The sequence below is a fragment of the Triturus cristatus genome, chromosome 5_2 (genome assembly GCF_964204655.1).
Source record: "Triturus cristatus chromosome 5_2, aTriCri1.1, whole genome shotgun sequence".
Taxonomy (NCBI): Eukaryota; Metazoa; Chordata; class Amphibia; order Caudata; family Salamandridae; genus Triturus; species Triturus cristatus.
Genome location: NC_140588.1, coordinates 994186273 through 994258361, shown reverse-complemented (window position 1 = coordinate 994258361; position 72089 = coordinate 994186273).

Here is a 72089-nt window from a genome sequence, read left to right as displayed (position 1 = left end):
CAGACAGCATAATCTATCTGTTGGCGAAAAATATTATTGTCGACGTACAGTGTGCTTTGCCCACACAGTACTTCCCATTTGTTGGCTATATTCTCACTCACATTTGCTTGCTTTTTATGTGTCAACTTGTGAGGGTTTTACTTTGTTTTCTGTTGTTTGTCAAACCGTGGAGAAGGGACATTTGTGTCCTTCCATTGCTCATTTTTGAAACACCCCTTTTTATTTTGTTTAATAAGCACACTGTGACATTACATGTGTTTTCCAGCTAAGCCTCTTGTGTACTGTGTGCTGTTCCCCCTCCATGGTACTCTGTGTTGCTCTCTCTCGTACCAGTATGCTTCTTCCCTATCCTCTCCATCAGGAATGCTGAACAGCATTAATAAAAACCATTGGTAAAGCCAAGCGGTCCAAAAGACGATACCTACTGGCTTTGCTAATGCCCGTTCCACGTTTGGTGAATCTGAACTTCCACTAAGCTTTTCTCTTGTCCTCAGGCAACTACCATTTGGGCTCGTGCATGATAGAACATGTCTATATCTTACCTATTGCTCCAACTGCTAGTATGACTAGCAAATAAAACATACTTCTGGATATTCAGAAAAAATATCGAATCATAATTATCGAGTAACACCAATATAGAGTTTTTAATATCGTGTCACAGAAATATCGCGATGCAAGAATATTGTTAATAAAAATATAGGTTTTCTAAGGTAATATCGTTTTCAAGAATATCATTGGAGTTAACATTGTTTACAATAATGTTGTAAAAAATATTGTTTTTTAATTATCTTTATATGTTTTAAGTAATAATGTAATTGTATATGCTATATATTGTTAGTATAATTGTTAATGTTTCAAATATAGTTTGTAATTTTAAGTTACTTATAATTTAAATTTAATTGTTAATAGTAATTTATAGTGTTGTTGTGGGTTGGGAGGTTTACAGGGGTACGGGGTGGGAAGTTAATTAAGTATAATTATTTAATAATTATTTTTAATGAATATTAGTTATTTAAGTGATAATTATGTAAATTGTGAAATTATTTTTTTAAGGTATGTTTTAGGTGCGTGGTGTTTAGCTTGAAAGGGTATAGGGTGGGAAGTTAATTAAGTAATAATTGATTAATTGTTAATCAATAATTCTATTGATTATTAATTATGTAAATTGTATAACTGTTATTTTTTTTAAGTTATGATTTCGGTGTGGGTTGTTATGTTTGTAGGGTATAAGGTGGGAAGTTAATTAAATAATAATTGATTATTAGTAATTTCTTATTTAATTGATTATTAATTATGCAAATTGTGTTTTTTTAAAGTTATATTTTCGGTGCAGTTTGTTGGGTTTGTAGGGGTATAGGGTGGGAAGTAGTTAAGTAAATATAAATGTTTAAATAAATTATATTTTCAATTAAAATATGTACTGATTTATAGTTATGTAAATATTTTAATAAGTATATTTATTATGTCATGTATTCGGTGTGAGTTGTGTTTTCAGGGTGATAGGGTGGGAAGTTATTAGAGTAATAATTAATTACAACTTAATTATTCATTTATTATTAATAATTCTAGGTGTTACTTAATATGTTAATTGTGCTATATTTTTTATTTTAATTATGTTTTGAATTTGGACTGCTAGGAATGTGTGAGTATAGTGTGGGAATTTAATAATTAATTATTTGCCATTTTTATTTGTGTTTTTATAAAACAAATAAATAAGTATATAAAATAAATATGTATTATTTTGATATTAATCGTTTATATTTTAATTTAAATAATACATGTATTAAAATATGGTATGTCTTTGAAGTGAAGTACATTCCCTGCTGCTGAACAGACTGGAGTGGGAATAGAAACGTTTACACCTCCTGAGTCCAACGCTTTCCCTACTGTTACGCTGACGGTAGTAGAAATAGTACATTTTACCCCTCCTGAGTTCAAGTCTTTCCCGACTGTTGCACCGACTGGAGTGGGAATAGAAAATGTTACCCCTGTTAAGTCCAACACTTTCCCTACTGTTGCACCTACTGGAGTGGGAATAGTAAAATTTTCCCCTCTTCAGTCCTTCGCTTTCCCTACTGTTGCACCGACTGGAGTAGGAATAGCATATTATACCACTCCTGAGTCCAACTCTTTCCCTACTGCTGCAATGACTGGAGTGGGAATAGTAAATTTTACCCCTACGCAGTCTATCACTTTCCCCACTGTTGCACAGACTGGAGTGGAAATAGTACATTTTACACCTCCTTAGTCCAACGCTTTCCCTACTGTTGGACCAACAGGAGATGGAATAGTAAATTTGACCCCTTCTGAGTCTAACGCTTTCCCTACTGTTGCGCAGACTGGAGTGAGGATAGTGAATTTTACCCCTCGTAAATCCAACTCTTTCCCTACTGTTGCACAGACTGGAGTGGGAATAGTATATTTATTATTTCTAAAATGTAATCGTTTTGTAGCATAGTTTAAATATAAATTGTTATGTGTTGGTTGCATTTAATTTTACATTTTTATATAAAAATATATGTTATTTTTTAGATGTTTTAGTAAAATGTTTTTTTCTATTGTTTACCTTTTATATATAATTAAATCGGCAATGTTTTAAAAGTTTTTCTCAGTTTAATTATTACATTTTTTATTTTATATGTATGTATTTATACATATATATATATATATATATACATATATGCTTGTTATATTAGTACATAAAAAAATAGAAAACTATAATATAAATTTAAAGTTAAAGTTTTAATTATAGTTTTAATTTATGAATGTGTACATCAACATACACGCATAAATATGTATGTGTGTGTTTAAATAAGTATGAATTCATATATACCTTTACATTTTATTTAAACATATTTCATTGACATTATACTTTTTTGAAATTAAAACATTTCAAAACTATTTTTAACTATATGTATAGACCAACAACAAGCACTTGAGAATCTACGTAAAGATAAATCCTTAGTGCATAAACCATTGGACAAAAGTGGCAACATTGTGCTACAGACATGTGAACAATACTATATGGATGCACAGCGACAATTATCTGATTGGAATTGTTATCAGAAAATCAATAAAAAGTTCTACAATCAAAGTATCTCAGAATATCATCAGTTGATAGGGCGATGGTACGAAAAGAACATGCTGGAGACGGATGAGTACATAGGGCGATGGTACGAAAAGAACATGCTGGAGACGGATGAGTACTTATATCTCAGGTGCTTGAATCCGACTAAACCCACTTTTTACCATCTACCTAAAATTCATAAGGATGATTAACACCCTCTGGGACGACTGATTCTTTCTTCCCAAGGGAGCCTTACGGAACATTTATCAATCTATATAGATTACTTTTTATTTGAATTTGTATCTAAATTGTTGTCATATATCAGAGACACAAATGACCTTTTACAACATATAAAGGATGTCAAGTGGGAAACCGGTTTTCAAATGCTGGTTTTGGACATTTCAAGTTTGTACACATGCATTGCACATAAGGATGGTCTCATAGCAGTATAATCTTTTTCTAAAAGCCACCCTTTAAAATGTGTGGAACACAATGCTATGCTGTTAGAACTTATAGAGTTCTGCCTTAACAACAATATTTTCCTTTTTCAAGATCAATATTACAGACAGATCTCAGGCACGGCCATGGGCACCTACTTCACCCCCAGTTACGCGGATTTATTTGTGTGATGGTGGGAGAAGCAGGTGGCCTGCTCAGCTGCAAATGACACCTGGACAGCTAAGGTGGTAGCATGGCACAGATACATCAACAACCTCTTCCTAAGAGCATATAGATGTTTTGAACACTAACAAAGTCAGCCTCTCTCTCTATATATATATATATATATATATAGAGAGAGAGAGAGAGAGAGAGAGAGAGATTATATATATATATATATATCAACCACCAAGTCCTATCTTCCACAAAAGAGAGGACACCGACACCAACGACTTTTGCTGGATTCACAGATTTATTGTTATCACTCCATTGCTACGCGTTTCGGCATCACCTGCCTTAATCATGCAATGAGGAACGAATTCAGTTTGTGGGTTAAAATACATAAAAGTTTGAATACAAAAAAGGTCACATGGTGGTTCTACACCAATCACTGGCTGTTAGACAGTAAGGAAAGACTTGTTTTTCGCATGTGGATTATCTGGATACATCCTGACAGGTTTTGTTTTCATTTTTTGTCTGACACAGAAAACTTTATTTAAACATGTAGTATTCTACACCCCATATTGCTTCATATTTGGTGTGTATTATTACTCTAGGCTACTTGAATACTATCAGAAAAAATATAAACATTCTTAGTTAAATACGCACGTGAAATAAGGACATCATTTTTAAAAAAAACCTACATTTGAGGTTTCATTTCTAAAAAAATTTCCCATAAATATTTTTTATACAGAGAAATTTTAGTTCTCCATATAAACATTTTTTTACAAAAAAGTGACATAGTGCAATAACCTCTATTTAGACAAAGTGCAAGTGCAAGAAAGTGCAAAAACAACCATTTCACGTATTGCATAAGATAAAAAATCGATAGATTCTTAGTCAAGGGTCTTGAGCAAGTGCCCTAACTGTTTAGCCTAAAAAAATATAACTGTGTCATATACCTTAAAATCCACAACAATTTGATTCAAAATTTCCCCTTCGCCAGTGATAAAATATTAACACAATGTTATCATATACTAGTCAATTGCCAATCAGTTACATTATAGACATACAGAATTTCAGAATTTCAAAGAGAAACCACTAATTTAATCAATTTCTATTAGTGTCAGCATGGCCTTTTCAATTGGAATTGATGTTTGTCTATTGTTGACTTCGCTTTCAGACTGTTCTTCATTATTACAATTTCTTTCTTAATGTTTTCTTATTGTGAATAATATCTAGAAAGTAAACCAATTTGTAGGATTAGAATGAAGCAAAGCAACATGACAACTATCTGTCAATATAGACAAGACCTATTACTTTTGCATATACAGATTTTAGAAATTTCCAAGCTCAGTTGAGTTTATCTTCTCTATTACGTCATCTGGGGCTACCACAAAAATGTCTGGATTAAATAATTTACTATGTACAAAAAGTGCAAGTGCTTCTATATACAAAATCTAATTTCTGTGGTGTTGGTTCTTCACGGCTGAAATAATTGGCCGGTGATTTGTTACAGAATATCCAAGCCACCAAATTTTTCTGATCCTCTACTAGATTGGCAACATTTGTGTACAAAAGTATTGACCTTAAGAGATATTATTTGTTTACAAAATACAGTTTAAAAAAACAACAAACAATGTCAGGATCTAGTAAAAAGAAGACGGATTATAGATGGACATATAGATCTTCCTCTGAATTAAGACCATTTGGCATTTTGGTATTGAACAGCATAATATATTTTGATTCCAATTGCCTCAATTTACGCTCCCTATTTCCTCCCCTCCGGGATTTAGGAGCCTGATCTATGGCAAAGTAACACAACTCATTTACATTACCATTGTGAATCTCATGTATATGTCGGGCAACTGCATAATTCGGATCTTTATTGTTAATGGCCCTTAAATGTTGCAAGATTCAAATATGCACCATATGGATTGTGCTACCAACATATAGCTTAGGACACGTACATTTTAGAATGTAAACCACAAACTCACTTCTGCAGTTAAGTGATTGCCTGATCTTCCATGGATTTTTTATCAAAGTCGATGTGACCTGTGTTTCATTCTTCCCAAATTTGCAGGCTTTGCATTCAAGACACCGATGAAAACCCGGGCTGGGCTTAAGCCAAGTTTGTTTACATTTTAATTCTGGGCTAGTTACCACCAGTTCGTCTCTCATCGATTTAGCCTTTCTGAACGTCACCAGTGGTCTATTGGGAATAAGGTCATTTAAAATAGGGTCTCCTTTAAGTAGATGCCAATGCCTTGTAAGGCTATGTCTAACATCTGATTGATATGCTGAAAAACCAGTTATCAATCTTGTTGCATTGCCCTTATCTTGTTTGATCTTAACAGTTTGTTCACTGGGTGTAGTGAGGAGTTGATCCCTACGCAAGACTTCAACTTTTTTTTAAATCTGATTTAAGGTCGTGGTCTCAAAACCCCTTTGTGTAAATCTTGAATTAAGTTCAGTTTGTGCTTTGAACAATTCAGTACCCTCACTGCAGTTCCTTTTGATTCTGATGTGTTCTCCATAAGGGATGCTCTTTTTTAAACACTGGGGATGGAAACTCCCTGCATGAAGAATCGAGTTTCCTGCAGTGGTTTTCCTATACGTTCTCATATGGATGCTTCCATTCGTAATGTAAATTTCCAAGTCTAAGAAGGTTACCGATGATTTACTTATAGTTTCTGTAAATTTAAGGTTCAGATCATTGCTATTAATACAATCAATGAATTCTTTTACTTCAGCAGTGGTCCCATCCCACACCAGAAACAAATCATCAATAAATCTGACCTAGAAGATGATGTTATTATCCCAGGTCGTTTTGTACATGACTTTGAGCACCTGCTCCTCCCACCAGCCCATATGCAAATTTGCATAGCTGGGGGCGAAGCAGGTGCCCATCGCCGTGCCCTGTTGTTGCTTGTACATGTCGGCTCCAAAAAGGAAAAAATTATTTGTAAGACACAATCTGCACATTTCTAAAAGCATCATAGAATGTTGGTAGAATTGTATTGGTCTAGCTTTCAAAAAGTGCCCAGTGGCTTTCAGACCATCTGTGTGAGCGATACTGGTGTATAGACTCACCACATCCATTGTTGCCAGGATGTAAGTTTCCTTCCACTCAATATCTGCAATCTTCCTCAAAAAGTGTCCTGTGTCCTGAATATACGCAGGAAGTGATTTGACAAATGGTTGCAGAAACGAATCTAGATATTTTGAAGTAGATTCAAATAAACTACCAATTGCGGAAATAATCGGTCTCCCAGGCGGGGTTTCTTGATTTTTGTGGACCTTGGGGATTAGGTATAGTACGGGAGTAACTGGATTGTCAACCTTCAAGAATAAAAATTCTTTTTGAGATATAAGGCCCATTCCACGCCATCTGGAGAGGTCTTTGTGATATTTTACTTTCACCTCATCCAGATTGCTGGCAGGAACCTTGAGATAGCTGTTGGTATCTCTTAATTGTGATTTTGCCTCCTTGTTGTATGCCTCTAATGACCAGAGTACCAAGTTCCCACCCTTGTCAGCCTGACGAATTACCACATCAGATCTTCCTTTGATTTTAGTCATAATCATGTGATATTTCCTTTCAAAGTTACTGCAATTTTTGGGGAAATTGGTGCTGGATTTTAAGGAAATATCCTTAAAATCTTTGATCACATGGTCAGAAAAGAGATCAATGGCATCTCTTGGAGTGTTGGGGATGAATGTTGTTTTGGGCCTAAAATCAGTCTCTGCTGTATCAAACAAGTTTAAACCTGTTAATTCCCCCATATTGAAACTATATATATATATATATATATATATATATATATATATATATATATATATATATATATATATATATATATATATATATATATATATATATCCAAAATACATCCGCTCCTTCTGGACAGCCAGCCCCATGGAAGGTGGTGTACGCGCCGGCGAAGCAACCGGCAAATTATCTCCAAATAACCAAAGTTCAGTACGCTCTCAGGCAGGTAAATAACACGACCAAAAGTTGAGGTGATCAGGTTTATTTCATGACGCGTTTCGACTGCGTCCGCAGCCTTGCTCACATGAAGATAGTGCATCATAGGGCAGCTTGCGACTAAATACAGTGGACACATGACCGTGACAGTCACAATAGAAACAGGACTGGAAATGGCCGCCATCTTGCAAAGGTCAACGATAAAAGTATAATACACATGACAAAATGCAAAGTAAACATGCCAAATGGGACGAAAAGTAAAGAGGCTATGAAGCCACATAACATATGTGCTCAGCGTACACAACAAGCAAGTGCATGAGTTACATCATCGTAATACTCCCGAGTTGGCCGGGTAATAGTCAATAAAGTATGTATACAAAAAATTGTGTACACAAAAAATTATTAGTGAGCCAAGGTTAAATACTATTGTACATCATCTTTGTATCAAAAGACATAATTATCAAGGCTCGCTGCATACGAAGATCCTATGTACAGTAAGCATATTTAAACTAAAATACACTCCCATAATGTACGTTACAATAACTCGTTTTATCAAGGGCAATGGTCAGTAAAGTGTATACAAAAATAAGTGCGCCTCGAAGTCGAGTATGTATACAGGGACAAGACAGTCGGCGCCTGCAACCTATGTGATTGCTGTGTACACAGGACCAAAAGAAACTACTCAGTGTATGTATACAGCCCAGTGTATCGTTTCGTCCCATTTGTATATGATGTGGCATGAGGACATCTGCAAATCCCTCCCTCAGCGTGCATTAGCTAAGTGTACAGTAGGTCCGTGTCAGACGGTAAACAGAACATAACGTATCAAAATTCTCTAGGCATAGTGCTTGTTTCAGAAATGACTCCCTGAATTACCAAACCCCAGTATGTGCAGAGTATGAGAAATGTCAACAGTACTTGAATAGTAAGTCTAAGCATAGTGCCTATAGACAGACAAACTCCGGTGTAGAAGCATAGTGCTCATGAGGGAACTGAACCTCTAAAGTGGTCAGTCTAGGCCTGGAGCTAGGGTATCACATTACGGAACCTAGTATACAGAGATCCGAAATGGTGCATAGAGAGGGAATGTAGGGTCAATGTAGATAAAAGTACAATATTAAGCCCAAAAGCCACTTATCCTGAAGTAGAATCGTGCCCATCATAGGAGTCTTCAGTCGCAGTGCAGTGCCCAATACAGACGTGATGGTGATAAAGTGACATTGAAGAAAAGGTTAGGTAACCAGTGAAGTGGGTAGGTACCTTCCTTCTCTCCTGTAAAAAATCATGATATACATGGATTAGAAAACGAAAGCTTGCAGGATTATCAATGCATCAGATTAAAATAGAACAATGATAATACTTAGAAGTTTAAGTAAAGTAGCAGAGATTAGAAGAGAGATTATAAAAACATGGAATGAAAATCACATGATAATGTAGTACAAACTGCATGTATACGAGCCTAATAGTTCAAAATGACAAGGGTCCACTATGAACTGAAACATCCACATAGATGTAGTAGTATTATACTGTTAGTCTTTTTTTAAGTGGATCGACATTTCCTCGTCCTGATTCATACCCCATGGGGCTTTAGTTTGTAGATCTATGATATACCTGGACTCTTTCTGTCTGAGTTTCAATGTTCTATTCCCACCTCTGTGATCTATGAGAACTTGTTCCAGAATGAAATACTTCAGAAGAGAAGAATCTGAGTAATGTCTCTCCTGAAAATGGCGCGCCACAGGATATTTGGGGTCTTTGTTGTTAATCGCCCGCTTATGTTCCAATATCCTTTTCTTAGCCATAAGGGTAGTACTGCCTATATAGTATAGGTTGCAGGGACATTCGATGACATATATAACAAAAGTAGTGCTACATGTAAGGAATTGGGTTATCTCTCTGCGATTAAGGCCTTGTGTGTAATCCCTGCGAAAGGGACTGGCCGAGCAGGCCTTACAGTGACCGCACGGAAAAAATCCATTCAGATTTTGAATCCCCCTTTCCGGTGTTGCAGTGATATCATTGTGCACCAATATGTCCCTCAGATTCCTACCCCGTCTGTATGTGATGTTAGGTCTGTTCTTAAACGTGTGGCCTATGCTGTTGTCATTTTTAAGGGAATTCCAATTCTTGGACAGAATGCGTTTGATGTTATCTGATTCAGCATTATAGGTGAGAATCACTCTAGTCTCTATTTCACTGGTGTCTACCTCTCTGGTTATGTCTTCTCTAAGTGTTTCTTGTCTGTCCACCCGTTCTACTCTGCTGATAGCTTTCTTAAGTACCCAAGTAGGGTAACCGCGGAGTTTGAATCTTTCGATCATCTCTGCGCTTTCCTTGTCGAAAGTTTCCGTACTACTGCAGTTCCTTTTTGCCCTCAGCAGTTCGCCAAAAGGAATACTCCATTTGAGGATGTCTGGATGACTGCTGAGGGCATGTAAGATACTGTTGCCTGCAGTGATTTTACGGAAAAGGGAGGTCTGTAGTGTGTTTTCCTTAACCATTACTTTGACATCAAGGTATTCGACCATCTCAGCACTGATGTTACCTGTAAGGTGTATATTGCGATCATTGCAATTGAGCTCTTCAATAAATGCCTGTGCCTCTGAGTGACTACCTTTCCATATAATGAAAAGGTCGTCGATATATCTGAGCCAGAGTACAACCTTGTGAAGTTCTTTGATGGTGATTTTCTTAGAGAATATCTCTTCCTCCCAAAGACCCATCGACAGGTTCGCAAAACTTGGGGCTAGACATGAACCCATCGCGGTACCGATGAGTTGTTTGTAAATGGTACCGTTGAAGACAAAGATATTATTCGTGAGACAGAATTGTATCATCTCAATTATCATGCAGTTGTGTTCCCAATATCTTATCTGTCTAGATTTGAGAAAATGATTACATGCAGTGAGTCCCTGCTGGTGGTCGATTATAGTGTACAGTGAGTGCACGTCAAGTGTAATAAGAAGCAGTCCTGTCTCCCATTTGATGTTTTGTAATTTACTGAGAAAGTCTTTGGTATCCCTCACATAGCTAGGAAGAGTGATTACATGTTCTCTTAAGAAATGATCCACGTATTTTGAGATGTGTTCTGCTACGCTTCCTATGGAGGATACTATGGGACGTCCAGGTGGAGTTTGTGCGTTTTTATGGACTTTAGGTAAGAGATACAATACCGGTATTCTGGGAAAATCTCTTTTGAGGTAACAGTATTCTTCCCATACCAGAATCCCTTTATCCTTCCAGGTAGTCAGTTTGTCCCATATAGTGATGACGCTGTCATTGTAAACTTCTCTAGTAATCTCCATGTAGGAGTCAGTGTCACCCAATTGTCTGAGGGCCTCAGTAATGTATTGTCCTTTATCTTGTATGACCACATTGCCGCCTTTGTCAGCGGGGCGTATGATTATATCTTTGTCTGCGGCCAATGATTGTAAGATCTGTCTTTGGTTGAAAGTCAAATTGTTGTTAAGTTTCTGTTTGTAGTGTGTTTTATTCCTAAGTTCAATTAGGGCCTTAGTAACATTGTCATGGAAGGTGTCAATTCCGTCATGTGGTAGGGTAGGTAGGAATGTAGAGGGGGGTCTAAAACATGTGTTGGTAGCAGAGTCATATGAGATATCCATCTCACTGAGTATTTCTCTATCATCCCTGAATGGCATTTCCGAGTCAGTGACGTTGTTCAGATCAAATAATGTAGTCAGGGTTTCTAGATCCCCTATTGCTAGGTTATCAATGGTGGCTCCCTGTGTCCCTGTGTTGGTGCCAGTGTTGGAGCCAGTATTGGATCGTTGGCGGCGTAATGTGTGCCATTTTTTGAGCTTGAGTTTCCTTACATATTTAAACAGATCTATCCTAGTATCTACATAGTTAAAATTAGATGAAGGACAGAAGGAAAGGCCTAGACATAGCGTATGCTTTTCTATATCACTTAAATGTCTCTTAGAAAGATTGATAATAGTTTTATTAACCATATCTGAGTCCATTAATATGTTCGTTTGGAGCGCGTCTTGTTGCTTCCCATGCGGCCCCTTCCTCTGCCTCTTCTGCCACCGTTGTCTGATTCGTTGACGTCTGTTTCTACGACCTCTCGACCTCTGCCTCGTCCTCGTCCTCTTTGGCCTCTTGTTCTCGGTGTTGGCGTGCCCCTCGTTTGTCTTGTCTGTCTCATTGTCCGATACTCGTCTAAAAAAGTAATCGTACGAGTGCTACGCTCTTCTCCCGACGTCTCTCCCTTTGATATGTCTGATTCAGTATCACTCGCCGTTGAAGCCCCTGATTTTTCTGCTTCTTCAACGATATTGGTATCATTAGTTGTTGGTGTCTCTTTATGTTTGTAAAGGTGATCATATTTGCGATTAAAGGTTAATATTCTACCGCTGTCATAATCCTCATAGTCTCTATTCAATTTCCTCTGTTTGCGACCTTTGATGTCTTCCTCATGTTTGAGTAATCTCTCCTTCATATCTGCCATTGCTTTGTTATACGTTTCTGTGTTCAGGTTTTTTAAGAGATCTTCTTGTAGGTCTTTAATTTCTTTTAGCAAAGATTCGCGATCAATCCAAGCATATTTGATCAAAATCTCAAGCATACGTCTGGAGCTGAGAGCCGAGTTTTGGGACCACTCCTCAAGCATTCTCGGATTTGGTTTCTCGTACGAAGGGGTGATAAAGATCCTCAATCCCCTCGGGGCCATTTCCTGGTCCACATAATTTTGCAACGAAATGGCCTCCCACCACTTGGATATTTCTGCTCTTTTCATCTTGTCATGTGTATTATACTTTTATCGTTGACCTTTGCAAGATGGCGGCCATTTCCAGTCCTGTTTCTATTGTGACTGTCACGGTCATGTGTCCACTGTATTTAGTCGCAAGCTGCCCTATGATGCACTATCTTCATGTGAGCAAGGCTGCGGACGCAGTCGAAACGCGTCATGAAATAAACCTGATCACCTCAACTTTTGGTCGTGTTATTTACCTGCCTGAGAGCGTAATGAACTTTGGTTATTTGGATATATATATATATATATATATATGTATATATATATATATTGCAAAGAAATTCTCCCCACAGTTCCACTTGGAAAGAAGACGAGCCACACCGGTCTTGCTGAAAAATCAAGGTTTATTTACACGAGGGGGCAAAAAGACGCCTTTCGGCTGTCAAGCAGCCTTGGTCACATGACCTATATGGTGAACCAGGAAGTATATAAACAAATTCGTGTTGAGCACGTCACAGCATGCGGGGAGTGAAAGTGAGAAAAGACTCAGTCAATCATGGCTTTCAGAAATACATTCGTGTCGCAATTAATATAAACCATATTACATACAGGAAAACATTATTGCCCTATAATAAGCATTTTAATCAAATCATAATTAAAAAACCTGAGAAACCTGTGAGTATTTCATGTCATTATTTAGTTGGTTTCTTATATTTATATATATATATATATATATATATATATATATATATATATATATATATATATATATATATATATATATATATATATATATATACACAAAGGTTGCCCTTGAGGATTCACCACACACATAGAGGTTACCGCTCACGTTGCCGCAGGCAGGAAGAAAACAGCATGTCTCAAGCCTTTAGTCAAGCCATACGCGTTTCGAGCAATACACGCTCTTGTTCACTGGCAATGATCGAGGAAGCAGGTAAGTTTGGAACACCAGATTTATTCAATTGTAAGTCCCGCCTCCATGGGCGCGCAGGCATTCTGGATACAGTAGTTTCCCTGGTATGCCTAAAGACTCCATCGTTCCTCATAGCAAGTGCACTGCTGCCTCGGTCACAAAAATGTTTCATCCCGGTTGGGAAAAAGGTCCTGAAAACACCACTGGTTGCTCCCCAATGTGACCCTGTGGCACAGGCCCCCTACGTTCCTGCGAGTGTCCAAAGTCCGAACTCTCCGGATCCGCTGAGATGGCGGCGGGGCTCATCCGCGACCTGGCCAGCCGCAATTAATTTATACACAAAGGTTGCCCTTGAGGATTCACCACACACATAGAGGTTACCGCTCACGTTGCCGCAGGCAGGAAGAAAACAGCATGTCTCAAGCCTTTAGTCAAGCCATACGCGTTTCGAGCAATACACGCTCTTGTTCACTGGCAATGATCGAGGAAGCAGGTAAGTTTGGAACACCAGATTTATTCAATTGTAAGTCCCGCCTCCATGGGTGCGCAGGCATTCTGGATACAGTAGTTTCCCTGGTATGCCTAAAGACTCCATCGTTCCTCATAGCAAGTGCACTGCTGCCTCGGTCACAAAAATGTTTCATCCCGGTTGGGAAAAAGGTCCTGAAAACACCACTGGTTGCTCCCCAATGTGACCCTGTGGCACAGGCCCCCTACGTTCCTGCGAGTGTCCAAAGTCCGAACTCTCCGGATCCGCTGAGATGGCGGCGGGGCTCATCCGCGACCTGGCCGGCCGCAATTAATTTATACACAAAGGTTGCCCTTGAGGATTCACCACACACATAGAGGTTACCGCTCACGTTGCCGCAGGCAGGAAGAAAACAGCATGTCTCAAGCCTTTAGTCAAGCCATACGCGTTTCGAGCAATACACGCTCTTGTTCACTGGCAATGATCGAGGAAGCAGGTAAGTTTGGAACACCAGATTTATTCAATTGTAAGTCCCGCCTACATGGGCGCACAGGCATTCTGGATACAGTAGTTTCCCTGGTATGCCTAAAGACTCCATCGTTCCTCATAGCAAGTGCACTGCTGCCTCGGTCACAAAAATGTTTCATCCCGGTTGGGAAAAAGGTCGCCAGTAGGCAGTTATAGTTAGGACCACGTTTCCATAGGAAATCCGCAACATTCTATTTTGAATAACTTTGGCGCCGGTCGACGAATCCTCGCGAATTTTTCAAAATAGGTGGGGCGCTACGCTCCGCTCCTACCCTGAAAGTCTCCGGGGGATTCGTCAAGCGGGGGCTGAGATAAAAGGGGGGTCCCAAAACGCGTTTTTCCCATGCATTTTTCCATAGGACCTTTAGACAGGGCTACAGCCTGAACGGCTGAACAGAATTACTAGAAATTTGGCAGAGAGGTAGTCCTCAGGTCAAGGAAGTGCCTTTTGTAGGTTTGGTGTAAATCTGTTCAGTAGATTCTGAGAAAATAGCCTTTAAATCAATATATATATCTGAGCCAGCTTATGGTGCGCTTACGGTACGCTTACCGTACGCGTACGGTGGCGTGCGCGAGCGCGATTCTGATTGGCTCTTAGATCTTAGTAAACATCCGAATCGGCCGAAACCAGGAAGCGGCGGCCGCCATTTTCTCTCTCGCACTGAGAGTGATGTTTAAAATATAAAGCACAAAAACATGTAAAGGGGCTGTTTAGACAGCTCCCACACACATAGCCATGTTGAGGGAGTCCCCAAAGATCCCCCAAGGCCAAAAACGGAATTTTTATTTTTTCGGTAATTTCGCCGATTATGCTTACCGTACGCGTACGGTAAAAAATTATAAAAAAAAAAAAAATTATCCACACTCTCCCCACCCCGTGTGCAATTGGTGCCCGAAGTGCACCAATTGTGCATGGCTTATTAGATATGAGATAAACTAAAAAAAAATTTTTAAAAATAATAAAAAAAAAAATTAGTCACACTCTCTCCACCCCGTGTGCATGGCTTATAACATATACGAAAAATTAAAATATTACCTTTCAAAACGAAGTGCATCATATGTCCTCCATGTGCGCACGGTGCGCGAAGCGCATCGTGCGTACATGGCCCATCTAGCGTAACGTGGGCACGCGGTGCGCGTAGCGCACCGTGTGCCCACCGTGCGTGCACGGCACTAACTGCGTTAAGTGGGCACGCACGCCACGAATGGCGTAAAGTAACTTAGCATTTAAAAAACCGTACAAATTCACTGAAAAAACCATAGGTTTCACACACGTTATAGTTAGGAATTAGCATTTAAAAAACCTTGCAAATTCGCTGAAAAAACCATAGGTTTCACACATGTTATAGTTACCGGAAATTTTACTGATAAAAAAACCAATGAAATTCCCCCGTTATAGTTAGTGCAGGCAACTATAACTCACGCGACCGCAATCTTCTGCTGATGACATATGTGTCTTTATGAAAAAAAAATATTTGTAATATATGTATAGCTAAAAATGTATGGAAGAAGACATGGGCAAATAAGTGTCTAAATACAGTATTAGCATCAGCAGAGGATTGCGGTCGCGTGAGTTATAGTTGCCTGCACTAACTATAACGGGGGAATTTCATTGGTTTTTTATCAGTAAAATTTCCGCTAACTATAACATGTGTGAAACCTATGGTTTTTTCAGTGAATATATATATATATATATATATATATATATATATATATATATATATATATATATATATATATATGTATGCCACACACCTCCCTCCTTGCAGAGAAGAGCAGAGGACACCAGGGGAGGGTTTTAGCTGTTTATTGTAGAACAAACGGCATGATAGGTTTCAGCTTGACGCCTTCTTCAAATGCCTCAGTTCCAATAGCGAGTGCACTGGTAGTTTTCTGAAATAGGCCCCTCCTACCATGTGATGAAGGGCTCACCTGCAACCTCTTTGCTGGTAAAGTGTCTCCACAGTTCAATGTCCGGACTGCAGATCCCACAATGCAGCGTCATGGCAAATGCCCAGTTGCAGCAGTGGAACTCGTGGAAAATGCTGGGCCAAACATCCTAGGGTCCCCAACTTTTGACCAACCCATTCACACTGTAGCCAAGACAGGAGACGTATGGCAAATTCCAAGCGTCTCCCCAAGCAATCCTGGGCCACCCAATGACGACAGTCTCACAGTTTTCAGTGGATGGGCATGGCGGGCCTCGAGCATCCGATCCCTCGGCTCAAAACGAAACAAAGTTCCATGTTGTCCATGAACTCGAGACCACTTCTCAAAAGGGTCACTCTGTCGCGCACCATGAGCTGCGCACCATATATGCCACATACAACATTTTTGTGTATTGTGTGTATTTTTTCAATATTAGTGGGAAACGATACTTATGGTTTTGATATTTTTTCAGTGAACCCTTTGGGAGTGGTAGGGGCCACTTACCATCTCTTTTGGCAGTTCACGTCAGGGGTGGACTATTTGCAGGTGTACTTTCTGAGTCACGTGTTTACCACCTCCTAAGATTCTCCCTGCGGAGAGTGGTCACGTGGGCTATCTTCAACAGAGTCAGCACTCTGGTGTTGGAGTAATTTGCAGACAGGATGTGCACATATATTAGTGGGGGGGTGGGTATACTTTCATGTCCTGGTCAAACAGTCCACAGTTTGCCTTGTCCCATCGAAGAAAATTGGCTCAAATCTCTATTGACTCTGACGGTGTTTGTGTCAAAAGATGGTCTTTGTAAAGTTAAAGGTGTATTTCTTGTCTTGGTTAAAAAATAAGACCCAACGCACATTTTATTTGTTTCTGCTCAAGAACAAATCAAAACACTGAAGCAGGAGAGTAAGAGAAAAGCAGACTGGAGAAAACTCTAGTTTCTGGAGGAAAAACTCTGAAGAGCAAAAAAACCTCTGGAATTACATCTCAGGGCTGTTTAAACAGGCAGTCGTTGGAACATGGAAGGATACATCGCAGGCAGACAAGACAAGAAGTCCATGTCCACCCGCTGTGGTCAGGAGAAGAGTGCGCCAGTTTAAAAGGGTCTCTGTACCACTAACACCCCAGAAACCACCCTGCTAACTGCAGGAACAAACTCCTCCCGACCATCGGGAAAGTCCAACACCCCAGCTCAGTCCTTTGCCAGTCAGCAAGACAAGTGCTGGTAAACAAGAGAAATCTGACCACTGGGTGTTGAATGGCAATGTACCTGGCATTTCTTAACAGTGTATTAAAAAAGTTAAAGTCTTAGAACCAGAGTTTTTATTTTTTATTTTTTTATTGTATTTATTGTTTTCAGTATAAAACAAAATACATACAACTTAAAAAACACAATCATGGCATAGCCATTTGGTTCAATATATCAGATCACAACAGCATGTAAGCACATTTGTATTCAGAAGCATAAGTCTAGTATACGGTAAGTATCATGTGTACAATCCTACCAACGGTAAAAGCAATATTTTCTGTGTTTATAGATCATTTCTCTGCTAACCAATGCTAACCAATGCCTTGTTGAAGGGCTCAACTGTGATATAAGGGCACAATAAAAGGAAGCGTTCCTCCACCCATTAGTGCCCGCAATCGACTATATTCCTGCCTCTGGCAACAATGCTTCCTCAATAGTAGTCTGTGGCTCCAGGGATGCCTCGCTAGCTCTACTTAACAGGTAAGTTTGGTATGGTCCCCAGCAACACTTAGGACGATTCGTGGGGGGTAGTAATTCACTATATGTATCAGCCTGAGTATTACAGTACAGCATGTCAGCATGCCATTCTGTGATTCGTGAAAGTGGGCCCCTCATCCATCACAGTGCTATCCGCCGTTTGGCAAATAAAAGACCAATGGCTAACAATGGACGCAATTTCTTGTTCACTGTGAGGTCCCATCCCCATAATGCCATTTTAGGGTCAGGTTCCAGATCCGCACTGATAATAGTTTCTAGTTTTTGAAACACCTTTCCCCGGAAGGCATTGACCCCTGGGCATTGCCAGGCTAAGTGCCAGTATCCTGCACCCTCTAAACCACATCTATGACAACAGAAAGTCTCTGCTAGTCCACATCGAAACTGGCGTTCAGGGGTGCAATGAGCCCTGTGTAAAAATTTAAAGTGGATGAGCCTGTGTCTCCCGTTAAGAGAGACCGACCGGGTACGGGCACAGCAATAATACCATTCTTTATCACTTAGGGGAGTGCCCAGATCATGTTGCCAGTCTAATCGCACTTCTAAGACTTCAGATTTACGAGTGTCCTGTAGACTATAATGGAATTTGGTGATTAACTTTAGAGGCTCTTCAACCTTAATTAGAGTAGAAAGTGCCCCCATAGTTTGAGGTTCCAGCAAGTCATCCCCAATAAGGGTACGCCAGGTCTGTCGAGCACAATAGTAGTGAAATAAAACCGTACCTCCCAGCTGCCTGCCCGGTCGTTGTAATGCCTCCCAGGTTACTAGCACACCGTCTTTAAAAAAGTCTCCCATTGTGGTGATATCTATGGACTGTAACGCATGCCTTGCTCCTACCTCTTGACCCAAAGGAAACCACATGCACCACTGAAGCGGCATTTCCCATGTGTATTAGAAGGCTCCCACTTGCATGTGTAGTAGCGTTTGCCAGGATTGTGCAGTAATTGTGATGGAGTCAAAGACACCCAGCCTCCTGGAGGCAGGTTGGGTGAGCGTCTGAGGAAGGGAGAGAGGATCCACTGCATTCCGTTCCATATATAAAAAAGGGGGTATCCTGTGGACCATGTATACAATAATGAGCAAAGACACTGCTCCCAGCCCTATAGTATTTCTCTAAATCAGGAGCCCCAGGACCACCTAAGTCATAGGGCAAAGTGAGCGAATTCCATTGTATGCGAGGCTGTTTGCCAGCCCAAGCTAGCCGTATCAACTGTGTGCGCCAGCATTTGAATAGATGTTTTGGTATCAACATAGGTATGTTTTGAAATAAAAAGAGGAATCTCGGCAGTATAGTCATCTTTATGATCAAGAGTCTCCCCATCAGAGAGAGTGGGAGCCTAATCCGCTTATCTACATTATCTGTGAGCCTCTGTGTGGCTTTGCCATAATTTTCCAGCAGCACTACCGCAGGATCTGTGGGAAATTGGATGCTCAAGTAGCGGACCGCCTCCGTGGTCCAACATAATGGGTATACCATGGCCGGCTCCACTGTGTTCGGAGTGAGGGGAAATATGATAGGCTTTTCCCAATTAATTCGCAGTCCAGAGTGGCCCCCAAACTGTAGCACCTCCCGCAGTATTGGAGATAGATTTACCTCCGGGTTATGTATATATAATAATGTGTCATCTGCAGAAGCAGAAATGTTCAGTGTGTATTTGGGGAATTTCTGCCCTCTATGTGCGTGATATTCATGAATGGCGCTGGCCAGTGGTTCCGCCACAATCGCATACAATAGCGGGGACAGAGGACAGCCCTGACGCGTTCCCCAGGTGATGTGAAATGACTGAGAGACCTCATTCCCTATCTGAACTCTTGTTATAGGTGATGTATATAATACAGAAACCAGACAAAGGTACATGTCTATGTCTCCAATTTTGTGTAATCCCGCGAACATGAAACTCCACTCTACAGAGTCGAAGGCTTTTTCGGCATCCAGGAAGACTTCCGCCGCCTTGATTTCTGGATTTAGCCTTTGTACTGTGCCAAACAGAGTTCTCAGATTTTGAGACAAATTACGACTAGGGACAAACCCTAATTGTTCAGGGCGAATAATACCAGGGAGTAGTAAAGCCAGTCTATTGGCTAAGATTTTAGCATAAAGCTTAGCATCTACGTTAAGCAAAGTTAAAGGCCTATACAAAGAGCTACTGGTGGGTGACTTTCCCGGTTTCAATAAGGTAACGATGACAGCTTCGCGCAAGGAGGGTGGCATTATGCCTGCCTCCGCCATCTCCTCATAAAGTGTTTTGAGGTGTGGAATCAGTAGGTCTTGAAATTCTTTATAAAAGGTTACAGTGAGCCCATCTACTCCTGGAGCTTTTCCAGCTGCCATCCCCCGAAGCGCTTCTCATATCTCATCAGTCGTTAGGGGTGCCATCAGATGTTCCCTATGTTTCGTGACGAGGCATGTCATTTTAATATACGAGAGATATTCCTTTAGTGCCTCGCTATTGGAAGCGATTTGAGAGGTATACAGTGTCTTATAATAAGTGCGAAAATGGCCAGCTATTTCCTCCGGTGTATGTAGTGCAACGCCTTTGTCATCCTTCATGCCCACCATAATGTCTAGTTCCCTCTTAGGCCTCAGTATTCCTGCTAGAGTAGCGCCTGGTCTCTCCCTCTCCAAGTAGCATCGAGCCGGTGCGTATTTACCCATGTGTTTGATTTCATCATTGGCTGTCTCTAGGTACTCTGCCAATTTCTGTTGGAGGTCTGCGGCGGTCTGGGCAGATCTCCTCTCACTCAAGTCTCGATCCAGATGCCCTATTTCTCATTCTAGTGTCCCTAATCTACCTCGGATGGAACATAACACTCCTGCATGAGTTGAAATCACCACCCCTCTGACGAACACTTTAAATGCTTCCCACGCCGTGGTGAATGAGGTCACTGGCCCTATATTGTAAGATAAGAAGTTATCTATGGCCGTAGCCAACTCATCTTTAAATACGGTGTCTAATAGCGAAAATGGTGGGAAACGCCGTGTGAATGCAGGAATACGCGACGCTCCGTACCTCAAGGCCAGTTGGACAGGAGAATGGTCGGAGTATGTCAATGGTAGATGCACACATGTCACAACTCTGGATCTCAGTCTCCCAGACAATAGCCAAAAGTCAATTCGAGTATGAGTGTTGTGCACGGAGGAATAATGAGTGTAGCCTCTCACATCTGGGGATCTATGTCGCCAAATATCTATAAGGCCATCAGAACGCATTATATCTTGGATGGCTACCACAGCAGCCTCTGGACGCCTTGGTAGGCCCCGAGATCTGTCGATACCTGGATCCAATATACAACTAAAATCACCCCCCCATTCCTGAAAGATCCCTTTCCATTGCATCAATTTGGTCGCCAAGGAAGCGTAGAGGTGTGGATTGTCATAATTGGGGCCGTATATACCCACCAATTGAAATTTCAAATATCACCTTTGCATAGGGCTAGCACATATCTGCCCTGTGGATCCTTTTGCATGCCCGTCAATTCTAGCCTGCCTTCTTATCTACCCAAATCATGACTCCTCTGGCATGTGTGGTCTGCAGATTAACATATCCCTTGTAGATTGCGATGCACTGCCTCACTACGCTCCGGGGCTAGATTTGTCTCATGCAAAATAGAGATTGCCACAGAATGTCTTTTTAAATAGACTCCCACCCTGTCTTGGATCGTATCCCTTACCATAGATATGTGCTATTTGTGACCTCAGTTGCATGTTTAGTACAATACATACACCCGCCCTAATGAAACAACCATTTCCTCCCACGCCTCGATAATCCCCAATCCCCAACTGTCATGGCTATCTGATCTCCCTCCCCCTCCCACATTTTCAAAGTCAACCTCCAACTTCAAAACAAACAATGCTGAAGGTGTGATACACTTGGGTGCAGATGTTGCCATATTGCCAAACTCTCTACACCACTCTGGTGGCACTTATAACAGCATGAGTTTTATAGACGACTATCTCTACGAGGTATAACAAGTTGCAATCAATGCGCTCTATAATCCCACATGTGCCTGACTCATGACACCCTTAAGTCCCAATGAGTCTACTTTGGACAAGTACAGTCCTCGTTCTGGGATCTCAGTGGGCCAACTAGTAACTACTAATCGTACGTAGAAATGTGCACAGTACCCTCCCATGACGCCTCGATTTTACTGTACATCGTCCAGTCTTGGATCTCAGCAGCCGATCTCTATTCCGTGTCTCGGTCTTCCATAGACATTCGGAGAGCCCTCCGACCGTGCTGAAGATGAGCTCGGCGAATCCTGATGTCTCAGACACTATTCTTTCTCTTTAATAAATCGCAGGACCACCTTAGGATCAGTAAAATAAAAGTGCACTTTTCCATTAGTTTTGACCCTTAGTTTAGCAGGATACAACATGCTGTACTCTAGGTGGAGATCCCAAAGTTTCTTTTTCACCAAGATGAAGAGACACCGTGCCTCTTGAACCTGCATTGTGAAGTCGGGGAACAAAGTTATCTCTGCACCTTCATGGCGAAGTGTTCCCAGTTTCTGGGCCTTGTGCAGGGCTGCGTCGTGATCCCTGTAATTCAGGAGTCTTGCTATAATAGGTCGGGGCGGCTGCACCTGGTATCAGTCTGGGTGCCAGGGACCAATGTGCCCGTTCTACCACCAGTATCTCAGAGAAGGTATCTCAACCCAAAAAGGCTGACAAGAAGTTTCTCTGCGTATTGCTCCATGTTGCCTACATTGGACGATTCTGCTACAACCAAAATGCGAACGTTGTTCCGCCGGGATCTCGCTTCAAGATGTTCAGCCTTAGCTTGCAGGGTACGTTGGAACTTGTCTCTCTCTTTGTCGGTTTCCGCGTCTGCTCTGACGACATCCTCCACATCTGATATGCGCGGCTCCGCATATCAGATGTGGAGGATGTCGTCAGAGCAGACGCGGAAACCGACAAGGAGAGAGACAAGTTCCTACGTACCCTGCAAGCTAAGGCTGAAGATCTTGAAGTGAGATCCCCATGTTTGTCCAGCCTTTCAGACATCCTGTTCATTATGAATGACAGCGCATCGATTTTTCTGTTGATCTTGGATAGGCTCTGCTGGATGGTGCGGAACACTTATTTCGTGTCCACTTTGGACCTAGAGTCATGGTCGTCTGGGGTGGAGTCGTGCTCCGCGGGCACATATTCTTTTGATCGGGGGGTTTTGCGTAGATCAAATTGTAATTTGGGCTGTAGCTTGTCAGTCTTGCTGATGTTGTCAGAATTTGCACACTGTGGATGCACAGGCAGTATGCGCTAATGCTGGGGGGTAGTATGTCCCAACGGGGTCTATTGTCACCTATGGAAGAGGGACCTATAAGGCCCAAGGTTCCTCTCTCTGCCCACTGCGATTGACTCTTGCACGCATTATGGGCCTCATGTAGGTAAATAAATTTTACCGGTTCTTAAATACCGAGCCGTACCGAATCGGTAAATTAGAATCGGTAAGTGATATGTAGGTAAAAATTCGGTAACAGTTACCGATTCGGTAACATTCGGTAATTACGAATCGGAATTCACCGAATCGGTAAATACCGAGGTGGTATTTACCGAATCGGAAAATACCGAGGTGGTATTCACCGAATCGGAAAATACCGAGGTGGAATTTACCGAATCGGAAAATACCGAATCGGTATGTACGGATTCGGTAAATACAATCACATGACTTGACGAAACAGCTAATCCAGTGCAACGACAGCCCACCCAACCAGGAAGTGGCCACACCCAGGCAGGTGTACATAATTAGCCGACCCTGGAGAGGCTTGGAGTGCAGAGGAGAGGCAGGGAGCCGTTGCATGTGCGAGCGGGTAAACGAACAGCATGTCCAGCCAGAGAACACAGAAAGACGGAGGGGAAAGGAGGAGGAAGCTGAAATTTAGCCCCAAGGAACTCCAGGTGCTGGTGGAGGAGGTGGTGAAGCAGCACCAGAAGCTGTTTGGAAGGCAATCCCTGCAAGTGCCTGAGGTGGAAAAGCGCAACATATGGCTGGCCATCCAGGCGCAGGTCAATGCCGTGGGAGTGACCCACAGGGACATTGAGGTCCTCAAAAAGCGATGGTATGACCTCAGGATCGTAACCAAGAGAAAGATGGGCGACATCCAGAAGGAGGCCAGCCAGACCGGAGGTGGAACCAACAGGGCACCTGCCCTCACCGAACTGGAGGAGCTGGTGGCGGCCACAATCGAGCAAGAGAGCGTCGTGGGTCTTGGGGACGCCGACAGTTCTGCCAGAGCCGCAACACACCAAGGTAAGACGAAAGCACAGCAATGTAGCCCCCCCTACCCCTATCCCACATCCCCCAATTGTGAAACGATAATCACACTGCAGTCCACACGTGTCAGTGCAGACAGGCAATGCATTCCGGGAGATGTAGTCAGGGCAACACTAACCATGACGTAAATGTTACAGGGCAACAAGGCATGTCACGCACTCGAGGCACAAGGAGACAGGGGACATATTGGAATGTGAAATGATTGATATTGACGCTTGCAATGCAGCCCTTCGGGGACACTGAGCCAATGTTGTATTTCTGTCCACAGATGTGACATCATGCAGGACAGGGCATGCTGCAGGAGAGACGGCCCACCGTCCACATAAATCACCTCCAGCCAGCACAAGTTCAGACCAGGGAGCAGGCCCACTGGCAGCCGCACCACCAACACAGCCAGCTTCGCTGCACACAGAGCCAGCATCACCTCACCGAGAGCCAGCATCACCACCACCAGAGCCAGCATCGCCACTCATGTTCGAATCACCGGCCACATCTCCGCTTGCAGGTGTGAGAATGAGGAGGCGTCCAGCAGCCAGGCTACGAGCCTTAGACACCTCGTCAGACGACAGCATGGGCCCAGAAGACCGCACCGGGCCCCAGGAAGGGAGCCATGCCACTGTACCCCACACCTCACAGGCAGCACAGACGGAAGCAAGAGGGCGCCGCAGGTCGCGTGTCCAGAGTCCACCAGCACCCACTGACGGCCATGGTGTCTTCTTGGGGCTCGAGGGCCAAATGTTGAAGCAACAGCACCTGCAATCAAAGGCAGTCATGTCAGTCCAGAGGCACATGCGGGTGATGAAGACAACATTAGTCAACATGGACACTAACATTAGCGGCATGGCTGCGGGCATTCGGGACATGTCCCAGTCAATCCAGCAGTTGTGCAGCAAATTAGATGCTGACATCGAAGCACGGCGCCGGGAACGCCAGAGAAGGGACACTACCAACAGGGCACTCAACCGTCTGGCAACGGCGACTTCTCTACTGTGCCGGCGCTCTGTGACGATGCAGGAGGGCCTAACACAGTGCTGCAGCGACCTGTCTCGGGGGATGGTGCAGGTGACAAGTGCACTAGGGGTGCTATTGACTAGTCAGGCGTCGACAACTGCTGCAGGGGATGCTGCGGAGAGCATCGACACCAGCAGCAGCATCACACCCCCCGTCCCAGAAGCACGCAGGAGCAGCAGGCGCCTTGGGGTTGGCACTAGTGAGGATGCACAGGCCGTGCAATCCACCACTGCAGCGCGTATGCGCAAACATTGATGTTGCCCTGCTTATCCACTTGCCATTGGGTGACGTAACCCTGGACATACTCATTGTATAGATGGCATATTGCCAGATTGGCCTGTTATTGTGTTCATGGCGTGGTGCCACATTAAAACTACGTCATGACTTCTCACAACTCGCTGTGTCCCCTTACTTACTCAGAAATAGTTGCATGTGATCTCTGCCCGTCTCTCTCTCCCATCTATTGCAGTTGGCACTCTAGCTGCGTTGCCCTCTGGCTGGCCTGACTCATCCTCGTTGTCCTCAAAATATGTTAGTTCCACATCTGTACCTTTTTTCGTGGCAAGGTTGTGCAGCATTGCACAAGTGGCAATAATCTTGCAGCAGGTGATGGGTTTGTACTGGCGTGCGCCTCCGCTCTTGTGCAGGCAGCGGAACCTGCTCTTCAGTAGTCCGAACGTGCGCTCCACCACATTGCGTGTTGTTTTGTGTGCCACGTTGTATCGTCTCTCACTCTGGGTTGCTGGGTGTAGGTAGGGAGTGAGGATGAATGACCGGCATGCATATGCACTGTCGCCTGGATGAGTAAAAGGGAACCATCAGTAACATGCCTCTATACACTATGATTTGCAGGTTTCAAGGGGCGTCACTGTTACTCACCTAGCAGGTATCCCTCTCCGAATTCTCCGGCACTCAGTCGTGTGTAGATCCCACTATTCTGGAAGATGTAAGAGTCGTGGGTGCTCCCAGGAAACTTTGCTACAATATCTGTGATGATGTTCCCTGCATCACAGATCACCTGCACATTGATGGAGTGGGTGGACTTCCTGTTCCTGTAGATGTGCTCTGTATCAGCTGGTGGACAGATTGGGATGTGTGTACCATCAATACAGCCGAGGACATGGGGGAACTGTGCCATGTGATAAAAGTCAGTTTTTGTTTTCTGCAGTGCAGCCTGTGTGTTTGGGAAGCTTATGTAGTGGTGCATTCTCTGCATCATGGCATCCAGGAACTTCCTGAAGAAACGTGACAGGCAACTCTGGGATACCCCACCCACCGCAGCTATCACCACCTGATAACTGCCGGATGCCAACAGATGTAGGCTGCAGAGCACCTGCACATGTGGGGGTATGGCGTGCGCCCTTTTTATTGGCTGGTCCAGGAGTGGGTGTAGGTCCCTGATTAAGTCCATGATGGTTTCGGGGTGTAGCCTGTACCTCTCATGTATCTCTGCATCAGTCAGCTGGAATAGTGTGATGCGCTGTCTGTAGATTTGTTCCTCCCGTCGCCACACCCTCAGTCCTGCTGCCTGTAGACGTAGGCGCCTTGCAATGACGTACATAGCGGCCATGTTGTCCACGCTGTTGCATTTTGGGTTTGCTAATATGCATTGTTGATGGTTACCACCTGCTTTCAATCCGTGTTAATTACCGACTCTTATTTACCGATTTTCCTGGATTTCTTAATTACCGAGTGCTCCTACATGTCATTTTAAATTTTACCACTTCATATTTACCACTTCATGTTTACCGATTCGTTAATTATGTCTTCGGTAAATATGAATCGGTATTTTGGAATTCGGTAAATCTGATTCGGTATTTACCGCCTCATATTTACCGAAAAGTGGTTTTTGGACTCCTACATCTCACTTGTCTGAATACCGGTCGGTAACGGCATATTTACCGAAAATCGGCCGTTACCGACCGGTATTTGGCTACCTACATGAGGCCCTAAGTGAGGGATGATTATAATCCCAATGTCTCTCTGAGCAAAGCGTTCAGTAGTTAACATCCTCACCCGGTGTGTGTGCGGCGTGCCAGTTGGCTGACCAATCTCTGTGGAAGAGTCACATCAATGTATGGCCTCCAGGCTCCCCCATATGCAAACTACGATCAGCACCAGCCTGTTTCCATCTATGGGTGCCAGAAAGCAGTCCCGGCCTCCAATTCTCCAGGCCACATTAATCTCCACTTCAAGTTCTTGCCTGGTAGGCAATACTCGGGCGCCGTCACCTGTCCCTCCCGATCATTCGAGTGCCTGCATGGGTTCCGTGCCGCTCAGCTAGCTGACTTACCACTGCTCTGCCGCGCTCAGGTTCAGGGCTCTTGCAGAAGTGTGGAAGCGCGAGAGCTCGTAGTCCGGGTGCACGCCTGAGCAGGCTGCGCCGCAGCTGCCTCCGGGCCAGTCAGCCGTTACCAAAGGCCTCTCTGCTACTTCCGGGCACTTATTGAATGCAGCAGTGCCACTTACCGACAGTACGACAGCACCTCTGTGAGAGTTCGCAGCAGGCTTCCCGCTCCACTCTTCCGGCTTAGCTGCTCTGCTTTCTCAGCCTCCGGTTAGGCGTGTTGATTGCTCGCACAGTCAGACGGGGCCACAGGCGGCACCGCATGAAGTGCGTTACTATAGTTTCCTGGCATTTGGCAGCACTGTTGAGGGTCGCGAGAGGCGTTTCAGACAGCGCTCTGTGTCCTCCATGTATTCCACCCTCATGAGATCAGCTATGCCTGGATTCTTGCAAGGATTTTGAAAGATAATTGGTGGCGATCGGGAGAGCCACCCTTGATTGTGGCCATCTTTGAGTCAGGCATGCTCAGCCCCTAGAACCAGAGTTAACCATGAATGGGATTCTCAATAGATCAGCTATGGTGCCAGGCTCTGCGGCAAAAAACAGATTTCAACTAATTACCCTTCAACACTTATGTGTTATAGTATGGATCACATGACAATATCCCACAAAGAGTGAGCTTATGATAATTAATAGGTGGCCTTTACAAGTAAATAAAATGTAAAATGTTGTCTGAGCAAACTAGTGTTCAGCTTTCACATCACTGATGACTAGGGTAACCAGACATCCTGGATTTCTCCTGACAGTCCTGGTTTTCAGAGGACTGTCCCGGCGTCCTGGCGCTTTTCTTAATTTTCAATAAATGTCCTGGTTCTTGGGACAAAGATATAGTCATTCGGTAAAGCAGAACTGAAACTATGCTCTCCTTTCAAGAGATGTATCTAAAGTGATTTAATTTATTATCTGTTTCTTTCAGGCAGTGCAGGAGGAGGTCGGCTGCGTGCTCTCAGCAGAAGAGTAGGGGAGAAGGCCAGGTGCTCAGGGTGGAAATCCTGCCACAGCTAATGTTATATAATAGAGGTGGGTGAGCCACTGAAAGTTCGAGCCAGGCTCAAGCCCGAAGCCTGGCTCTGGCTCAGGTCCTGTTGGAACCTTGAGCCCATAACGAGCCGAGCTTTCATGTGGCTTCTGCCTGCCTGCCTCCATCTACCCAGGATGTGGCATTATAGGCAGAGCTGGGGACCAGATTTGAGTATGGGCATTGGTTCAACATCCTGGGTTTCTGGGAAAATCTATTAATACATCCCCTGCCTATAAACAATCAATGTGAAAGTGTAATGTAAATAACGCTTATGTAAAGCGCTCCAATGCCTTCAAGTCAAGCTCTCACTACATAAAAACTGCAGAAAAATCCACAAAGAGGTAAAAATAAAGCCTTAAAATAAGGAAAAGCAAATTGTTACCCATTTCCTGGCTGATTTGTGCAAAGTGAAACCAGAAAACCTGGATAAATCCAGTCTTCCTGCTTAAATTGTGTGATCTTAGGTAAATATTCTATTTAACTAAAACTCTTTTTTCTTCATTATCACAGATGAAAGCACTTTCAACTATGTGATTTTATAATTCCAGTTGTACAAAAACCTATTGTGCATGCGTTAATAGTCTGTAATGTTGCTCTAAGATAATCATGGTCACGTTTGGTGTATACATGATCATTGTCTTGCCTCTTAGTGCGCTAATGCTTCATGTTTAAAACCTATCAGTTTTAATAAGTACTTCTCTGTGCAGAACTGTAATGAGATTTATTGAGGTCAAAGCTTTACATGTTAAGGAAATACACTTTCTTGAATTCTGAAGTGACTTTATCATATTTTAAGTGATGTTTGTTGTGTGATTTACACAACAAACATTTTCAGGGCTCAGCTCGTGCACAGACTCTAAGATCCAAGCCAGACTCCTGACTGGGCTCTCACTGTAAATCTGTTGGCATGCCCACCTCTATTATATAATGTAGCCTTGTAAATTCATGTGAATGTTACCTACTGGCAGTAGCCAGTAGGTAGTTTAGTTAGGACCAAAGTTTTCATAGGAAAAGCTTTTTTTGGTTTTGCCAATAACTTTGTTGCCGCTTGACAAATCTTCACGAAATTTTTACAAAACTTCCCCTTTTTGGTGCTGTGTTGGAAGTTACGGGGTGATCCAAACAAGCTGGGACCGAGGAAAAAGGGGTGTCCCAAAATATGTTTTCCCCATGTTATGTCTATGGGGATTTTTGATTTTTTTAACATGACTACAGCCCGAACCGCTGAACATAATTACACCAAATTTGGCAGAAAGATAGATGTTGGTGTAAATCGGTTCAGTAGTTTCAAAGATATTTAAGTTTAAAAAATATAGCCATCTGGGAGCCCAACAGCCAACTGAAATGCTACTGAAATTTGATTGGCTGCCAACACTTCAACTAGGAAGTGTTGGCAGCCATCCTGGGACCAATATACACAATAGCACTCTTTGAAATGCACTGTAGTGAACAACAGCTTTTGAAGGTCACAAAAAGTAGAATATAACACATATTAGAATAAAACACAAATCATTTGTTGATGGTGCCATCCTAATTTTAGGAATTGTGGTTTGTTCTACTGTGATTTTACCCTGTGAAAAAGCCTTCTGTTGGGACTTCATGAATCATATTTGAGAGAAAACTGTTTTCTCATGATTGACCCATAGAGGTTATGAAAGGTGCTCCAGAAGCTTAAATGAGAGCATATATACTGTAAATTCACACTATCTTTCTCAGTCATATGAAAATGAAGTCTAACATTCTCAGTAAATCATGTACTTCCAATAGGAGGAGCCTGTCAGTTGGTTCCCTTGTGTTCTGATGCAGCCAGTGTTGCCAGATTTTGAGACCTGTCCCAAGCCCAAAGACGCTCAAGTATAAGCCCAAATCAGCCCAATGTAGACCAGTGTCAGCCCAAAAACCAGCCCAAAGTTCATAATCTCACATTTTTCAAAAGTAGTCCTCAGAAAACATTTTAAGGATGAATTCAAATTCTATTCAATATACAGATAATGGGAGGAGGGTAACTGGGCACCTGTGTTAATAACTACTTATTTTCAAGACCAGTCACCACTTTGACTTTTCATCTTGAAGTTCTGTCACAACAGAACCAAACCCGAACCTGGCATTCATGAATTACCTCTACAAAGCAGATTATAAGCCACTTTATGTCTATGAATAGGAATTTCAATGCTATTTCAACAATGTGGCTCAAAAGAAGAATACTGAAAAGGTTATGCAGAATTAACACCACACAATGATCTACATACTAAGAAACATCCCCTTGTATTAAAGTAATTGCAACACAACTTGTTTGGCACAGCTTAACATTCTGTGTACTTCTCTGAAGATATTCAACAACAAAAAACTCCTTCAAAATGACAGTATGGGTCAACAGCAAAAATAAACATCGCAGCAGACAAATCTGAAACACAGTTCATGTAAAAGAAGTGTACGTAAATGTGAAGCAACAGTGTGAAAACTGAGGGTTGCTACAGTAAGACGAAAGGTCCACACTTTTCCAGTTAAAATGTAAGGAGAGGTTAGAAAAGAGGCAGTCACATAGTCTGACTGATTCCCTGCCCTCCATTCCAAAGTCCTTTACCATGACAACTTACTCTGGCACTAAAAAGTAGAGAAGACATTGTTGTTTTTATTGTGTTGCAACAAGCTCTCGACTAAAACTCCTAGTCTTGGCAAGCAGCAGATGGGTTTGCTTGGGGTATGGATGAATGCAAGGCTGTTGGAGCAGAAAGGAAAATTACCCAATTTCCCAGAACCTTTGGCGATACCCTCAACACTGACACTGCCTCAACTCTACTCATACTGTCATACTGTTTGTGTTCCATCCACTCCATTCCCCTTTATCATTAGCAGTGTCCCACTCCCATACCACTATTGGCCTGGGCCCTCTCAAGAGGCTCCTTTACTCCTATTACCCAGCCAGGACTTTAGTTATTCATGCTCTTAACTTTAAATTCTCAGCAATGAGTCTAAATACCCTAAGGTAATCCATGCCAGCAAAGCAGTCCATGTTTACATTTCATGTGTTTTACTTCATGCAGTGTTCCCTTAGAGTATTTCCTTTATCCAGATGATGTGATTCTCTAGTTTTAGTTTCACAAAACATACTTTTATATGACAACTTGTGAAATGAGTCACCTTCAGGTCTGGGTGAGTTCAGATTGCGAGTAGACATTTTTGATGGGCACGATTGAGAGTCCCAAGACTGAAGGCAGTACTGCTTTCTCACAGTGCCTGCCACTGGGTCATTGAGGTGTTCAGGCTAAATGCACATCCAATCCTTGGCCTCTTAGGAGAGCGCATAAAGCGATGGTTATATAAATGTCAATTATAAATTAAAGCACTACTATGCATGTGTACAATGAGGGCTACAATGTGTAGGAATCATATCATGCACACTGGTAGGCATTATATATTAAAAGCACTTGGTCTGCAGAAACACACAGTCAGAATTAAAACGCTATGCAGTTGTTGAGTGGGGTAATAAGTATTTATTTTTCAAAGTAACCCTTTTTAACAACTTTGGAAATATAAAAGATTTAGGATAAAAACAAGGTTCTAAAGTAATGCCTTTCAGTTTCCATGCAGTTCCTTGATGTCGGGCCATACCTCACTGTGCTATATTAGAAGGATTGTGACATATTAGCTGCAAATAACAAAGGGATCTCTGCGTTAAAATCAGTGGTGGATGGTAATTTTACCAGGGAGGGGGGCGCTAGCCACACATGCACACATACACCTCACTTACACCCATACATTCGCTCACACATACACACCCATTCACAACACTAACACATTTATTAATTTATTTGAGATTAATATATAGCGCTAGTTAGACACAACTACATTAATACATACACACATGAAACATAAAAAACGCATAAAACTTACATTAACTGCAGCTCTCCGAGACAGGAGCCTCAGAGGTCCCACGAGGGTTGGGACTGCTGCCTTCCATCACTGATTGGAAGGCAGAGGTCCCAACCTCGTCACCGAGTTGGATGGGGTCAGTGAGACTGCTGACCCCACTCTGTGAACTAAGTGCCATTGATTGACACCCTGCCCTCGGCACTTCAGGACTTAAAACTTAAGTGCCCCGGTCCGAGACAATCAGTGGCGCTCCCCTTCATCACAAGATGGAGGGCCTTGAGGCACTTTTGCCAGACTGAGGTCACGCACACAGCCTGGCAACAGGAGGCACTGCCAAAATAAGACCAGGGAAAGCCTGGTCTTAACATGGCAAAACGAGGAATAATGCTTAATTTCTCCTCTTTTTTGCTGTTTCTTTGTGTGTTGCATTGTGCAGCACACATAGAAACAGCAAATCGCCATGAATGATTGCTCATGTGCAGGGAGGTGTCCCTTCCTGCACATAAACAATCATTAAAAAAATGATGATCTGCAACTTCTATATGTGCTGCACAATGCAGCACACATAGAAGTTACAATTCGCCATTCTGGATTGTTCCTTAACGCTGGCACCCTTGCACTATGGAGTTTAGCGCCTGCTCTAGGGAAAATACAGCGATGTGCTGCACCATTGTAAATACGGTGCATCCCTGCATTTTCAGAATGGCGGAACATGGCATTAGCAATGTTTGCTTAACACCATGTTTCGCCATTCCCTTGTAAATATGCCCCTTAATTTAGTGTGTGTGCAAATCCTGCATTGCCTGCAGTTGCACTACTTCTGCTGAAATAAGGCCAATAGAGGTACCAGTGGGTGAGGCGGACTGGTCTCAAGGGACCTTTGACCTCAGTGACGGAGTCACTGTTGCTCTAGGGTGTTCTGCTTCATAGGCCTGCCCACAAGACTAGAGGTGAACTTCAGTGTGGATTGTGGTGGACAGACCTTCAAGGGCTTCTAGGGTCTAGCTAGGGCTTCTAAGGTCTTGGGGGACCCTTCTAAGGTGTAGCATGGAAATGTGCTCCCTCAAGAGAGTGGTCTGGTGGACTGGCCATCAAGGCTGAACCTGGATCCCCAGTACCAGATTCGGTAGCTCTGACTGTAGTCGTTTTTCCCGCACAAATGGGAAAAATGTCCCCCATTTGTGTGGGAAACAGCCCAATCTGGCAACACTGACTGCAGCCTCCCAGAGTGTTCTAAAGAACAACTAGAGCGCTAACAATGTTATTATGACAAAAATATGGCACACCTGAAGCCATGTTGATTGAATCAAACTCGTAAAACTTAAAACGTTTAATTAAGAAAGGAACAAAATGAGGGGGTTCCATTTGTCATAGAAATGATGATTAGTGCTGTAGAAATAAAAATTAGGACATATTTTAAGTGAGTTCTGAAATATCTTCTCTTTCCATTTCATTAAAACATTCTGACATGCAGACTGAAACATGCACTTTCAACACTAGCAGCAGGCTGCCAGTTAGTTCTCTGGTGATCAGCAGCCTTCCTACAGTGTTCTAATGTGCAACTAGAGGGCTCACATTCTGAATTTATGCCAGATGTGTGACACGTGTGAATGCCATCTTGATGAAATCAAAGTAGAAAACTGAAAGTCTTTTCTACAGGAGGAACTGCCGTAAATGAGGAAATTAGGGAGCTTCATAACAAATAAGTCTCCCAAGATAGCCATCTGAGCAAAAAGACCCCAAATATCACCCAAATGTAGCCCAAGTATAGCCCAAAGACAGAAGTGTGCAAAACACTTAATTTGTCTGTTTTATATAGGCCCAGACTTGACCTGAAGGTATTAGAGTGCTTTACATAAGTATCAGTTATATTATATAAGGACACATTTATTTTGGTTTTAGGAATGGGGAGATGGAGTGATTTACCCAGAATCACAGGATGTCAAGCTGATGCTGAAACTCGAACCTGGTTCCCCAGTTGCAAAGTCTTTAGCTCTGACTGTAGCACCACGTCCTCTCTCTTAAGTGTAACATATAATCAAGTGATCAACTGGAAAAAAAACCCGTAAAAATAGCAAATTCTTTAAAAGTGCTTTGTTGCTATTTGAGAAATCAGTAAATATGCCCTTATTTTAGTTGTTTAGACCACTACCCAAAATTTCTATGGGAATAAGATCCTCTCATGGAGGAGGGCGCAGAGGCAATAAGTTGACCACGCTGGATAGGCGGGAGGGCCAGGGGCAACACGACAGCCCATGAAGGGCTGGGGAAAGGGGGGCAGGGGCAAAAAACCAACAATGCAGTACAGGTAAGAGAGGGTTATGTTCCACACAGGTACCCCAATATAGGTTCAGGTAGCATCACAACCTTTCACCTATATTCTCCATTACCATTACACTACACAACGGTTCTTGGGACTGACCTTTTACCTAGTTACGGTACTGGTTACAGGATGTGGGGTTTTCCCTGAAAACTAGCCTCATCCATCATGAGGATTCTTGGAAACTCAGCAGGACTACCATCTTCTGCATAAAAACTATGTATAAAGGTCATTCCTTCCGTCATCCTAAGTCCGACATGACACAGCAAGGTAGAACCCCTGGGGGTAACACTTTGGATATATAAACTCCATATTTTATTTTTTTTGCAGAGTTTTATATAGCGCGAACTTGACCCAAATCGGGTATCAGAGCGCTTTACATAGCACCAGTTCCGTTACATGAGGACACACATTCATTTTTGGTAGGCACGGGAGATTAAGTGATTTGTCCAGAATCACAGGATGTTCAGCATCATTGCCGAGACTCGAACCCAGTTTCCCAGGTTCGAGGTCGACCGCCCTAGCCGTTAGGCCAACACCTCTCCCCATCTTGCTGGGGTAAGGCAGAGGAGAAAAAGGACTTCCATGCTGGCACACTGACACGAGACGCTGAGGTTCCTGCAAGCAGACACTCCAGCTCACAGTAGCCTAACATCCCTCTCGGGGTGTCCATCTCGAGAGCAAGACAGGGTCTCACAGTCTCTCACTTCAGGTAAAGGGGTTGACTTTATCCTAGAGGGATTCTTGGCTTTACACCTACATACATGCTAGGTACACTTAAGTACATCGAGTAAGGGTTGGATCATAGAAGTACGCATTTATTACTGTCATGTATTTTATATACTTGCCTGTATTCATTGTTTTAGCACGATGGTAGAAATCTACCATCCTTTTACTCTGCTGGTGCTTCCAATCATTTATATCTGTTTCTGTCAGCACACCGATTCTACACTAGAATGACGCTGGTTCAATAAATGCTTATTGGAAAAAGTCCCCACCGTTTATTGTGTGCATCTCTCTGAGACAAAGTGAGCACGAGTGACTTAGCGAAAACTATAGCACTGTTTCCACGATACCTGATGGGACAGAGTTTTCATGTTTGATAGTTGTCAAGCACTATTCTCTCCTTGGTAAGAGGGGTTTCTAGTGGCACTGTGAGCTAGCTGGTATACAGGCTAACATACCCGGTGAGGGTGTATGGAATCAGTCTGGACACCAATCCCACAGTCTAGGTTGTCTAAATGTGCAGATCCTATCTAGGTTTATAGACACTACATGACATGGTGCTGCCAACGTTGGTTTGGCACTTATTTAACGGTCAAATCTGAGCAGTTCAGTCATACTATTCTCAGGGACCCCTACTCACATTTCCCCCGAGACGTCTGGAGTGGGAATGGAACTATCCGCCACAGCTGAGTAGGCATATCCTATGTAATGGCTAACAAAGACGTCGCTGTGCGAGCACAACGTGCTACAGTTAGGGAAGAAGGAGAGGAAGATGGAATAAACATTTTAAAAAATGTTAGAACTGCCCTTACTCTAAAACTAGCAGACTATGGAGTCACAGCTAGGGGTGGGACAGTGACATTTGTGATTGAGGCACACAAATCATATAGAACAGAGGTATTCTATTCATGGGTTAAATTCCCACAAGCAGATGCACAATCAAAAACATATTATTCTTATACTGAGGATAAAACACCAGACAAATACCGTCCATATGAGGACATTAAAATACCGCTCACCTACCAGGAGCACATAAACTGGTTTAAAGGCGCCCTCCCACACACAAAAGAAAAAGTGAGACTCGGTCAGCTCAGAAGAGATGGAGCGACTTGGCCAGTCCTAGTGGCCTATACACCACATCCAGACATTGATACAATGTCAGCAGCAGGTAGAGCAAAAGCACAGGTGCACCACACATTAATTGCAAGGTATAATAGTACAGAGATATGATCTGTATACAGTACAATTCTTGTACAAACTTTCTTTTTATTCCAAATTTCTTTTCTTTAAAACATAGTCATATACATCAAAAGTTCCACAGTGATTACAGCCACAGCCAACGCGTTTCATCCTACTAGAGGACTTCTTCAGGGCTGTTAATTTAAAAACAACAATAGATGTGTGAACATAAATGAACATGAAACAGACCACACATCACATAATATACATACATTTAAAAGATTAATCTATGATACAATGTCACCAGCAGACTTATGCCCACCTCATAAAGAAATAATAAAGCTTTAAAGAAACCTAACACAGTTTGTAATGAGCCAGCAAGGGCTACACAAGCAGGACAAATTTAGGGATCTACAACTAAAATAACACCTCAAACGCTAAACACAGTTATGTGGAAAATGCCATTCTGGATAGCTAAACAAATAACATAGTTAGAGGCAGTATTTCCACACACTAGCTTTCAAGAAAAACACAGAATGATAACAATCTGCTTGCCAATGGGGATAGCTCCTCAGATAGAGGATTGTACTTATTGGGGTACAGTTTTCGCTGCCATATATACCAGAGCTCATGGTATCCCTTCATTAGCAGTAATACCAGATGTATTAAGACTTCCTGCTTAAATTGTGTGATCTTAGGTAAATATTCTATTTAACTAAAACTCTTTTTTCTTCATTATCACAGATGAAAGCACTTTCAACTATGTGATTTTATAATTCCAGTTGTACAAAAACCTATTGGGCATGCGTTAATAGTCTGTAATGGTGCTCTATGATAATCATGGTCATGTTTGGTGTATACATGATCATTGTCTAGCCTCTTAGTGCGCTAATGCTTCATGTTTAAAAACTATCAGTTTTAATAAGTACTTCTCTGTGCAGAACTGTAATGAGATTTATTGATGTCAAAGCTTTACATGTTAAGGAAATACACTTTCTTGAATTCTGAAGTGACTTTATCATATTTTAAGTGATGTTTGTTGTGTGATTTACACAACAAACATTTTCAGGGCTCAGCTCGTGCACAGACTCTAAGATCCAAGCCAGACCCCTGACTGGGCTCTCCCTGCAAATCTGTTGGCATGCCCACCTCTATTATATAATGTAGCCCTGTAAATTCATGTGAATGTTACCTACTGGCAGTAGCCAGTAGGTAGTTTAGTTAGGACCAAAGTTTCCATAGGAAAAGCTTTTTTTGGTTTTGCCAATAACTTTGTTGCCGCTTGACAAATCTTCACAAAATTTTTACAAAACTTCCCCATTTTGGTGCTGTGTTGGAAGTTACGGGGTGATCCAAACAAGCTGGGACCGAGGAAAAAGGGGTGTCCCAAAATATGTTTTCCCCATGTTATGTCTATGGGGATTTTTGATTTTTTGAACATGACTACAGCCCGAACCGCTGAACATAATTACACCAAATTTGGCAGAAAGATAGATGTTGGTGTAAATCGGTTCAGTAGTTTCAAAGATATTTAAGTTTAAAAAATATAGCCATCTGGGAGCCCAACAGCCAACTGAAATGCTACTGAAATTTGATTGGCTGCCAACACTTCAACTAGGAAGTGTTGGCAGCCATCCTGGGACCAATATACACAATAGCACTCTTTCAAATGCACTGTAGTAAACAACAGCTTTTGAGGGTCACAAAAAGTAGAATATAACACATATTAAAATAAAACACAAATCATTTGTTGATGGTACCATCCTAATTTTACGAATTGTGGTTTGTTCTACTGTGATTTTACCCTGTGAAAAAGCCTTCTGTTGGGACTTCATGAATCATATTTGAGAGAAAACTGTTTTCTCATGATTTACCAATAGAGGTTATGATAGGTGCTCCAGAAGCTTAAATGAGAGCATATATACTGTAAATTCACACTATCTTTCTCAGTCATATGAAAATGAAGTCTAACATTCTCAGTAAATCATGTACTTCCAATAGGAGGAGCCTGTCAGTTGGTTCCCTTGTGTTCTGATGCAGCCAGTGTTGCCAGATTTTGAGACCCGTTCCAAGCCCAAAGACGCTCAAGTATAAGCCAGCCCAAATTCAGCCCAAATTCAGCCCAATGTAGACCAGTGTCAGCCCAAAAACCAGCCCAAAGTTCATAATCTCACATTTTGCAAAAATAGTCTTCAGAAAACATTTTATGGATGAATTCAAATTCTATTCAATATACAGACAGTGGGAGGGCACCTGTGTTAATAACTACTCATTTTCAAGACCAGTCACCACTTTGACTTTTCATCTTGAAGTTCTGTCACAACAGAACCAAACCAGAACCTGGTATTCATGAATTACCTCTACATAGCAGATTATAAGCCACTTTATGTTGATGAATAGGAATTTCAATGCTATTTCAACAATGTGGCTCAAAAAAAGAATACTGAAAAGGTTATGCAGAATTAACACCACACAATGATCTACATACTAAGAAACATCCCCTTGTATTAAAGTAATTGCAACACAACTTGTTTGGCGCAGCTTAACATTCTGTGTACTTCTCTGAAGATATTCAACAACAAAAAACTCCTTCAAAATGACAGTATGGGTCAACAGCAAAAATAAACATCGCAGTAGACAAATCTGAAACACAGTTCATGTAAAACAAGTGTACGTAAATGTGAAGCAACAGTGTGAAAACTGAGGGTTGCTACAGTAAGACGAAAGGTCCACACTTTTCCAGTTAAAATGTAAGGGGAGGTTAGAAAAGAGGCAGTCACATAGTCTGACTGATTCCCTGCCCCCCATTCCAAAGTCCTTTCCCATGACAACTTACTCTGGCACTAAAAAGTAGAGAAGACATTGTTGTTTTATTGTGTTGCAACAAGCTCTCGACTAAAACTCCTAGTCTTGGCAAGCAGCAGATGGGTTTGCTTGGGTTATGGATGAATGCAAGGATGTTGGAGCAGAAAGGAAAATTACCCAATTTCCCAGAACCTTTGGCGATACCCTCAACACTGACACTCCCTCAACTCTACTCATACTGTCATACTGTTCGTGTTCTATCCACTCCATTCCCCTTCTTCATTAGCAGTGTCCCACTCCCATACCACTATTGGCCTGGGCTTTCTCATGAGGCTCCTTTACTCCTATTACCCAGCCAGGACTTTAATTATCCATGCTCTTATTTCCTTTATCCAGATGATGTGATTCTCTAGTTTTAGTTTCACAAAACATACTTTTATATGACAACTTGTGAAATGAGTCACCTTCAGGTCTGGGTGAGTTCAGATTGTGAGTAGACATTTATGATGGGCACGATTGAGAGTCCCAAGACTGAAGGCAGTACTGCTTTCTCACAGTGCCTGCCACTGGGTCATTGAGGTGTTCAGGCTAAATGCACATCCAATCCTTGGCCTCTTAGGAGAGCGCATAAAGCGATGGTTATATAAATGTCAATTATAAATTAAAGCACTACTATGCATGTGCACAATGAGGGCTACAATGTGTAGGAATCATGTCATGCACACTGGTAGGCATTATATATTATAAGCACTTGGTCTGCAGAAACACACAGTCAGAATTAAAATGCTATGCAGTTGTTGAGTGGGGTAATAAGTATTTATTTTTCAAAGTAACCCTTTTTAACAACTTTGGAAATATAAAAGATTGAGGATAAAAACAAGGTTCTAAAGTAATGCCTTTCAGTTTCCATGCAGTTCCTTGATGTCGGGCCATACCTCACTGTGCTATATTAGAAGGATTGTGACATATTAGCTGCAAATAACAAAGGGATCTCTGCGTTAAAATCAGTGGTGGATGGTAATTTTACCAGGGAGGGGGGTGCTAGCCACACATGCACACATACACCTCACTTACACCCATACATTCACTCACACATACACACCCATTCACAACACTAACACATTTATTAATTTATTTGAGATTAATATATAGCGCTAGTTAGACACAACTACATTAATACATACACACATGAAACATAAAAAACGCATAAAACTTACATTAACTGCAGCTCTCCGAGACAGGAGCCTCAGAGGTCCCACGAGGGTTGGGACTGCTGCCTTCCATCACTGATTGGAAGGCAGCAGTCCCAACCTCGTCACCGAGTTGGATGGGGTCAGAGAGACTGCTGACCCCCCTCTGTGAACTAAAGTGCCATTGATTGACACCCTGCCCTTGGCACTTCAGGACTTAAAACTTAAGTGCCCCGGTCCGAGACAATCAGTGGCGCTCCCCTTCATCACAAGAGGGAGGGCCTTGAGGCACTTTTGCCAGACTGAGGTCACGCACACAGCCTGGCAACAGGAGGCACTGCCAAAATAAGACCAGGGAAAGCCTGGTCTTAACATGGCAAAACAAGGAGAAATGCTTAATTTCTCCTCTTTTTTGCTGTTTCTTTGTGTGTTGCATTGTGCAGCACACATAGAAACAGCAAATCGCCATGAATGATTGCTCATGTGCAGGGAGGTGCTGCACATAAACAATCATTAAAAAAATGATAATCTGCAATTCGCAATTCTGGATTGTTCCTTAACGCTGGCACCCTTGCACTATGGAGTTTAGCACCGGCTCTAGGGAAAATACAGCGATGTGCTGCACCATTGTAAATACGGTGCATCCCTGCATTTTCAGAATGGCGGAACATGGCATTAGCAATGTTTGCTTAACAGCATGTTTCGCAATTCCCTTGTAAATATGCCCCTTAATTTCGTGTGTGTGCAAATCCTGCATTGCCGATTCCTGGTGAGTTGCACTACTTCTGCTGAAATAAGGCCAATAGAGGTACCAGTGGGTGAGGCGGACTGGTCTCAAGGGACCTTTGACCTCAGTGACGGAGTCACTGTTGCTCTAGGGTGTTCTGCTTCATAGGCCTGCCCACAAGACTAGAGGTGAACTTCAGTGTGGATTGTGGTGGACAGACCTTCAAGGTGCTAAGACACCAGGGCTTCTAGGGTCTAGCTAGGGCTTCTAATGTCTTGGGGGACCCTTCTAAGGTGTAGCATGGAAATGTGCTCCCTCAAGAGAGTGGTCTGGTGGACTGGCCATCAAGGCTGAACCTGGATCCCCAGTACCAGATTAGGTAGCTCTGACTGTAGTAGTTTTTCCCGCACAAATGGGAAAAATGTCCCCCATTTGTGTGGGAAACAGCCCAATCTGGCAACACTGACTGCAGCCTCCCAGAGTGTTCTAAAGAACAACTAGAGCGCTAACAATGTTATTATGACAAAAATATGGCACACCTGAAGCCATGTTGATTGAATCAAACTTGTAAAACTTAAAACGTTTAATTAAGAAAGGAACAAAATGAGGGGGTTCCATTTGTCATAGAAATGATGATTAGTGCTGTAGAAATAAAAATTAGGACATATTTTAAGTGAGTTCTGAAATATATTCTCTTTCCATTTCATTAAAACATTCTGACATGCAGACTGAAACATGCACTTTCAACACTAGCAGCAGGCTGCCAGTTAGTTCTCTGGTGATCGGCAGCCTTCCTACAGTGTTCTAATGTGCAACTAGAGGGCTCACATTCTGAATTTATGCCAGATGTGTGACACGTGTGAATGCCATCTTGATGAAATCAAAGTAGAAAACTGAAAGTCTTTTCTACAGGAGGAACTGCCGTAAATGAGGAAATTAGGGAGCTTCATAACAAATAAGTCTCCCAAGATAGCCATCTGAGCAAAAAGACCCCAAATATAGCCCAAATATCACCCAAATGTAGCCCAAGTATAGCCCAAAGACAGAAGTGTGCAAAACACTTAATTTGTCTGTTTTATATAGGCCCAGACTTGACCTGAAGGTATTAGAGTGCTTTACATAAGTATCAGTTATATTATATAAGGACACATTTATTTTGGTTTTAGGAATGGGGAGATGGAGTGATTTACCCAGAATCACAGGATGTCAAGCTGATGCTGAAACTCGAACCTGGTTCCCCAGTTGCAAAGTCTTTAGCTCTGACTGTAGCACCACGTCCTCTCTCTTAAGTGTAACATATAATCAAGTGATCAACTGGAAAAAAAAAACGTAAAAATAGCAAATTCTTTAAAAGTGCTTTGTTGCTATTTGAGAAATCAGTAAATATGCCCTTATTTTAGTTGTTTAGACCACTACCCAAAATTTCTATGGGAATAAGATCCTCTCATGGAGGAGGGCGCAGAGGCAATAAGTTGACCACACTGGATAGGCGGGAGGGCCAGGGGCAACACGACAGCCCATGAAGGGCTGGGGAAAGGGGGGCAGGGGCAAAAAACCAACAATGCAGTACAGGTAAGAGAGGGTTATGTTCCACACAGGTACCCCAATATAGGTTCAGGTAGCATCACAACCTTTCACCTATATTCTCCATTACCATTACACTACACAACGGTTCTTGGGACTGACCTTTTACCTAGTTACGGTACTGGTTACAGGATGTGGGGTTTTCCCTGAAAACTAGCCTCATCCATCATGAGGATTCTTGGAAACTCAGCAGGACTACCATCTTCTGCATAAAAATTATGTATAAAGGTCATTCCTTCCGTCATCCTAAGTCCGACATGACACAGCAAGGTAGAACCCCTGGGGGTAACACTTTGGATATATAAACTCCATATTTTATTTTTTTTGCAGAGTTTTATATAGCGCGAACTTGACCCAAATCGGGTATCAGAGCGCTTTACATAGCACCAGTTCCGTTACATGAGGACACACATTCATTTTTGGTAGGCACGGGAGATTAAGTGATTTGTCCAGAATCACAGGATGTTCAGCATCATTGCCGAGACTCGAACCCAGTTTCCCAGGTTCGAGGTCGACCGCCCTAGCCGTTAGGCCAACACCTCTCCCCATCTTGCTGGGGTAAGGCAGAGGAGAAAAAGAACTTCCATGCTGGCACACTGACACGAGACGCTGAGGTTCCTGCAAGCAGACACTCCAGCTCACAGTAGCCTAACATCCCTCTCGGGGTGTCCATCTCGAGAGCAAGACAGGGTCTCACAGTCTCTCACTTCAGGTAAAGGGGTTGACTTTATCCTAGAGGGATTCTTGGCTTTACACCTACATACATGCTAGGTACACTTAAGTACATCGAGTAAGGGTTGGATCATAGAAGTACGCATTTATTACTGTCATGTATTTTATATACTTGCCTGTATTCATTGTTTTAGCACGATGGTAGAAATCTACCATCCTTTTACTCTGCTGGTGCTTCCAATCATTTATATCTGTTTCTGTCAGCACACCGATTCTACACTAGAATGACGCTGGTTCAATAAATGCTTATTGGAAAAAGTCCCCACCGTTTATTGTGTGCATCTCTCTGAGACAAAGTGAGCACGAGTGACTTAGCGAAAACTATAGCACTGTTTCCACGATACCTGATGGGACAGAGTTTTCATGTTTGATAGTTGCCAAGCACTATTCTCTCCTTGGTAAGAGGGGTTTCTAGTGGCACTGTGAGCTAGCTGGTATACAGGCTAACATACCCGGTGAGGGTGTATGGAATCAGTCTGGACACCAATCCCACAGTGTAGGTTGTCTAAATGTGCAGATCCTATCTAGGTTTATAGACACTACATGACATGGTGCTGCCAACGTTGGTTTGGCACTTATTTAACGGTCAAATCTGAGCAGTTCAGTCATACTATTCTCAGGGACCCCTACTCACATTTCCCCCGAGACGTCTGGAGTGGGAATGGAACTATCCGCCACAGCTGAGTAGGCATATCCTTTTTTTTTTTTTTTTTATTTTATTTTTCATTTTTACAGTGGTGGAAAAAAAAGGGATTGGCGATTTATACTTCATAGAAACAAATGCAAAAAAATATATACAATAAATTAAGATAAACAACAGCAACAGAAAAGGAAATACATGACAGTTGATAATAGAAAACAGCTTATTAATTTGCTGACCAATCCTGAAATGGGGCCCAGTTTTTAGCAGCAATTGAACGTCTTCTACTTCCCTGAAACTTACGTACTGCGGTTTCTAGTTTAAACCAAGCCAACATCCTGGCCTGCCAATGAAAGAAAGTAGGAGGTTGAGGGTTTATCCAAATGGAAGTAATACAGAGTCTAAACATTGCCATTGCAATGAACAAAAAGGAATGAAGATATCTTGATCTGTTAGTATCCATTGCATATTGATAGCCTGTAATCACCATTTCAGCAGAGATTTTAATTGGAGATTGAGTTATCTGTGTGAGAAAGATTTCAATTTGATTAATGAAGAGTGATAATTCAGGGCAGTCAAAAAACATGTGAAGAGAATCCGCAGATGGAAATTTACATCTTGCACACGACAAACTTATGGCTCCGGGGGTATTCCCCCATCTGGCTAATTTGGCTGGGGTATAATAAAGATTAAACATAGCCATATAGCTTTGGGTACGAAGAGTACCAGAGACAAAAACCGTCTTGGCTAGCATAAGTGGTACCTTTAAATCTATAGTGGGTACCCCAAATTTAACCGCCCATTTATTATTAAAATCCGAAAGATCATCTGGTAATCGAGACAACAAAGTTTGATACAATATACCAATTTTAGCTTTTTTTTAAACGATTCAAATATCAAAATCTTTTCAAACAATGCTGGATTTTCTAAGAGTTTTTTTTCAAGAAAACTTCTGATTTGAAGATATTTAAAAAAGTGGTTAGATTGCAAATTAAATTTGTGTTGTAAAGAAGAGAAAGATGCTAACATGCCAGAGTCAGCCAAGTCACCTATATGAGTAAGGCCTTGCAAGGCCCAAATAGCAGTTATTGGATCTTGAAATATCACTGGAGGAAGCCCAGACGCGTTCAATGGAGTATAAAAATTAATTTTAAAGTTAGAGAATAGACGACGAATTTTTTGCCAGATCATAAACAAGGCCCATGCTACCTTAAACCTCGTTTTTTTAAAGTAACTTGGTTCTAAGATACGAGTTAATATCCCTTGTGTAGCATTGCCTAATGAAATTGAATAAATTGAAGGAGCCAGAAATGGCGGTAGTACCACCTTCTTACCAAATAATGGAAAAGCAAAATGTTGAATCATTGCAGCCCAATAATAGTAAGTAAGATTTGGAACCGACCAGCCCCCACGTTCTTGCGAAAGATAAGTCCATTTAGCAGCTCGTCGTGGCTTACGGTATGACCATAAAAACCTCAGGCAAATTCTTTGTGCTTTTGTTAGAGTAAGATTAGGAACTAATAGCGGGATAGACCTAAATAGATATAAAAATTTTGGAAGTACCAACATTTTAAGAACATTGCAGCGTCCGAATAAGGAAAGATGGAGATGGTTCAGCCGTTCTAGTTTATTATGAAGCTGATCGATAATAGGAAGATAGTTTAAATCTGAGATTTGGTCAACATCCGCCGAAATCTGAATACCTAAATATATCGCTTGTGAAGAAATGGGAGCGGTTGTTATTGGCATAGCCGACGATTGCAAAATTTGAGTTTTTGTAATATTTAATTTATAGCCAGAGATTGAGCCAAATTGAACTGCCAAGATCTCCAATGCAGGGAAAGAAACAGTAATATTATTTGTTAACACTACTATATCGTCCGCATATGCCAATGTTTTATACTCAATTCCATGAACAATAATTGGAGAGATGTTTTGTGCTCGTTCTATCAGGGATAAAAAAGGATCTATATACAAAGCGAAGAGGAGAGGAGAACAAGGGCACCCTTGTCTAGTGCCACGAGTGATAGGAAAATAGCTTGATTCCTCTCCTGAAATACGGATTTTAGCGATTGGGGAAATATATAATGTTTGCAAAGCTAAAATAAATTCAGGCGGTATTCCTTTCCAATGAAGAACAGCCCAAAGATAACCCCAGGAGACCCTGTCGAACGCCTTCTCGGCGTCCAACAGGATCAGACCCAGGGGAGATTTTGTAGTCTGAGCCCAATCTAGAAGTGCAATAACACGCTTGATATGATCAGTAGTATCTCTACCCTGAATAAAACCATGCTGACGAATAGAAACTAACGGAGAAATAATTTGAACAAGACGACATGCTAAAACCCTGGAATAAATTTTACTGTCGGTGTTAATCAATGCTATAGGCCGGTATGATGCTGGATTTAGTTCATCTTTTCCTTTCTTTTTGAATAGTACAATGGTCGATTGCCGCCAAGTCTCAGGAATGACCCCCCTCTGAGCAAGCTGAAAAACTTCAAGCATCTGTTGTTTAAGTAAATGCGAAAAAGTTTTATAAAATTCAAGATGTATGAGATCAGGTCCTGCCGCCTTGCCAGAAGACAGAGATTTTATAGCAGCTTCAATTTCTTCCCAACTTATAGGTTCGGCCAAGGTTAAATTCTGATCAGCAGAGGTCGTCCGAGTTTCGAGGGATTTTAAAAAATGATCCATTTGGCTTTGTTGCTGCTGAAATATGTTTGGCTCCTCAGTATATAAGGCTGAATAGAAATCCACAAAGGTGTTTAACACACCATTAGGTGAATCTTGTAGAATACCAGATCGATCTTTAACCTTTGTTATATGGCTGGCTATTGCCCTTTGTTGTACTCTTTTTGCCAGGACCTTGCCTGACGCTTCACCAAACTCATACATTGATGTACGAAATTGAAAGTACTTAGTAGCTATATCAGCATATAGAGGATCAAGGAGATTAACCTTGGCAAGAGCAACCGCTTTCTGACAGGTGGTTAGATCTCCACCGATGCGAATACTGGTGCTTAAGTCTAGCTCGGCTTGTTGAAGTGCTAGAACTCTATTTTTAAAATTTTGCTGTTCTGTTTGCCATCGATAGGAAGCAATTCTCTTAGTTTCCCCGCGCAGGGCAGCTTTAAAGGTATCCCAGACTAGGCCTACAGATGTTGAATAGCTATTGATTGAAAAGAAGTCTGGAATCCAAACTGACATCCGTTCCTGATATAGTTTATCCAAGAGTAGCCTCCTGTCAAAAGTCCAGGGTCTAATATGATGCGGAGGTCGATTCCAAGGAAAGCTAAAGATTATGGAATTATGATCGGATATAGTCCGTGGATCAAGCCATACCTTAATAGATTTCAAAACTTCGACAGAGGCAAAGACATAATCTATACGAACCAGTTTTTGATGGGGTATTGAATAAAAAGTGAACCCGTTAAGAGCTGGATTACTAGCATACCATATATCTACTAAACCATGTTCAAGTATTAATATACGAAGTGCTTTATAAACCTGGGGTTTCCTACCAATATAGTCGGTTGATTTAGTGATGTCTAGCCCGCTAGGAATATTAATATTAAAATCGCCACAAAAGATTAACGGGTGCGACCAATTAGCTAATTCTACGTTCAAATCCATCAAAATCTGTGGATCATCCAAATTAGAGGCATATATTGAACAGATCGAAAGTACAGAATTATTAATGAGCAATTCAGGGATTAACCATCTACCTGTATTGTCTTGTTTAGTTCTCTTGAGTTGGGCAACCCCTGCTTTTGAAATAATAGCAACGCCCCTTATAGTGGAGGTTTGTCTGGTAGTAGCCACTAAATCATAACCTAAGAACTTAAGGTAATGCCGATTGGCCCAAGAGATATGAGTTTCTTGCAGGCAGATCAAATCCACTTGCATAGACTGCATCAACTTATAAAAGATCCTACGCTTCCTAGGATCGTTTAACCCGCAGATATTCCAGGTTGCACAAGTCAATTTACGATTTGCCATTTAGATATAGTAAAGAAGAATGAAGAAGAAGAACATCATATATGTATACACATGTATACCTTGGAGAAAAATTATATGGAGTATACCACCAACATATAAAAAAAAACCACATAATTAACATCTTAGATGAGATTGGAATCACACTGCCATGCATCTTACTTATATCGCCAGTCACCTCAAGTATCCACCACAATACCACCCAGTGACCCTCCCAACCCCCCCAACCCACCTTCCAACCCCCCCTCCCCCCCCGTTGCCCCCCCCTACCCCTTAACCAAAAACAGGAGCTCAGGACCAGGGTCCTTGTGATGGTTGAGTAAGCGTCACACCACGCTCCGCTGGGCCAAAACAATATCTTAATATTATAGGAGAGTCAGTCCTATCAAAATCATGTTCAGGTGATGGAGAGCAAAAAAAAAATCTGTTGGCGTCCTTATAACACATTGACTAAATGAAAATGGAAAAAAGAAGAGATACAGCAACATTTTTTTTTTTATGTTATATACGCAATATCCAAAAAATAAATGATAATCCCCATTCTGAACAATGATTTTTTCCCTTTTTTTTTTTTTTCCCTTTATTTTTTCCTTCTTCGCTTTTCCCCTTTTCCCCTTTTGCCATTTTTTCCACTCCTTTTTCCTCTAAATTGTGTCCAGATAGTCCCTTGCGGTTATTTCAGAAAGAAAAAATTTTGTTTCTGACTTATATATTATTTTCAATTTTGCTGGGAAAAGCAAAAAGGCTTGGGCACCTTTCGCTTGAAAAAGAGGGATCTGCTGACGGAGATGCCAACGGCGTTCCACTGTCTCTGCTGCCAGGTCGGGTCGAGCAAAAAACTGGCAGCCCTTAGCAGTTCTTTTTTTGTTAGGTCGAGCTAAATCAAATACACATTCACGGGCAAGAAAAGTGTTAAAACAAACCAGGATGGCACGTGGATAAGAACTGTTAGTGTTGTTAGTGGATGTTTTCTTTCTTTTTGAGAACGGAAAGCGATGTGCTCTCTGGATTTCTTGGTTCCAATTCCATTGGGTAACCTCTGGAAATGCTTCGGTGAAAAGCTCGACTATGAATTGCCGGACATCACCTCCTTCAATATCCTCCTCAACTCCCAGAATGCGCAGGTTATTCCTTCTTGAGCGGTTCTCAAGATCCGACAATTTCCATATAATATCTTTGCGCTGTTCCTTAACCTCAGTGACCAAGTCTTTTTGAGCAGCTGCAGCGTCTTCAAGTGCTGAGATCCTCTCTTCAGCTTCAGTAACTCTTGTGTTAATCTCAGCTGTTGATTTTATTACACGTCGAAGGGAATTTTGCAATTTACGACACACTGACTGAGTGCGTAAGTTCTCTTGCTTAGTTGCTTCTCTATGTTGGATGATTGTGTGATATATTGTTGACAGAGAGACCTCCTCCGGCACGTCCGATGACGCCCCAACATTAGAGTTTAATGATATCTGAAGATCAATTTGGGATTGATCTCCTAGGGGTTTGATACCAGGAGCCTTACGAACTGTATCAGTAGCCAGGGCTTCTGTAGTCACACTGGGTCGCCAGTCACCAGCTTCGCTGTCATAATCTGACCACTCTAGATCGGGATCACCCTCTTCCTCGTCAGAGAGCGAGTGGTCTGATATAGAATAAAATTTTTCAGTTGAGTCACTGATCGCACCTGTGATATAACACTCTGCCGGGGCTCCCGCACTGATAACATCTTGATGAGCTGTTGAAACCACATCATCCAGAATGCACTGGGATGGAGCAGAACCAGGGACAAGCACCAGGGGAGCCGCGAGAAGTGGGTCCATCAGAGAAGAGGGGTGCACCGTAGGTTGAGATATGCTGAGTGTATCAGGGGTAGCCACTAAGGAGACCGAGTGGGGAGAGTCAGTCACAGGGTCAGTCACAACATGAGGAGGGAGAGCGTGGATATCCATCGAGGAGGGATTTTGCGCTGCGAAAGACAAGATAGCAGAGGTAGAAGCTACTGTTGTCGATACCGATGTAGTGGACGAAGCAGTAGAGAGAGATGCAGCAGTTTTTTCCCTTGCTCCCAGTTTGGCAAAAATATCAGATAGAGTTTGGACCTTACCCGGTATCGAGGATGAGGTTGAGGCTACAGTTGTAGCAGCTGATGACCCCTGAGCAGGAGTTTTATCTGACATTGGAGCTCTCCCCCTCCGAGTGGTCCGTGTGATGTTAGCTTCAGCGTCTGGCGGATAATTACGAATAGGATTACGAGACTTCGCCGGCTTGGGGGCTATCTTCGAGGCTTTTGGTGGCATTACCAATAGAGCAGAAAAGTCAGAGAAAAACCTGGAAGGAGACCGGGAATCCACAAAAAAGGTAGGCTTTCTGTTAGACGTTGTATAAAGTACGTTGAAATTCGAACACTGAACAACCCGCCAATGCCAGCACCGTCTTAATGAGAGGGCAGGTCTTAGGATATCCAGGCAAAATGCTAATGCCATACGTAATACAATGACTTTAGGCTTTGAAAAAAACGATTCCGGTATTCAAAAACATGAAGCAGCATACGGTGGCAGTTTCTAATTAGTTTGGAAAAATAGTTTGGTAAATAAGCAGATTAGAATCCCCGAGGATTAGAGAGGCAGCAAACTCTCCTCTCCTCTCATCTGAGTGAGATATCCGAGTTCAGACAGCACCCGGCACCAGGTTTTAACAATGTATCAAAATGTACGGCTTTACAATGATACAATGATACAATGTTGCAGTCCCCTTTTAAACCGGCAGCTCAATCGGCTCAATCTGTACCGATACAGATTTTCAAAAACACAATGCCGAAATCAAAAAGCTTCCACTGCCACCATCTCACCTCGAGTTCAAAGAAATATCTGAGAGAAATCTCCGTTGCACTCCGTTGCACTGTGTCAATTAAATCAGTTCTCAGCTTACTCACGTTTTGGGAATCCAATTGCCTGAGGGGGAAACAGCTCCAAGATTTCACCCTGAATAGCGGTGTCTCTGAAAACGGAATCCACTACGGGTGTAGAGGGTGTAGAATCGCACCTGAAATGCTGAAACGCTGAAGCGCTGGAGCATTGAATTCGAGCCGCAAGCCTTTCCTCCAAAATCTCCGGCAGAGCACCATGCAAGATACCAACGGCTTCTGTTTCTGCTTCTGCTCGGCTTACTGCGATAGAAATCTCTCTCAACTTCTGATGTTAGCCGATAAATAGCAGTTTAGAAGAAGAGAGCTCCGGTCAGTAGTCAGCAGTGTTCAAATTTACCGGGTGCGGTGCGAGACTCCTCGTCTTATTTTGGATTCCTTTTAATTTGCGTTTCTCGTATTCTAACCATGCTTTCTGGTGAAAACGAACCTCCTCCTCAGCGTTTCCCCCGACAACTCTCCAACACAGTCAGCTGCCAAAGGGAATAGGACCGTTAGAGTGTCAACGTGGTCCAGCGGAGTGAAAAACGCCACCTCACTCGGCCAGTATCACGGCCGCCATCTTGCCCCCCATCATAGAAGTACGCATTTATTACTGTCATGTATTTTATATACTTGCCTGTATTCATTGTTTTAGCACGATGGTAGAAATCTATATGTGTATGGAATCAGTCTGGACACCAATCCCACAGTCTAGGTTGTCTAAATGTGCAGATCCTATCTAGGTTTATAGACACTACATGACATGGTGCTGCCAACGTTGGTTTGGCACTTATTTAACGGTCAAATCTGAGCAGTTCAGTCATACTATTCTCAGGGACCCCTACTCACATTTCCCCCGAGACGTCTGGAGTGGGAATGGAACTATCCGCCACAGCTGAGTAGGCATATCCTATGTAATGGCTAACAAAGACGTCGCTGTGCGAGCACAACGTGCTACAGTTAGGGAAGAAGGAGAGGAAGATGGAATAAACATTTTAAAAAATGTTAGAACTGCCCTTACTCTAAAACTAGCAGACTATGGAGTCACAGCTAGGGGTGGGACAGTGACATTTGTGATTGAGGCACACAAATCATATAGAACAGAGGTATTCTATTCATGGGTTAAATTCCCACAAGCAGATGCACAATCAAAAACATATTATTCTTATACTGAGGATAAAACACCAGACAAATACCGTCCATATGAGGACATTAAAATACCGCTCACCTACCAGGAGCACATAAACTGGTTTAAAGGCGCCCTCCCACACACAAAAGAAAAAGTGAGACTCGGTCCGCTCAGAAGAGATGGAGCGACTTGGCCAGTCCTAGTGGCCTATACACCACATCCAGACATTGATACAATGTCAGCAGCAGGTAGAGCAAAAGCACAGGTGCACCACACATTAATTGCAAGGTATAATAGTACAGAGATATGATCTGTATACAGTACAATTCTTGTACAAACTTTCTTTTTATTCCAAATTTCTTTTCTTTAAAACATAGTCATATACATCAAAAGTTCCACAGTGATACAGCCACAGCCAACGCGTTTCATCCTACTAGAGGACTTCTTCAGGGCTGTTAATTTAAAAACAACAATAGATGTGTGAACATAAATGAACATGAAACAGACAACACATCACATAATATACATACATTTAAAAGATTAATCTATGATACAATGTCACCAGCAGACTTATGCCCACCTCATAAAGAAATAATAAAACTTTAAAGAAACCTAACACAGTTTGTAATGAGCCAGCAAGGGCTACACAAGCAGGACAAATTTAGGGATCTACAACTAAAATAACACCTCAAACGCTAAACACAGTTATGTGGAAAATGCCATTCTGGATAGCTAAACAAATAACATAGTTAGAGGCAGTATTTCCACACACTAGCTTTCAAGAAAAACACAGAATGATAACAATCTGCTTGCCAATGGGGATAGCTCCTCAGATAGAGGATTGTACTTCTTGGGGTACAGTTTTCGCTGCCATATATACCAGAGCTCATGGTATCCCTTCATTAGCAGTAATACCAGATGTATTAAGACAAATACAGAATGAGTATGGAGTAGAACCTGCTCTGAACTTAGGGATCAAATTATTAGGTAATTTTACCCAGGTATCAGCTATTATATTAGCAACCATAAAAGGGGAGGCAGCAGCAGTGGCAATACGCCAACACCTGAGGGGCCTCACTCCTTTACAATAGGAAATTGAATTACCTAAAATTATCAAAGACACCTATGCTTAATTAGGTAGAGACAATTTGGGAGCTAGAGCAGTAAAACCTCAACTCATGGGTGGTCCTGAAATGGATAACACCAAGCAAGCACCTGATTCTTCCAAGAAGAAATGGGATAATAACAATAGAAACAAAAGAATAGAGAGAACAGATCACAATCAAGGGGTGGGTCTCCTCAACTGGAGCCCTCCGAAAGGAGGTACAACCTTAGTAATCGTGATAATATTAAAAACCCTGACAGGTATCAGGATCCTAATACATGTTCCTCTCATTCCTTTCAGGGTTCATGGAAAAACTCAGCAAGCGAAGGGCGGTCAGAACACAGACAAGAAGAGCATACAAAGTACAGAGACATGCAACGCGCTTCAGACTATACTTCCAAAAAAAGAAAAAAAGCCAAAAAACAAAGCCTCAATTTAAAAAGAAGAAAGTTGCAGGTCTTAAAGTTAGACATGCCCAGGAGGACTCAACTTCTGAACGGGGGATGGGCTCTGACAATGCTAGACAGCACAGCAGAAGTAACAATAACTTGCCAGAACCTGACGAAATGTTTGGTGACAGTGGAGTTGAATGAGCATATCACAGTGGAAACATCTGTTGCAAGGGTAAGTGGCCCACATAGGTTACACTAGTACACTCCAAATTAAGGCTGATAAACCCAGGAAAATATAAGGTCTCTTTTGGGAGAACCTGACTTACTTACACTATGACATACTTTTAGCTGAAAAAGATTGCCCGCCTGAAATTGTTATGGATTGCCCAAAGGAAGAAACAGTAATTTTACCGGCTTTTCCAGACCTCGTTCCAATATACTTAAAACACACATACCTGCAGGAGTGGGCGGTAGCACTTGCTCCAGCATTATATCGCAACCATGTTGGGTGGGATGCTGAGGCACCTTTCCATGAAATCCCATTAAAAACTACTCTAACTCCACAAAGACAGTACCCAATAAAACAAGAAGTGAAAAAACAGGTCAGGGAGAGCTTAGATCAACTTGAATACCAAGGTGTTGTTGAAACTTACACATCTTCAATGAATGATCCTTTGTTTCCCGTAATAAAACCTGATAATTCATACCGTCTAGTTTTAGACTACAGACATTTAAACATATGCACTAAAACATTTGCAGTACAGAATGCACACAGTCCCGCATTAATGAATAACATTGTGCGGAAAAAATACAAAACAACACTAGATATCGCAAATGGATTTTTCTGCCAAAATATAACGCATGAGAGTAGATATTTGACAGCATTCTCAGCACTCGGTTCACATCGTCAATTTTGTCGACTCCCCCAAGGGTATAAGAATAGCCCTGGGTTGTTCTCAGCTAGGGTAACAGAAATACTTCAGAATTTGAATGAAGAGGCATTGTCCTATGTGGATGATATTTATCTGATGGATGATGATTTAAAGGATCACTTGACCAGGGTGAGCAACTTAATTTTAGGATTCGCCTCTGAGGGCTACAAATTCAACTTTAAAAAATAGCCCACCTCAATGTCCTATTTTTGGGAAATGAGCTTTCAAGTGAAGGAAAAAGCCTTACAGCTAACTTTTTAGAAAAGTGTGCGCTGCTCCAACCTCCTAAATCGTTGAAAAACTTACAATCCATATTGGAATTTCTAAATTTTGGCAGAACATAGGGCCTGAATCACAGAACTAACTTAAGACAAAATCCTAAACTTACTACTTTTGGTATTCGCAGAAGGCATTTAGTAGTAGTAAAGTTGGGATTTTGTCTTAAGCCTGTCTTAAGTCTGTCTTAAGTCTGTCTTAAGTCTGTCCTAAGTTTGTCTTAAGTCTGTCTTAAGTCTGTCTTAAGTCAGTCCTAAGTTTGTCTTAAGTTTGTCTTAAGACTGTCTTAAGTTTGTCTTAAGTCTGTCTTAAGTCTGTCTTAAGTCTGTCTTAGGTCAAACTTAAGACAAAATCCTAACTTTACTACTACTAAATGCCTTCTGTGAATACCAAAAGTAGTAGGACAGACGTAAGACAGACTTAAGACAGTCAGTCAGTAATTCTTTATTCGGTGGTTAAAAACCATCATAAAAGAGTACACATTATATACAATTAAAATAATATTAAATCATCATGCAAGAACATTGACTGAGTCTACATACATAAAAATAATTCCTTGTTCACAGTGAGTCCGCCTTGATAGCTTAATGGGAATAACGGGTAGAGAATCCTGCAGGGTTCACAAATGGATCTAACCTCTGGTTACCCTTAATCTTAGTGCAAATTTCAAGAAACTTATGACAGAGCACAGTGTTAACGGGTCACTAGCCCTTTGTAGGAAGGTCAGTGCCTCTTTGGCTCTGGTAAACCTGGCCTTTTTTTAAATTTCCTTTAAAAATCTTCGTCTTGGAATTGCATAAAGAGGACATAGGAGTACAAAATGAAGGGTGTCCTGCGGAGACCTATTGTCGCAGCCGCAGGCACCCTTCTGCTCAATTGAATGACTAAAACCAGCTGGGTCAACTAACAAATGTGATAAAAAATTGAGCCTAAAACGTGACATTAAAAACCTTTCTTGAGCATTATACATCACACAAAGATACGGTTCCATTCCTTCAGTGGTTTCAAGCCTGCTATAAGCACTCACTGATCGTTTAACCCCTTCCACTGTGGTTCTAGCAGACGATCTTTGATCCAGAAACATTCTCTTGAGTTTAAGCTTGTCCTGTAGTGTGATCGCTGAAGGGTTTGAGTAAAACTCCTTACAGCCCATATTTTCCAGGCTAGTTTTAACATAGTTAAGCCATGTCATATTCAGGCTTTTATCTCTTCCTAAGCAATCTTTTAGGATCTGCCTACTCAACACAGCTTCAGGGTTTGTCCAGGTTTTGAGCCAGGCCAGAATTGGTCTAAATTTTATCATATCCTCTATGTAGGGTCTTCCTAATTCTCTGTGTACTATGACAGCTGGGGTGCAATTAGGAACTTTCAATATTGAGCGAAAAAATTTATTTTCCTCCCTTTGCAGTGAGTCAAGATTTATAAATCCCCACACTTCTGAGCCGTACATGGCTTTGGAACAACACATTGAGCCATAAAGGTTCATTGTTTGTTCCGGACACCATCGGCCAATTCTCCTCCCGTAACCTGCTATGGCTCCAGTTGAGGCCACCAATTTGCCACACCTTTCCTGTACCAGAGGGGCAAATTTCAGTGACTCATCGAAGAGCAAGCCTAGGTACGAGAAAGATTGCACCCTTTCTAGTGTGTGGTTTCCAATTCCATATGGGAAGCTGGCCCGTGGTTTGTGACCTGCTGTCATTACATAAGATTTTTTTACATTGACAGACAGATCTAGCACGTCCATGAATTTGACAAACCCATCAATTAAAATCTGCAAGCTTTTGGGGGTTCGCGCCAGGAGAACCGCATCATCTGTGTACAGCAGCACCGGGATGTTGCGTGTCCCCACCCTTGGGCAATCTGTTTTTAAAATGGTCAGGGACTGTTCTAAATTATTGATGTATAACGAGAATAAGAAAGGAGCAAGTATGCAACCCTGCCTCACACCGCTTGTGCATCTAAAAGAATCAGTCAACCCCCCTTCCTTATTGTAACGTACTCTGGCAGAGGTCTCTCTATGCAGTTCCCTCAGAGTACAGATTAGACCTGGGTCAATTCCCAGGTGATTCATCATCGCCCAAAGCTTGTTCCTATTAACATGGTCGAATGCAGCAGCCAGGTCCATAAACCCCAGGTAAATGGCTTCGTTGCTGGTTTTAATGTACTTTGCGACCAGCATATAGAGGTTTAAGCATTGGTCACTGGTAGACCTTCCGGTCCTAAAACCATACTGAACGTCCGAGATGATATTGTTATCCTCGGCCCATTCAGTCAGGCGATTCAGTATTGCTCTTCCTAGGATTTTAGCTGTGACATCTATCAAAGAGATTGGACGATAACATTGGGGGTTATCTCTGTTGCCCTTTTTAAAAATAGGTACTATAATAGCCGACGACCAGGAGCGGGGCAGACCGACCATAATGGTCGCATTTATGACTCTGGTTAAAATAGGGGCCCATAGCTCCACATTACTCAAAAACAGGTCCGGAGGGGTCCCATCTGGGCCCGGGGCTTTATTTTTAGTTAGTCCCTCAATGCCCAAGACAATTTCTTCTAGGGTAAACTCCAGTGACTGTCCCTGCGAAACCACCCCCATCTCCTCTGTCCAGTCTTCCTCCCCATGGTTGTACAGGCCCTCAAAGTGGGCTGTCCATTGTTCCGGCAGGATGTTTGTACCAACCTCGGGGGCGTCGTTATCTTGAAAACAAGGGGTATTTATTAGTCTCCAAAATTCCGTGCTATCCCTTTTTTCGGAAGCCTCCCTCAAGGCCGCCCACGCTTCCCCCTGCAGTGCTGCTTTCCTTCTTTTCAGCTCCTTCCTGTATTTTAGTCTACACGTGATGACTTTTTCTGAGTCCCTGGGTTTACTACTAAGGGCTTTCTTTAACTCCCTCAAGGCTCGTGTGCAGTCCCCATCAAACCATCTCGGTGTATTCGAGTTGGTTTTCTTTGGGGCCTTGGTCCACAATCGCCCCTCCACCAGGCTAGTTATTTGGCCAAATGCGTTTGTTAAACGCGCCCCTACGACAGAGAGATCTAAACACTCATCAATGAGTGATTTACCTTTTTCCATTAAGGACCGGTAAAATCTTTCCCCGTCTAATTTCGCCCACCTGAGTCTTCTACCTTGATCCGTAGCTCTCTCGGTGAGGCCCCCAACTGGGTTGGTCTTTTGTTTCACCAGGTACAAAAACTCCAATACCAAGGGATTGTGATCACTAAAGGGGCTCCACTCAATTCCTACTTCAGTGATACGGTTCTTTAAACATCTAGAAGCAAGAATATAATCTATGTAGGAAGAGCAGCCTCTCCCTTTAAAAGTGGGGGGGAGTGTGCCGTCTGGCCCCAGTGATATCATGTCAATCGTGTGTTCCAGATCATGAGATTGAAGGAGCTTTCCCAGGTCTGTACCACTCGATGAGTGACTAAAATGGGGACCTTTTTTCACTGGGCATTGTGACCAATTCACATTAATCGGAAACAACAGGGGGCATAAGTGGCAATTCAAATCACCCACTACTAGTATCAATGGGGCCAAGGCCCCGTTAGCGGGCGTGAGCTCTTGGCTCAGTCTGGAATCTAGTTCCCCCAGAATTGGGATATCATCTCCTGGCAGGCCCGTATTATACACGTTAAACAACACGAGCCTTAACCCTTTACTCCTGAACCTCAGAGCCTGGATGTTCCATGAAAACCAGCCCACACTGGACCATTTGCCTTGTATTTTTAAATCTACATACATGGACAATCCTTCCTGAAGTGGTTTTCTGTGCTGGGGTAAAAAAACATTTGTATCCGGCCATATGAAAGTGGGTGTTGTCCGTTACCCAGGTTTCTTGCAAGCAAATTATGTGGAAATGGGCCATGTATTGCCGAGAGTCCTCATTGTCAGATTTACTTGCAAGACCTGCTATGTTACAAGAGATAGTTCTCACTCCCTCTTCCGCTATGTTATCAGTCCCTGACCCAGTCATACCTTGAGAGATATTAACCAACCCATCTTGGTTCCTAGCAAGTGGACTCTGCAATTCCCTATCCTGCAGTGTTGAAACTGGGGCTGTAGCTCCTGTCCCTAAGATTACTTGCGGGCGTCCCTTAGCGATGGAGTTAGAGGCTTCCGGAGTCTTTTCTAGGCTCCTGCACCTGCCCTCCCCTAATGTTGACTGTCTATCCTCTTTGTCCAAAAATTGTGTGAGTGGTGTCCCCCCTCTATTTTTCAAGCCTCCCCCAATCAGTGCATCCAGGTCAAGATTCTTATATTCCGTCTCGGCCTGCTTTTCCGGGGTGTATGGGGCGATTAGTCAGTCAGTCTCCTCTAGGGACCATTCCTCGTGTGCAATTTGGGGTCCTGTTTAAGTTCAAGTTTAATCCCTCCCAACTTCTCCATGTGTTATACTGTCCCTCATGGGTTTCATGCTGCCTTAGGTAAAAATAGCTAAGTGACAAAGGCCTTATACCGCTCACACACCTAAGTGTCCCCTGTCTGAGGATATGCTCAACAACCCCCCTGTCCCTAAAGTTAGCAATGATACAATTGCCTTCAATGTTTTTGGGTCTGATTCCTAACCAGTTCACTCTTCTAACCAAAAGGATTTCCCCATCTTGGTTATCTGCTAATGGTCTATTTTGGGTCAACCAATGAATGAGTTTATTCTTTAGCTCCTGATGTTTCTCTCTGTTCGTGTTTTAATTCGGGGACCCCAGCAAAAACCACCACAAGCGAGCAAGACTCAGGTGGTAAATTTACAGTGGGTAGAGCCTTGGTGGAGGTTATTGTAGTAACCCTCTCAACATTGTGTACTGTTCTTCCATTGGGATCAGCAGAGAGTTGGGAACGCTTATCCGATTGTTGCACACCTAGACCATTAATTGTGTGTAAACCTCTATCACTTGGGTTAATGAGCTTGTCCACTTGTAACTGGGGAACCGGGACTTTGTGGGTCTGTACAGTTATTATTTGTGCGTCCCTTGTATTACTAATATTCCTCTCCCTTTGGGGCACTAAATTAGAGTCTGAGGTACTAATGGAATTACATGATTCCCCTATTAAGCTGCCTTTTTTCTCTCTATTTTTTAGTTCACTCAGGATTTTATCCAACCTGCTTGCCAACGGCTTCATCTGATTTACAATAAAAGTTTCTAAATGAGCTTGTAAATCTGACGTGATTTGGGTCAACCATATTGGTGGGTCTACTTGATCAGCTGTCTGTACTGCTCGCTCTACCCCAATGTTGTTTCTACTCACAGGATGGGAGGAACTAACTATGCTATTTTTAGTCCTTCGCTTCTTTAGGCAGCCTTTCTTCTTTTTTTGCATAGATGCGCTTTTGGCTGAGCCTAAGTCCTCCCTTTTCCTGATGGTGATCTGTTGGGCACACGGGATATCCTGCTCGCTAAGCTCTGGAGGGCTGGGCGATGTAATTAACACGACCTCCTGGTCCTGATCTTGGGTAGCGACAAGTGGATCAAGTACTGGGGTTAGGGACAAACGTCTTTCTGTGCGCTCGATTTCACTAGACACAGCCCCTAGCGCTCTTTTAAGCATACGATCAATAGCTGTAGGCTGCATGATTACAGGAAAAAGTGAGCTAGTATCAGCTTTATGCGCCTGGGGAACAGAGGGAGTGTTGAGCTTTGCTCTTAGCGAGCGTGTGACCATTTTGCCTGTCATGCTCCCAACAACAATTAATCACTGCCCTTGAAGATATCGTGGTGGTACTTGTTCACCCCACGCTAGACCTAACCTTCACTACACCTAATGTGGAGTAGATACAGTTTTATCCCCTCCTCCCCTATCACGGCATGCGCACAGTACAATACATGCAAAAATGTCGTGTCGAATGGCAGAGTCTCGCAAAAGAGGGATATGTGTTTGTTTTTACAATCCCTAAATCAAACAAACATAACTCACTGTCAGATCTCCAGGTGTGGAAACCAAGAGGGGTGGCCCAGCCCGGCCTCCTCCGGACCCCGACGGGCAAGGACGGGCCCGCCCTTGGCCCGGGCTTCGCCCTGGCGCTGCCCGCGCGCGTCCCGCGCTGCGGAAGGCTGCTAGGGGCTTTATGCGCCTGCGGGCGCTCTTTGGCCGCGTCACAGGGGTGACCGGCTAGGGTGTCTGGGTGATGGAGTTCCCTCGATGTCCGTTGCCCTCATGGCGGCGATTGGAACTGCCTGGTGTCGCTCCCCCTGCCTCCAGTGTCAGCGTTCGTGCAGAGAAGGTAATCCCGCGCTGCGGGAGGCTGCTAGGGGCTTTATGCGCCTGCGGGCGCTCTTTGGCCGCGTCACAGGGGCGACCGGCTAGGGTGTCTGGGTGATGGAGTTCCCTCGATGTCCGTTGCCCTCACGGCGGCGATTGGAACTGCCTGGTGTCGCTCTCCCTGCCTCCAGTGTCAGCGTTCGTGCAGAGAAGGTAATCCCGCGCTGCGGAAGGCTGCTAGGGGCTTTATGCGCCTGCGGGCGCTCTTTGGCCGCGTCACAGGGGCGACCGGCTAGGGCGTCTGGGTGATGGAGTTCCCTCGATGTCCGTTGCCCTCACGGCGGCGATTGGAACTGCCTGGTGTCGCTCCCCCTGCCTCCAGTGTCAGCGTTTGTGCAGAGAAGGTAATCCCGCGCTGCGGGAGGCTGCTAGGGGCTTTATGCACCTGCGGGCGCTCTTTGGCCGCGTCACAGGGGCGACCGGCTAGGGTGTCTGGGTGATGGAGTTCCCTCGATGTCCGTTGCCCTCACGGTGGCGATTGGAACTGCCTGGTGTCGCTCCCCCTGCCTCCAGTGTCAGCGTTCGTGCAGAGAAGGTAATCCCCTAAAACAGAATTAAGACAAACTTAAGACAGACTTAAGACAAACTTAAGACAATGTTAGGACAGACTTAAGACAGACTTAAGACAAACTTAAGACAGACTTAAGACAGACTTAAGACAAACTTAAGACAAACTTAAGACATACTTGGGACAGACTTAAGACAGACTTAAGACAGACTTAAGACAAAATCCTAACTTTACTACTACTAAATGCCTTCTGTGAATACCAAAAGTAGTAAGTCTAGGACTTTGTCTTAAGTTAGTTCTGTGAATCGGGCCCTTACATTTTAGATTACGCAGAAAAAGTAAAACCTTTCTACGACTTAATAAGACCTCATTATTCAGTTAAGCATTGGACACAGATACACACAGATATCCTTCGTTCACTACAAGCTGACATGTGAGCGTCCAAACACTTATACACACTTGTTAACACCACAAATCTGGTGATCCATTTTATAGCAGGTCAATCTGGGTACACTTGCTTAACCTTCAATGAAGGCGGAACAGTACCCATAGCATACAAATCACATTTGTACACAAACACTGAAATGCGTTTTGCTTCAATAGAATAATTCTGACAGCAGTACAGACTGCGGTAGTGAGAGAAAGAGCACTGGCTCAGGGGAAACTCATAATCGTCGTAACTCCAGTACCAGCCTTAGAGGCTAGCGTTCCTAATACTAAAGCCATATTGGAATTTCTAAATTTTGGCAGAACATAGATCCCGATTCACAGAACTAACTGAAGACAAAATCCTAAAGTTACTACTTTTGGTATTCACAGAAGGCATTTAGTAGTAGTAAAGTTGGGATTTTGTCTTAAGTCTGTCTTAAGTCTGTCTTAAGTCTGTCCTAAGTTTGTCTTAAGTCTGTCTTAAGTCTGTCTTAAGTCTGTCTTAAGTCTGTCTTAAGTCAGTCCTAAGTTTGTCTTAAGGTTGTCTTAAGACTGTTTTAAGTTTGTCTTAAGACTGTCTTAAGTTTGTCTTAAGTCTGTCTTAAGTCTGTCTTAAGTCTGTCTTAGGTCAAACTTAAGACAAAATCCTAACTTTACTACTACTAAATGCCTTCTGTGAATACCAAAAGTAGTAGGACAGATGTAAGACAGACTTAAGACAGAATTAAGACAAACTTAGGACAGACTTTAGACAATTTTAAGACAATGTTAGGACAGACTTAAGACAAACTTAAGACAGACTTAAGACAGACTTAAGACAGACTTAAGACAAACTTAAGACATACTTAGGACAGACTTAGGACAGACTTAAGACAGACTTAAGACAGACTTAAGACAAAATCCTAACTGTACTACTACTAAATGCCTTCTGTGAATACCAAAAGTAGTAAGTTTAGGATTTTGTCTTAAGTTAGTTCTGTGAATCGGGCCCTTACATTTTAGATTACGCAGAAGAAGTAAAACCTTTCTACGACTTAATAAGACCTCATTATTCAGTTAAGCATTGGACACAGATACACACAGATATCCTTCGTTCACTACAAGCTGACATGTGAGCGTCCAAACACTTATACACACTTGCTAACACCACAAATCTGGTGATCCATTTTATAGCGGGTCAATCTGGGTACACTTGCTTAACCTTCAATGAAGGCGGAACAGTACCCATAGCATACAAATCACATTTGTACACAAACACTGAAATGCGTTTTGCTTCAATAGAATAATTCTGACAGCAGTACAGACTGCGGTAGTGAGAGAAAGAGCACTGGCTCAGGGGAAACTAATAATCGTCGTAACTCCAGTACCAGCCTTAGAGGCTAGCATTCCTGATGCTTAAGCCATATTGGAATTCCTAAATTTTGGCAGAACATAGGGCCCGATTCACAGAACTAACTTAAGACAAAATCCTAAACTTACTACTTTTGGTATTCACAGAAGGCATTTAGTAGTAGTAAAGTTGGGATTTTGTCTTAAGTCTGTCTTAAATCTGTCTTAAGTCTGTCTTAAGTCTGTCCTAAGTTTGTCTTAAGTCTGTCTTAAGTCTGTCTTAAGTCAGTCCTAAGTTTGTCTCAAGTTTGTCTTAAGACTGTCTTAAGTTTGTCTTAAGACTGTCTTAAGTTTGTCTTAAGTCTGTCTTAAGTCTGTCTTAAGTCTGTCTTAGGTCAAACTTAAGACAAAATCCTAACTTTACTACTACTAAATGCCTTCTGTGAATACCAAAAGTAGTAGGAAAGATTTAAGACAGACTTAAGGCAGAATTAAGACAAATTTAAGTCAGACTTAAGACAAACTTAAGACAATTTTAGAACAGACTTAAGACAGACTTAAGACAGACTTAAGACAGACTTAAGACAAACTTAAGACAAACTTAAGACAAACTTAGGACAGACTTAAGACAGACTTAAGACAAAATCCTAACTTTACTACTACTAAATGCCTTCTGTGAATACCAAAACTAGTAAGTTTAGGATTTTGTCTTAAGTTAGTTCTGTGAATCGGGCCCTTGCATTTTAGATTACGCAGAAAAAGTAAAACCTTTCTACGACTTAATAAGACCTCATTATTCAGTTAAGCTTTGGACACAGATACACACAGATATCCTTCGTTCACTACAAGCTGACATGATAGCGTCCAAACACTTATACACACTTGTTAACACCACAAATCTGGTGATCCGTTTTATAGCGGGTCAATCTGGGTACACTTGCTTAACCTTCAATGAAGGCGGAACAGTACCCATAGTATACAAATCACATTTGCACACAAACACTGAAATGCGTTTTGCTTCAATAGAATAATTCTGACAGCAGTACAGACTGCGGTAGTGAGAGAAAGAGCACTGGCTCAGGGGAAACTAATAATCGTCGTAACTCCAGTACCAGCCTTAGAGGCTTGCGTTCCTAATGCTAAAGCCTTACAACTAAGATGGGTGTAATGGGCTAATTCTCTCACTACATCAGATGTAGAATACAGAAATGACTCTACACTTAAAACACAAGCATTTCTGCAATATGAACAAGAATGAAATAATGCCTTTAGATCAGTATGAATTCATTATTTACACTGATAGATTTGCTCAGCCGGCCGTAGGAAGCAAACAGCAATACAGCGATGCATGTGCGATTGTGAAGGGTCGTATGCAGGAAGGCAAGTTCCATCCTATCAGTATGAAGACACAGTCTCTAGGAGACTGCACGGCTCAGCTGGCAGAATTAAAAGCCCTGTTACTGGCACTAATAAATACGGATTGAGAATTCCCCACAGTGATAGTGTGTGATTCTTTTTACTATGTCCGGTCATACAATGAAAATCTTCACTACTGGGGTCAAAATGGGATTAAAGACTCAAAAGGTGGCATAATTAAGCATGAATTTTATGGGAACAGGTACCTGAGTTGAAAAACAAACTACCAAGAGCTCATGTGATTCACATGCTGAGTCATCAACGTGATGGCGTTTCACGTTGGAAGGAATTCATTGGCCGATGAAGCCGCAAAGGTGGCAGTACAAACTGCTGCCGTAGCTGAAATCACTCATTCTAAAGCGAAAATAGACGGACAGATAATGGTAGCTGTCATTGCTTCACGCAAAAACAGCCCAGCCTTACCAAAAGGTTTCCCATTCCAGTACTCCTACAAGTTAGATGCAAATAATATTCTGTATGCTCAAATTCCAGGAGTGGGGGATAGAGTAAAATAAAACATGGATTGCAGATTAGGTTTAATACCAGCTGCACCCGAGGGTCTGGGTTCTGCACATGCAGGAGATACAGCGACAGATTAGGGAAGAGGATGTAGTCTTATGGCAAGAGCAGTCGACCTTGAAGCTGGGAAACCGGGTTCGAGTCTTGGCAACGATGCTCAACATCCTGTGATTCTGGGCAAATCGCTTAATCTCCCCTTGCCTAACAAAATTTAATATGTCCTTCTGTAACAAAACTGGTGCTCATGTAAAGCGCTCTGATACCCTATGTCTCGGGTCTAGCTCGCGCTATACACAACTCTAAAAAAAAAAAAACATTGTTGAAACAACGCTATTGGTGGCCAGAACTAACTAAACAGACACCATTACTAATATCAGACAGACCACTTGCTTGTTACTATTTGGACCACTGTGGCCCCCTACAATCAGATGGGGCTTACAAGTGTATCTTGGTGGCAGTGGATTCATGCTCTAGATTCCTATGGGTATGGCCTCAGCACTCGGCTGACGCTCAAACTGTTATAAAAGACTTGCGAGTCTTTATAGGGACAAACGCAGTTGGCACATTACACTCTGATTGCGGCCCCGCATTTAGCTCTGGGGCTTACAGGGAAGCCATGGGAAGTCTGGGTGTTGCACTGCGGTACTCCTCTCCGTACCATCCCGAGGGAATTTTGGTCATGGAGAGGAAATACCAATACTTACAGCAGTCTTTAACAGCGAGAGTATTAGGTTTCGGTGGTAGTTGGGTCAATCACTTATACGGTGTTCAAAGAGCCCTTAACAACATGCCAAGAAGTTCCTTAGAAGGTGTCACTCCTTACAAAGTCCTATTTGGGACGAGAATGTGGGTACCTGATCTCGATTTTGAAAGCACAGTGGCGGATTAAAAACCATTTGACATCAATAAACATTTGCCTATTTTACAGGATCTCAATGAATTCCAGGCACTACAAAGCAATTTGCAAGCAGAACGCACCGCCACTAAGGAAGTCAAATCAGTCACGGCAAGACCTGCCTGGATCCCAAAAGTCGGGGATCTGGTCAGAAAAAAGATTGTGGACAAGAAAGAATGTGGGCCATCATACAGAAAGCCAGTCCCTGTCTTAGCTGTCGAAAGAAAAAAACAGTACTTTTTCCGCCTCTTGCCGGCAAAAGAGAAAAGAAATTTGTCTCCATTGATCTGATTGAACCACACTATGTGGCTGATACTGAATCGTAGGCCTTGTGGGTTCCTGGGTAGCCGATGCTCTCCTCTTGCTACCATACAGGAAGTTCAGACAGAAAGACTCATAACATTTGAAGAATCACCAATACAAAATGATGGAATTTCCAACAATGAAATCGATCTCGTTCTTCTTGAAATAGAACTTCAAAACACAAATGAAAGACAAATATCAATTCGGCCTAACACCGATGTCTTCATCATTATGCCTTTACAAGAGATGTCTGCCAGTTCTACAAAACCTGCTGAGCTACCGAAGATAGATCAAACTGCATTAGTTTTAGGCTACTTCATCAATTTTGATACCTTCTCGATGGATCCCAGTGAACCTGAAACAACGCCAGCTCAAGTTTCCCGTAAGCAACAACTTCATGAATTCTACATTTTTCTGAAAATACTTACTTAGTATCACCTTGGCTCCAGCTCTGCATAATAACTAGAATATTGTTTTTTCTGTTCTGGATTTGCCTAGTGACTGTCTTTTGCTTACTCATGAATGGAAACTATCTCCCAGAACGCTCTTCAGTATCACATGTGAACTTAGTCCTGATACCGCATACATCTTCTCATCGTGAACAGAGAGACCTGTCCTTTGAGAATATTTCAGCTGTTCCAATTCCTGATGGTATAGTTTGGGACAAGGTTGATTATGATGTACTTGGTCCCACAAAACTTTTAAAAATACCTCATGTAGTTAAAATGTCTCTAAATGATATCATTACCTTCAGTACATATTCTGACAATTGGGATTTTGAAACTGTAAATAATATGTTGTCTGATTTAGAACAATCCGCTGCATTTGCATGCATTGAAATGTTAGAAGACACATCAGACTATAACACTATGTACTGTTACCACCATTATGGTCATCACTTTCTACACAAATCCAGTATCCCACAAAATGTTTTCACATACCACCAATGGGAACATTGCCAGACACCACCAAAAGGTAGTTCAAAAACATTTGCACAGAAATCTTCTTATTTTTCATGGTTTAACACAACTGACCGACCTCATATTACTATAAGGTTGCACCTACACCTGCACAGAAAAATATGCTAACTAACACGAAACACATTTATTCTGCATCCTTTATTCCCCAACTGTCTGAACAGGGTTTCGACTAATGGAAGGACACTATAGACATGAAATCAGTCTGGGGTTCAAAGGAATGGCAAATTCAGGGAACAGAAGTGCTATTTCGAGCGTGCCTCATTCCACAGCAGATAATATTTCTGAATGACTCTGTGCAACAGACTTCCTGTCTTGAACTAGCCAATAACAAGGATTTGAACACACCTTGAATTCCCACACCTTCACACATCAATTATACATCACTGGGAGGGTATACAATAGATGACAACATGCAGTACAATACTTCAGACCCCAATTGGACGGGATGGTTACTTTGGCCCACAGACACAAACAGATGTCATTCAAGATTCAAGGACACAACTGTAGGGTTTAGTATCCATAGGCCGGACCAACGATATGTACAAAGAGAACATCCAGGGGTGGTGACATCATACACTGTTGGGAAGTTGTGCCTCCATTGGCTAAAAACCTTGACACTGTTCCAGGTGAAACAGCACTTATCCTTACTCCCAGATGAGGTGAATCTAAGGGATTTTTTATTAGGTCCCCGAATGCCACGTCAGGAACGTTTCTTATACCCTGTTGATAATGAAATCTGGAAAATCTCTCAACAAGAAGCTGCAGAGAGACTTCGTGAAATAGATAGAATTAACCTAAAAAAAGCATTAGCTGTAGTCGATAATAGTAGTATGACTACATTGACATCCAGGATCTATTCAGTGGTGAACATTGTATCTTCTGCTACATATACTAGAACAGGGCTTGTCCATACTACAAAACGGACAATTCAATCATGTTCTATTATGTTATTAAGCTGGATGCTGCAATCATTGCACGCTGGTTATGTGCCTTGGCGATTTATCAACAGTACGTCTTTGTTCTCTGCACACAATCTAACTAAGAAGCAGATAGCAATAGCACAAAGGGGAGCAAAATATACAATGCTGCATACTGAAAAACTGGACCAGTTACCGTTCACTGTGGCAGAGTCACCATTCACAGAATGGTTAATCCATGGCCATATAACATTACCGGTCACAACTTTCCAGTTTCAGTATTGCCTAGAACAACAACAGGTAGGCAGCTATGAAGTGTTGGATAGGGAATTCATCAAGGAATCTTAGGAATTGCCATACAGATTTGGATGCAGGTTTGGGGCCATGGAAGTGTTTCTAAGTGGTATGAACTGAATGTTTTCAGTGGATCTCTCATATGCCAGGATATCATGCTTCGCGGGGACAGTAACGGTTCAGTTGCAAACTTATCGGGTCACTTGAAAGGGTCCCCAGCTGCAGTGATTAATCCGGTGTTCAAGTTACTTTCAAATGGGAGTTACTTGATGCTGAATGATCAAGGTTGCTGTGAGATGCTCCCGCGCATCGATTACTTGTCACAGTAAGCTCCAGGGTTACTTGCTGTATGCAAGCATTGTTTCCACCGATCCATACAGTCAGAGAGGCACTGTTATGGCCTTCGTTGAATGTTTCCTTTATACAGTTTGATACTGTGAGTCGAATGAAAGTCGTGCTTTTACAGAAAACCGTGCTCTTAACCTCTGCCCAAGAGACTTATGATCTTCAGGTCGCAAGGTCCTCAGCTGAGATACTGGCACTAGTACGAACAAACTGCCTGGTTCCATTTCACAGAAATGGTACAACGTATCTTTAACATGTCTGATACAACGGATATGGTACAACGTATTTAAGACTATAGGTTCTGGACTGTTAAGCACCTTCCAGACAATTTTCGGAGTTATTCCCAACTTCTTACACTCCGTATTCAGGAGCATTTTTGGAGGGATTACGCTGATCTTGTTCTATTGGTAGGAATCCTGATTGTCATTTTTCTGCTATGCAATGGACGTCCCAGTCACCAAGGTGATGGAAAAAATGCTCTTGGAGCGCTGCTACCGTTATCGCATGGTACTCCATCTGGGCACACCTCGCCTTCAAGAACTAAGCGAGTCTTGGTTCCTATCATTTAGACCAGTCTGGAACGACTATGTTCTTCCTGTCCTCTGATGCCTGTTCTGCGGACAAGAATGCGTGTTGGATCTCTGTCGAACACTTCCATCGGTTCCGCAACCAGACGTTGATGCTTTACTGGACCCGATAATGGCCCATGTTCTGCTGTGTCCTCAGTGTATTCCAATGTTGATGTTTGCATTCTTAGAGCCTACCCAGGATGCTTCCGCTGCTGTTGTAACGAATACCACCCACTCAACAAATACTCAGGCCTTGTATGTCACACAGGCTTTCCCAGCATCAGCTGTGGATAATGCAGAGGATCATCTGTATTCAATTGACCTTATCTATGAGGTGTTGTAGGGATCGTCATCTGCGATGACAAGCAACAACGATGTTGCGTCTCCCAGCCAGGACACCTAAACATTTGGCTCAGCTTGTGCTGGGAACAATTAGGCCTTTTTCAAAAACAACTTAAATTTGGAATTTTATCCAATAGACACTTTCTTCTGAACTGCATGGCTTTCAGACACTCATAGTTGTTCAAACTAAATTGACGAACATTTTTAAGCAAAACTTCTACTGCTTAAGACATGATTTTAGCATTTTAAAAATATTTTTTACACAAGACAAATTCATTGTTTGGGTACAAATGCCTAGAATGCCTAGAAATACATTCGAATTTAAGTATGTTATCCAGTCGGATGAGTAGTGGATGTTAATTTCCACATAGGTACCCCGATATAGGCTCAGGTAGTATCACAACCTTTCACCTATTTTCTCCTATTCTCCCCTACCATTACACTATATAATGGTTCTTGGGACTGAACTTTTACTTAGTTACGGTATTGCTTACATGGAGGTGAGGTTTTCCCTGAAAACTAGCCTCATCCATTATGCATGAGGATTCTTGGAAACTCAGCAGGACTACCATCTTCTGCATAAAAACTATGTATGAGTGTCAGTCCTTCCTTCATCCTACGTCTGACATGACACAGCAAGGTAGGACCCCTGAATGTAACACTTTGGTTATATAAACACCATATCTTGCTGGGGTAAGGCAAAGGAGAAAAGGGAATTCCATGCTGACACACTGACGCGAGGCGCTGAGGTTTCTGCACGCAGACACTCCAACTTGCAGTGGTCTGACATCCCTCACGGGGTGTCCATCTCAAGACCAAGACGGGGTCCCACAGTCTCTCACTTCAGGTAATGGGGTGGACTTTATCCTAGAGGGATTCTTGGCTTTACACATACATGCATGCTAGGTACACTTAGGTACATCTAGTTAGGGTCGCATCGTAGGAGTACGCATTTATTACTGTCATGTATTTTATATACTTGCCTGTATTCATTGTTTTAACACGATGGTCGAAATCTACCATCTTTTTACTCTGTTGGTGCTTCCAATCATTTATATTTGTTTCTTTCTAATGGTTGTTTCAGCACACCTATTTTACACTAGAATAACGCTGGTTCAATAAATGCTTATTGGAAAACGTCCCCACCGTTTATTCTGTGTATCTCTCTGAGACAAAGTGAGCACGAATAACTGAGCGAAAAGTATAGCACTGTTTCCCTGATGGGACAGAGTTGTCATGTTCGATAGTTGCCAAGAACTATTCTTTCCTTGGTAAGAGGGGTTTCTAGTGGCACTGTGAGCTAGCTGATATACAGGCTAACATACCCGGTGGGGATGCCTGGAATCAGTCTGGACATCAATCCCACAGTCTATGTTGTCTAAATGCGCAAATCCTATCTAGGTTTATAGGAACTACACAACAAGAGGCTGTGGCAACATAAAAGATCATTGAGTGCAGAAGGAAGAGGCAGTGGCAGTTCAACCATCCATGCTAACAGACCCGATTCAAGCATGAGACTCCTGATGTTTTTAAGCCCAAAAGGGCTTTATTTAATTTTATCTGTCTCCTGCCTAAATTCGCCTCTTTTTCAATACAAGTCAATGGAGAAATCAATTCCCCAGGTTCTTTCCCAAACCCCCCCTCTTACCATTTCAAAATGTTTGTAAGCAACATTGGATCACAGAGGACAGGAGGAATGGGATAGGGACATGGACTTGTATAAGAGAAGGCAGGAGGGAGATGGGCAGGGGTACCAAACTGATCTTACAGGGTAGGCCTCAGGGATTGCAGCAGCACAATACCCCACTAGGCAAGTGCGATGGCAGTGCAGCACAACAGACTATGGAAAGCAATAGGGATG